The 72,089-nt window shown below is 38.4% G+C and overlaps 1 protein-coding gene across 3 annotated transcripts; it reads right to left on the bottom strand.

Moving 5' to 3' along the window:
* Positions 1 to 33,602: 33,602 nt before the first annotated feature.
* Positions 33,603 to 52,464, bottom strand: FAM204A (family with sequence similarity 204 member A). Of its 3 annotated transcripts, none has more exons than XM_056351792.1 (8): positions 52,402 to 52,464; positions 51,434 to 51,721; positions 50,365 to 50,455; positions 49,812 to 49,845; positions 49,126 to 49,228; positions 47,365 to 47,454; positions 36,454 to 36,560; positions 33,603 to 36,090 (listed from the first exon to the last, which is right to left on the bottom strand). In XM_056351792.1, the coding sequence occupies exons 2-8, from the start codon at positions 51,710 to 51,712 to the stop codon at positions 36,039 to 36,041; spliced, it is 756 nt and encodes a 251-aa protein (XP_056207767.1). In that variant the 5' UTR covers positions 51,713 to 51,721; positions 52,402 to 52,464; the 3' UTR covers positions 33,603 to 36,038. The 3 variants fall into 3 exon arrangements, with proteins under 3 accessions (XP_056207767.1, XP_056207769.1, XP_056207768.1); XM_056351794.1 differs by having other exon boundaries at positions 49,126 to 49,225; XM_056351793.1 differs by having other exon boundaries at positions 51,434 to 51,779; positions 52,402 to 52,416.
* Between the last annotated feature and the right edge of the window lie 19,625 nt (positions 52,465 to 72,089).

Genomic DNA, 72,089 nt, shown 5'->3' with positions numbered 1-72,089 from the left:
GAATGGAGATAAAACTTCTTTTTTTTCAAATAGATTAGCATTTTCAGGGCATAGATTGTATACTCATCTGCTAAGAGGGCCATAATCTCTGGAGTCTCTGAATTCTCCCACATACCCCTCTGATAATACTACCTTTTAAAAAAATTGGCATGTGTTGCACAGAACAGGGAGACAAGTAGAATATGTTTCTCACTTTTGAAGCTCAAAGTGCTATCAGCAGATGTAATGTCATGTGGTAACATGACAAAACCTTGATTTTATTCCTTGGGATACAACTTCTAGCTCTGGCTTTTCATTATGGTTGGACAGCAGCTGGACAGACCTGATGCAGCTTGATGTCCTGGCAAGGAGTGCTGACAAGGCAAACCTGAAAAGGCCTTTGGATACCTACAGTTACCAACAGGTTCTTTAGAAAAATATACTGCGTACTGATGAGGGAATCTGAAACCTTCTGAGTCCTTTCCAAAACCTCACGTAACTCCAACAAGTCAACAAGCACAGACTCAGGGGGAGCTGCTATGCAACACCGAAACTAAGCCTGAAGCTTTTTGAAGGCATCCATGAGTCACTAGATTCGCACCGACTGTTTCATGCTCAATACAAAACAGGAAAGTAATTAACAAGTAAATCAAAGTCTTCACCCAAACATTTTAAATCACTTTAAAATTGGAGTCCCTTGTAACTGTTTCTGTCAGTTGTATGGGGCTTTTCAAAGAAACACACAAAAATTAACTGATTCCCAGATCCCTTGCTCATCTGCCATTCAAATCATTATGGCATTGGTCCAGAAGACATTAGGAATTTGTACTGCTTTATTCTGAAAATTCAGGAGCCAAAAGAAATTATAATCAGTTGTCCTGAGAGTTTATCAACCCTTCTCACCTGAAGAGAATTTTCTGTCTTGCATAGGAAGTTCCTTTGACAGAAGGAGAGATACTTCTTCTGCCATTTTGGAGCGGAGTCCAAATGATAAAACATTCTATTACTGCAATTAGCATATCAACATGCAAATCCCTGTTGAAAAATGCACTGCTGACAAAACAGCTAGAAGGCAGCTCATCATAGTACAGAAAATGGCAGAAAAAACCAAAACCCAGCAACTTGTTTCCAGCCAGTCATTGTGTTAGAAAGAAACCACAGAGGCCAAGTTGCACAGGGTTTTGGACATTCCTCAGTCAGAGCTGCAAAACAAAAATCCAAGGTGGTAAGAAACAGATTATTTTGGATATAAAACATGATAATAGTTCCCAATTTCTGTCCATTTCTCAACATTATCCTATGTAATGCCACATTTAAATAGCACCTGTAACTTAAGCCGATCCACAGCTTCCAAAACCTAAACAAAGCCCCTCCCAAGAAATTATGGCAGTGAGCAATAATTTCAAATTAAAGGAAACAATAATCATGATTTCCTTGTTTGCTGCCTGTCTTCTAAACCAGAAATGTTCACACCCACTTCCAGCTTTTTCTTTTACCATGAAGGTCAATATAAGAACTGATGTTACATAGTCAAATATCTCTAAGATTAGCAGCTGTAAAAGAAACCCAGAGAACCCAGGGCTTGTCAGCACAAAAGAAAAAATTATTTGAGATCCACACTCCATTATTTACAAAGGGAGAACTGGTTGTTCTTTTGTTTGTCAGACAACAGAAGAAAGTGTTCTGTATTTAGTTGCTTGCATTAGGAGGTTCCTGTACAATCAGTGCAGCGGATGAAACAGTTTTCTGGAGTGAAGCCCCACAAGGAGCAGGTGGCTCAGGAATGCCAAATATTTGAGATTTACTTTAACTGCCACCGAGGAAGAAGTGCTTTTCTATCTCCAATTGTCCTTGACACTCTGCCTGTTCTGCACCTCCACAGTTCTAAGAAACTTTGGGTTTATCAGTTGGTATTAAAGTTCCCAGTGGAAAAAGGATTTCCTTTTTTCCCTCACTTTCAGTACTGTAGGAAACTTCAGGTGAAATATATAAAAAATCAGCACAAGTTAAGATCAAAGTTTCCTAAAGTGCCCAGTGATTTTGATGTCTCTGCTCCCCAGTTCTGAAGCATCGGCTGTTGAGTCAGAATGGAATATTCAATAAGATTGCTAGCAGGCCTCCCAGCATTCAAAATATTTGAATATGCCTTCAGGGAAAGAAAGAGTTAATGGAGTTACCTTACATTCAGTATTCATCTTTTTTTCAGCTTTGTCAGGTAGCAGACAACAAGCCCAGACTTGACTTGGAGCATCAGCTCTGTACTAGCATAGTCTTGTGGGTAGCCTCATGTAATATTAATTGAACTGACATCTCTGTTGAGATCAGTTACACATGTAGGATTCAAGTTATTTAACAGTTTGTGTAATTGTATTTGAATTTTGATAATAAAGACACATGCTGGGTTAACAGGGCCAGAGGCAGAGCCAGAATCATGTAGAGCAGAAGTGACCTGGCACTCATACTTTTAAGGTATAATTTGTACAGGGGAGAAAACAGACTATTCCCATACATTGTTCCAGAATGGATATTGCTTTATAGTGGTGTGTTACGTAGTCGTAATTTAATCTTAAACTGACCCTTATTTGACTCATTAGAAGACCAGGGAGTGTGAAGAGCAAAGAAACATGTCTGAGTAACTTTTACCAGCTGAACTGTCTTCCCAGCAGAAAGAGATCTGGACTCTGGGCAGATCTGGGAAGGCTGGAGGTCTTCGGAAGGGGAAAGAGATGAGGATGACAGTTTGTTATCTTACAGTACAAAACTTCAGAGCCTGAATCACTGAGAATTCACTGGAAAAGGGATTTTGTTTCTGTCCAAAATGAGTTGCTTTAAATATTTCCAGATTTTGCCACATACACAAAACCAGAATTGAACATTCTTGTCTGAAAAATGAGCAATCTTTCCATACTCTTAGTGAAACATAAAAAACAACCCTGCACAGTTCTCATGAAAATTTCTGTTTCTATAGGAAAAAACCTCCACCCTATATTTTCCCTTAAATTATATTTTTAACCAAATATGTTGAGAACTTCTATCTGCCCTGGGTTTCACTAGGCCCTCTGCTCTTTGTCCCCACACCTTGGTCTCTGGAAGAGACTTCCACAATCAGCTGAGGTTCAGCTTTCCTGGACTGCTCAGGCCACCTGTCCTTATTAATTGAGACAAAACTTCTTCACCTGAGAATTTGTTTGCTTATTTAACTGTGTAAGTAAATGTGTATCACGTGAAAAAAAAAAGTAAGAAAATTCAGCTGCAGACTTAGAAAGACAAGTCATTTTTACCAAAATTGGTTCACCCTGATAGGAAACTTTGCTGTATATGTCATGGACTTTTTTTAAAAGGAAATCCTTAAATAAATCTGAACAAAACTGAATTAAATCCACTTGCCCTGAAGTGGGTACAGTCAAAGAACATGGCAGAGTGAAACAGAACAGGAGCACTACAAAATTAATTCCTTGTGCTCCTTGCTTCCCTGCTTTCTGTGCCTTATGCCAAAACCCCATGCATTTCAAATCCAATCCACTGCAATTACACCAGTCCCCAGCCACACACCAGGCATCTGTAGGAGCATAGTGAGCAAGAAATGGATTTCCCTCAGTTTAGGTGTCAAGGGAACAGCCAGAAGGTTGGAACTGTAGCCAGTCATTTTCTCAAATATACAATAGTGAAATGAAAAATACTTTCTGCCCTTCGCCAAGATCCAGCTCAAAATGCCTATGTGATATTTTATCCTGATGACACTAAAACACTAAAACTTTCAAAGAGATAATATGCTGCTACACGGACTCACAAAAATTAGCTGTGGGAGCACCTTTTTACTGGAGTAAAAAACTCCACACAACCGTGTTGCTGTACCTTGGCGAAACAAGTGTCTCAAGCTGAGATGAACCCTTACAGTGTAAGTCTACGGAGGCATGAAAGCTTTTGAAGTTGCATCTTCAGACCACAGGCAAGTAAACTTCTTGCAGACCACATCAGCTAAGTCACTGCAATAGATTTAGACACGATGTTTGCTGAAGGAAGCCTACAGCTGGCTGGTTCTCGCTGAAATCACAGAGCAGGGCCTCCAAATGATCTGGTATCAAATCAAGATACTCTAGTGTTGGCCCCTAGGAGTCTGAGAAGCTCAGCCCCTACAAGCAGAGAGCAGCTGGCAACAGCAGGTAAATCACTGTCAAATTGCTCCAGCGGATGTTGCAGCCATCGTGTCTGCCAATAAGTAAATAATTGTGGGGGAACACCTGGTTTTCATACCACCTAACATACCTGCCACCGGCACTCAGGACACAGGCACATGTGGAAAGCAGAGCAAACGTTTATTTAAAATCACTACAGAAAATATTAAAACATCTAGGAGGAGGGGGGCCTATGGTGCAGAGAGACCTGAGGTAGCTATTTATTTTATGAACTAAAATGTTCTTGCACAGGAGAGAATGGAATAGAAGCAGGTGGTCTGGCAAGGCAAGAATCCAAAAGCCTTATTTCAAATCATTAGTTTCAGATTGAAATGTAATGATCCATTTCAGTCAGCTGGCTGTAGCTATCCTAGGTGTGTGCATAAGGAATAAACCACTACCCCGTGTCCAAAATCCCCCATTTCAAAGTCTTCACTCATTTAAGTCCCAATACCTAAATACTGTGGTTTGTAGTTGTGATAGGTGTATATCGGGAAGGCAGAGTCATGTTGCTGAGGCTGGATTATAGATTTCTGTAATTTGTTTCACAGCAGCTTCTAGATGATCCAGTGAGATCAGGTCTGTGTTGTCCAAACACATGAGAAAATTCAGACACACACACACAGAGGTTCATCAGTTTCCATCTTGTCATACCAGCGCATACCCACACTTTTTGCACAGCATCCTTCCTTGCAAAAAAAGCTACATTGTGCTTCTTGCAGATACACCACTCCTGGTCAGACAGCTTGGATGCTTGGGCCACTTCTGGCTGAAAGGGTTTGTGAGCCTCACCAAGGAACTGGCATTATCATGACGATTTTCAAGCTGGGAATTGTAATCACCCAAAATGTTGTCTACAGAAGAAATCTGTAACCTTTCATAAGAGAAGTGTGGCAGGAATATCTAAGGGTTTGTAACTAAGAGAAAAGGAAAGTATTTCTGGTATTATAAACACAAACTGACTTGCAACTGCTGCCAGCACATGTCTCTGCAAGAAATGAGGATATTCCTGCCCTGTCGGGATTCAGTGGAAATATACATAACATATTTGCATATCCATAGCTTTTGTTATTGTAGCCCCTCATAGTAAAAGGCCCAAGGTCATTCCGTGAACATCTTCAATATTATCTTCAGGTCCTTTTTCTATATAGACAAAGGCATGAGAAATTTTGGGCAAACGTCTGACTTCTTTGGTTCACACTACAGGTGTATGTATTATCTTCACTGGACTGTGCAGTCATGCCACGTACTCAAACCCTCCCATAAGCTCTTGGTCCCCAAAGGGAGAATGAAGCCTGTTTTACAGCTCACTTGCCACCCTGATCTCCAAGCCCACATAACCTGGTGCAGTTCCACTGCCTTCTGTGGGCTGACAACCATTCCCATGTGGCAGAAACACAAAGCAGGACTTTTTTTTAAAGGGTTTAGACATTGATTGCATTGGGCAGTTAAGCACTTCACTGCCTTTAAAAATCTGACCACTAGAACCACTCTTAGTATCTTCTGATAAGCAAACCTACCTTGACAAAGCAAACTTAATCACAGTTACTCACAGATACCCACACTATACCAGCAAAATTGTATATCATCCTTTATCCAACTGACAACTATTTGGAAATTATTAACAGCTTAGCTGCAGGGAGGAATCAGTCAGGAGGAATAGTCAGGAATCATCTTGGGTTACAGACAAATGAGGGAGTGGAGATGCCTAAGTAGTCTGTGGCTTAACTTTTCAAAGGCTATCTCAAGACCAAAGTTGAAGGAAAACTCAACAAGTGAAGGTACGCACATTTCTGTACTTTAATGTGGACGACACTTACTCTTTTATATGACCCAGATAAAAATCACAGTCAATTCTCACTGTATCTCCTTTTCTAATGCTCATAAACAGAGCTTTTACAGTGCTTTGAATTAGATCTGTGATTTGTGAGTGACATGTATAATAATTAGACTGTGAAGATGTACAGTTAATCCATTTAAAGGTGTAAAGAAGTCCATTTAATGAACATTATAGTCACATTAGACTTGGAAACATCTAACTCTTTTGTTGAATAAAAAGAAGTTCAATGAGATTAACTTCTCTTAGTTGGTTTTAAAGAATACTCAAACATGTCCTACTCTGATAGTGTACTATTCCTTGGTGCATGGTTTCTGCATACCAATGTCTGCAGTGTAGAAGAGTAAGAATAAGACTGGGAGACATTCTATTTCAGTTAAATAATTACAAATTAAAGAGGATCACTTCTACTTTCTATACTTACTGCAGTATGATAAGAAGCTGAACTCCTTGAACTTGTAATTATATAACAGAAATGTTAATCTCCTGGTTCGGTATTCAGTTCTACTGCATTAAATGTATTCTTACAATTATCAAGTTTACTACATGGCACATAGACATTTCTATTGGGAAAGCTATTATTTGATCATATCAGATTTTGACCATAAATACTGTAATGGAATTCTGTTTTCAAATCTCTCACTGCCACAAAATGACTAATGAGGGTTAATACACCTATGTAGCTTGAGAACCTGAAAAAACATTCAAATAATTTCTGATTTTCAATTTGTAATGCTAACTGAGCTTCTGATTATTTTCCACAGCTTTGTGCAATTAAAAAAATAGAAAAAGATTTAAGCTAGAGAACATATAAGTCCAAAATACGCTAAGTAACTTGTAATAAAGAAATTTAATTTTAAATATATGTACTTTAAGCAGCTGTTCTCCTCTTAGGAGAAACTCATTTAGGCTTAAGAGTTACTGGCCGAAGCTATCTTCTTTTCACAGCATATTATAATGTGTGCTATTGGCTTTAATAGTTTGGAAGTACAATTTACATCCTCGTCCATTTAAATATATAAAACTATTTCAAGGGGTAGGGTAGCCAGTTAGAAAAGAAAACAAGATCATTCTCTGACTTCCACTTCCATTTTTTAATGAAGAAAAACTTATCTTTCCAGCAACATTCTGGCTCTCTAATGAAGCCGCCGTACCTCTGTTAAAAACGGAAGATAAATTCTGTAGATAGGCACTTCAGAGAGATTTTAGCCAGTGAAACGCTTGCTTCCAGCAGAGATACCTGGCTTGTTGCATACATCAGGCTACATTCTTTTGTAGTTTGTAGAGCAAAACCTGATAAGATCAAGAGACAACATAATCCTGGCTAATGCACAGTGACTTTTTATGTACTGTATGGGATGCAGCTGAACATTAGAAAGACAATCCTTCCACCTGGGGAGGCTTGGTCAGTGGAAGTACCCTCCTGAGGGCTAACCCTGCACCTAAACAGCATACACAGGTTTCTCCTGCTGAGTGTGTTGAGCCTTCCAGTCACTGCCTAAACAGAGGCATTTTACCCTGTCCTAGGGAGCTGTGTTTTGGCATCTTACAGCTCCAATCATTATCTGCTACTCAAATCTCTCACAGCACCATTGACAAAGCACTGTCATGAACACATCAAAAAAAACCCCAAACACTTTACTTCACAAATGTGTCAGTTTATTAGTCAGACACTTAGACAGAGGCTTCTACAGGCAAAAAGGGCAGGAGGAAAGGGAAACATGAAAGAAGAGCAGCCCATTCAAGACAAGATTTGTTGCTAAGGATCTCTGAAACTAATGCTGCCTTTGTTTCTTAAACTTAAAACTGCTCCTGGATGTTACGCAGTCTGGGCAGTCTGCAGGTACCTGGGACTGAGATAACTGGGTTCTCACCCTAAAGATCAACTTTAAGGTGCCTGTGCAGTGCCCAGATTCTTTGGCTTACCAAGGAACAAGCCACAGGGATGGAGCCGTGCCTTGCGGTCACCAGGGAGAGTTTCTGCTAACCCTGGCACCACCCCCATGTCCCCTTTAGACCTCAGATTTCTCAGCAACCATGCTCTCCTCAGGCATTTGATGCTCACTGGAGCAAACAAGTGAGATAAGGTTAAAATCAACTTTGATTGTGCTGCATAGAAAATATGCTTCCCTTTAAATTTCCTGCCTGCCTAAGTTATTGGATACACAGACAATACCCAGTCTAATGACTCAATCATGCAAGCCGAGCTACAGAGCTACCCAGGCTGACCCGCAGAGCCTCTGGCTGCAGCCTGACCTGCCTTCTGACGGAGTGTCATTTGCAGCGATGGGGCTCACTCCGCGCTTTCAGAGAATAACCATGGTCTAAAACATCATGCAAGATTCTAAACCACTGCAAGTTTGAAACTTTTATGTCTTCCCATCCTAGCCAGGTGTATTAGTCCAGGGCTTCATTATTAGCAAGTTTCAGCTACTCTCTGAACTAAATCTTCCCTGTTTCAGCTGAAACATCATTGTCATATGCACTATGGTCCTGGAGAATAACTTACTACCTATCTCCTTACACACACGTATGCCTCTGCATTTCACATGCATGCTCACATAAGTCGCCACGTCTGCCTTCTAACGCAAGCTAACCAGAACCTTTTCCTTTTCTTCAGTATTATGTCTTTAGTCATTTATTCTGGACTCCTGATCATCCATGCTCCTTTTATCCCTCCCCACCTTTTTTGAAGTGTGGTACTTCTGAACATGCTATGTCAGCTGATTCCCCCTGGACAGACCTGAAGGATTACTTCTTGTGTCCTACAGCCTCTTTTGTTGATTAGTAAACCAAGAACAGTGACTGGCATTTCCAGAAGGCATTCTTACTTTCCTTCAACATGTAAGCTGAGGAACACCAGATCTTTTTCTGAAAGATACTAAATCAGTTGTAGAGGTCAGTCTCTTTTCTCAGCAAATGCACATTTATGATCTACTTCTATTTGTGGCACCTTCTAGAACCCCCCCTTGTTCTAAATACACCTGAAAAACTCATTGACTTTTATTCCAGGGAAGATCTTCTCACATCCCATCTTGTCCCGAGTCACAGCACTGAGCCAGCTTGGGAAACTCCTCCCTTTGCTGCTGGGTCTGCCTGTTTCGCAAGTAGCACACTTCATTCTTTGGGGCCAAGTGAATTCACAGGTCTGAGCAGGCCGCTGCAAATCAGAGACTGCAGGGACAGAAATGTGTCATGAGGTAGCTGAGACACTGCTGGGGCCATAAGTAAGAATAAAAAAATAAGCGCTCTGGCAGTGACTTGGGATGATTCAGCTTCACTGTGAAAGAGCAGAGGTTCCCACCGAGTTCCCAAAGTAAAGTCAGTCCCATTCCAGGGGCTACTGAGGGAGAGATGGCAGGGAGCAGATCCTGCCCTCCGCCACGACAAATCCTTCCCTACCTGGTCAACAGGGACACATCAGCAAAGAGACAGAAAATGTCACCACTCCAGTTTAGTAGAGTCATCTCTGGCTACAGCGCTGTGAAACTGTGTTTTCTCTGTGACAGCAGAGCCCCACACACTGAACAAAGAGCAGTAAGCAGGCAGCAACAGCAAAGCAGCAGACATTCATTTGTTTTTAAAGTTTTTAAAGCAAATACTTGGACAAATTCTTGCAGTCTCATTATCTTGTAATAAAAATCATATTTCCCTCATATATACAGTCTTACTACAACATCAGTATATCTCGACTAGGTTACAAGACTTCAGATAATTAAATAGTATACATAAATGTGAACTGGCACATTGGGAAATATACTGCACTGCTGCTTAAATATAGCAGATAAAGCCACAGGAACAAGACAACAGAATATACTGCTGTAAGATTACAGAGATATAAATTCAAGTACTCTGCCGTGGTGCCACTAGAATATGGGGAGAAAGTTATTAGAAACAAAATGAATTCAGTAGCGCCTTGAACTCACTATCATAGTCTGGGGCAAGTTAATCACTTCATCCTCATCCACTAACACATTTATCCACCTACTAATTCTCCACCTAATTAGAGAGAAATTCAGAGCTCTACTGGTCAGGGAGGCAGGGATTAGGGTTAAGAAAACACTTGTATTTGAAACCCCCTACCTCTGCTGGTTAGTGTGAAAGATCCTATAAGAAACTCCCACCCTAGCTAATCCATGACCCTCAGCAGGGAGGAGTGTTAACAATTTGGTTTAAAACTCACACTCTCAGACAAATGCATCAAAAACGGCTTTTCTTCTTTGATTTATAGGTATTACTTGTTTTTCCAAGCTCCATTAAGGACTCTTCATCATGTACTGCAAGGGGCATTAAGCACGGAAAGTTGTTCCCAGCTCTGTTTTATTCAAAGGCAATTTACACTAATTATTGGAGTCCATGGTGTTACCCATACTCATAGAATGATCCATCTCAGCAGGCTAAAGTACTTTTGAAATGTTAATTTATTACTGAGGTATAAAAACGTCCTTACATTAAAGCACAATTCTTTCTTAAATGCCAAGGGTTTTCTATTACTGATATATTACATACTTACTGTTTATCTTAGACACAAGAATAAAGATATCATTTAATTTACTATATAATAGTGCTTATAAAAGCCACTATTAACACAAATTGCACTGCATTTAAACTCAGTTACGACACTGATATTATTGTTTTTGTTGATTAGTGATTTTCTCAAAGAGCATGCAAAGAGAGCATGCAGAGCTGCTTCATGGAGGCAAGCTTTCCAAACAGCTGAACGGCAAAGTGAAGTGTTTCACTGGGGAAGGGTTTCATCAATTCTAAAATAATCTCATTCACATTAAAGTACAAATATTAGTGTGATATCACTGCTCTGAGGACAAACAGGGAAAGTACATTCATAAACTGGCATAAGAGTGCACCTGTGTATCGAATGCCAACAAACAAAAATCCACTAAGAGTACCCAGTATTCAGTTACATTCTGGCACAAAAGCCACTGATTTTAGCAAGAATAGTTTGGCCAGTGCTGAGCACTCCACCTCTTACAGGTTTTGTTTTTCTTGGTTGCAATGTGTAAAAATACAGCCATGCCAACAAAAATTCATTTGACCTTGTGTTGACAAAAGCTCTTGAACAATCAAGGGGTTTATTTCTTAACTAGCTCAACAAACAACTTTTACTTCACTTGAGAGGCCACCAGATTGCACTCAGCAGTAAAAGGAAACCCTGCCTTAGAAGTTTTAGAGTCTTGGGATGCACAGGGAGTTTGTGGCAAATGAAAAAAAAGGTCTCTTTCCTTTAGTAAGTCCTCTCCAAGGTCCCAAAGATAGTCCCCATCCATGAAATGTACACTGTCATGAACTGAGACCATCTGCTTTAGATCTGAAAAATCTAAATAACATCACATAAACAAAGCTTGCCGTGATAGGCTCAAATAATTTTTATCCAAAAATTTTTGGCAACCTAGAGTTTGTGTAGCTGAAATACAAAACACAGCTTTGGAATAGCAATACTTTTTATTCCCATGTGAAGATTTCACATGACCCTGCCCCAGATTTCATTCACCTCTCCAGGTGTCTGTCAGACCACTGGAGATACCCTTCCTCATTCATAGTAGTTTCTGAAATGAAAGGACTTATGAAATAAAGTGTTATACTAACATAAATCTTGAGTGCTACTAACACAACCTGTTTACCCAAAGAAATCCAAGTTCCAGAGTGATGGCTTGGCTTCATAAACTGGCCAATCCACTGCAGATGGTCAGGAGTCAGACAATTTGCAGAGGAGTCAGGCAATTACCTGTGGAAGTACTGTGCTCACTCACATGCCTAAATTCCACACACAGGACTATAATTTGCATGCATAACAGTTTGCGTACATTAAGGATATTTTTTGCATAAAAGGCCTGGTAGATGCCAAAGCATTGACTTGTGTATAAAACCACAGTAATCCTACCTGCAAGTCAGACCTCTAGATAAACAAGCTTGACTTATTAAAAGCAACTCTTAAACTATGAAAATCTGCTTTAGAGGAACAAATGTTCTCATGAAACGCGTAACCGATCATGAAAATGATTCTCATCACAAAACACAACACCCCACAAATTTCTCCTATAAAATTTATGTCATGAATTACAAGTGAGGCATATTATTATTTTGCAGCAGAATCAGGATAAAAAAGACACCGATCAGTCATCTTTAATCTCCATTTAGTCAAAATATATGTAATATCTATGGTATCTTTTTTATTTTAGGAGTAGGTGGGCACAGCTAATCCTGGACTACTGGGGGCTGGATTACAACAAATTCATTGGAAAGAAGCCATCCTGAAAAAAACAGCCATCTTACAGAACAAACCGATCTATCCGTAAAACACTGACTTTTCGGTATGCAGATAAATCCGTAGGTTTTTCAAGTTTCTATTTTATTCCTCACTGAAATTTACCCAGACTTTGACAATTTGGACCATCAGTTGTCTCCATATAGAAGTTACTTCCAAATGTGAAAAAGTCAGCCTGATTTGTCTTTTGCTAAGCTAGCCAAGTCCCCGACGGCTGGGCAGAAGAATGGGTGATGCTGATGAGCAGCAGGTCAGAAGCAGGGACTTGGATGGGCAGCAGCAGCACATGGCAGTTTCACTTTTAGCTGAAGTCCAACTGGGAAGAACCTCCCTGAAGCAGAGAATGTAAATACTGTTCTTGTCTGAAAATCTTACTGTATCACAAACTGGTTTGCTTCTGCAATTTAGTCCAAGCAATTAATAGGAACCCTGTGTCTCACAGTAACCTACTCGATTCTCTTCAACAAAGGAATGTTTTGAGAGATAAATACAGCTTAGGTGTCATTTTAGGCAATGAAGTAAATTCCATGCTGCTCCAGACTCATCTTTATCCTGGTAGAAGTCTAGAAAAAGAATAATTTGAAGATTTGTAAACTTTCAGTAGTCACTGACATTGGCTCAGCAGTTCAACTCAAGCACAGAAGGGCAAACTGAAGCAATTTGTGATGAGTTAGACAAATTCAGTATCTGTGGAAAGCATGCTGCACATCTTTCTGCAGAAAATATTTTCTACCCTTGAATTAGTGGAAATTCCCTCAGAAAATGGCAAAAAAATCACAGGAATCATGTCCAACCAAATTCTCAGCTTCTCTTCTAAAATCTCAATTTTAAAGATACTGGACTGTGTTTACTGGGAACAATCTAGGACATTGTACACATCTCAAGCTAGCTGACTAAACATTCCACATTCCGCAAATGGTGGCATCTGGACTTAGGGAATGTTATCTAATAAACTAGAAATCAGTATTCTGTTTCCTTCTACAATTTTTATCCATAGTTCAACATCGCCACCTTTTTTTCTTTCTTTTTTTTTTTTTTTTTTTTGGAATGTCAACAATGGCTTAGACTCTTCTGAGGAACACCTTCAAGAAAACAGGGTTCAAGCTAAACAAAAGGGAAAATTCTCCTAATTTCTCAAGAAAAACAAGCAGCTTCTCCCATACTTAGGTTTACACACTCACTAAAAGCAGTGGCCCATGAGTTTTCAATGGTCGTGGCTCAGTACAGAGTGAAGATTTCATCGTAGGGTCATATGAAACGTTTCAGCTTGCTGGACAGAACAGACACAGATACCAAGATCTAGCATAAATTCCAGACAATCAAATGGCTACCAGATCAGGTACCTAATGAATATGTTTTGTCTTATTAGACAGAATTATCTTTCATAAATAAAGTCATAAGGAAAAAGATCTGTTAGCAATCTTACTTGTATTCATTTAATTTTCAGCCATAGTAACATGTTTTATTAAAAGAGTATGTTTGCCTCAGAAATCAACAGGTTTGCCTAACAGCATCAAGTCACATATTCTGTATTTTGTAAATTCATCAGGATATTGCTGTGCTGCCATTCAGATCGCATAGCAACTATGCATTATATATGCAAGGCTAGTGGCAGCAGGCAGCTCTTTTTCTAATTAATACAAGTCAGAGCAAATTGTTAGGAGGAGGGAAATAGACCAAAAATAAGAGAAAAGGAGATTTCCGCACAATTGCCCATTGCAACATGAAAACTCAGCTCATCTGCATAATATTAATGATATCAAATATGCAAACAGATGTTTCTCTCATTAAATGCTGTATGCAAATAACACTAGGAGGAGTGGTAATGTTGTTTCAGGGCTGAGAGATCATGGGGGGTAATTAAAGGTTAATCCAGTTTTCAGTTCACAGACTGTAAGACATGAGTGGTTGTAAAGAAAAATTGTCACTTAACCTTCAATTCATTATCCACAGCACATGGATTTTTCTTCTAAAATAACAAAAACATATATGTGTTTATCTGCACTCTAGTGCCAAGGTATGGTGCATATCGTTAGAGAAGAACAGAATTTATTTGTTGCTATGAATGCCATCAAGTACGTGCTGGAATGCATCAATTAGGGAAAGCAGAATTTGATCAGAAGTTCTCAGACCACAATCTAAACGCTGTAATCTCACTAAACATATTTCAATTGCTGAGATGTTGTCAAATGTTAATAGAAAACCATCTGAAGTACTTGTGGAACAAGTCCCCTAAAATAATTAAAAGCCTGATGTTTCAGATTCTGTGCGAGTTGTGCTGTAAGCCCTGTGAGTTGGATGGTACCATCAGCAGCAGGCTGCCAACCGTCACTGTTGCTTGGAGTATCCTGCTGGGCGGATTGAAAGCAGTAAACATTTTAGCACTTAGATCTGAGTTCAACACACCAGATGAGACATTCCTACTCCTTGCTCATAGGAGAAAATAAAGTGATAAGTGTCTGCGCTGCAGTCTAGCCATGCTCTTCAACAGCAAGATTTTGTCCTGAGGGAAAGGCTTGGCCAGCGTGAACTGTGGCAGCCACAGGTGGGAAGAAGTAGAAAGAAGCAAAGAAATATCTTGATTTGTGCAACCCTCTCTATATAATGTCTGGGTGAAAATTGATGTTGGCCTGGGATAGCCAGAGTGAGAAATCGGAGCAGATGACAGTTGGCTCCATTCTCTGCTTCCAAGACTAAATGGTACATTTGGATATTTTGGTGTTTTACTTAAAAATCTGCTTCTAGGGGTCATGCAAATTATCTCCTATAGGTAACAAGAACAAGGGCTTATGCGTGTCCCTCCAGTGTGTCTTTCACCATCTGGCTGTGCCCATTGTCTCTCTTACTCCTCCCCCTGTAACCCACACCACTAGACCTTCCATCTGTGCATCACCAGTTCTTTGGATTTGAAAACTAGTTTCCCTCCCTTCTGGCCTCTCGAGTTCCCATTTCTGCAGTACATCACTTTTAAGCCTCACACTCAAAGAACCATGACCCCACCATCCTAGCCTCAAAATTTACATTGGTTTCCTGGGCTGAATAGGTCAGTTTTGGCCCAATAGATTTCAAACAGCGCTGAGTAAGATATACCCTCATCTTAAGCGATCATCATAACTGTTCTAGCTCTAGAATTTCATTATGGCATTCAGTTTAAAAAATTCTTGTCAACTGAGGGTACCAAAAATACATTTAAAGTGTATTGTATGAGATAAAAATCCTCAAACTTATATATCTTTGTCTGCATTCATGTGGCATTCCGTGGCATAAACTCTGCTTCATAAAAATTCCCCTTCTCAATAATTTTCACAGCTATTTACAGCCTGGTTCCATTTGAAAAAAGTCTGATATCAAAGAAAAAAAAGGCTGTGAAAATATCACTTTTCCTGAAGTTGAACACTGCAGAAGGATTTGACTGTACTTATTTTGCCTTGAATGGCTGCAGTGAAATGGAAGCATTATCTTCCTTGCCCTGAGTGTGCAAGAGCCATACTTTCCCTTGGATAGTGCACTTTGGAAGGTTACTGTATTTAGCTAGCCACAAATTTTAGGGCAATACAGGGGTCATCTACAGCACCACAGAAAAGGCTTTTAAACATTCAAAGCTCCACTTGCTCCACCTTGCCAGAAGCATAAGCTTTGTGTGAGACCCCACAGCAGAAACAGTGCACAGAGAGAAAAACCCACCTTCCAGCCTCGCTTGGCTGGAGCCTGGCTGCCTACAGCTGCGCATCCTTTCCGGTGGCCACCACCCCACCTCCACAGCAGACCAGCAGCTGCTGCCCCTTCTGAGCCGCCTGAATAAACAGCTGAGGATTACCCTCTTGTGAGAGAACACCCTCTGGCACAGTCGGTTCTGTGTCACCCGGGGGTAAGGCGAGCGCAGGGCAGGATGCGGCACAAGCATAAAGGAGTGGTGGCCACAGCAGGTGCAGGAGTCCCGTGGGGGCCTGTTATGGGCTGATAGCATTGAAGCAGCCTTCAGTCCCCTGCTTTGATCACTTCAGCACAAAGGTGGCTTCCACGCCTTCCCCATCGCCCTCCTTCCTTGCTCAGCATCAGGACCTGGAACAATTCGGACTGGAAATCTCCCAGTCACTTATCGCCAGATCCCATCAGAAAAGGGGCCTGTCAAAATCTCATCTCTGGCTTATCACCCCCAAGTGCTGTCAAAGCCCTCTGACTCCACAAGCAGAGGAAGTTTAAAGTTGTACCCGTGAGGTCTGAACGAGTTCTTGCAAACGCCACCGGATCCCTATGAAAGCAGATTGCAAGTGTCCCCTTGAAATGTCACAATACAATTAGAGGGAGAACCGTACAAAAAATTCAACCATAAATTTTTTCCTTATGGCGCTTGAAATGTAATTTCAGGGCAAGTGAATGCAGGTAACAATGCAAACAAATTGGGTCATTGAGGATCTGGTCCCAAAAGCTCACAAGATCGTAAGAAAAAGTCTAATGAATTTAGTGTGTAAACGGATGCATGCAACCCTGAATGCCAGCTCTGCACGGATGCACTCACACACACGCGTGTGCACACAGGTCCTGACGACTGGAAACACATTCCTACATCTCTGGTTACCTGCAAGAACATTCGGTTGAATGACATAAGCTCTGGGATTCTGGCATACAGAAAGAAAACAAATAGATATTAAAATCTATTTATCACAAACAGAGTTTTGGACATCTAATTGCTGCAGTTTGTTAGAGGAACAAAAAGATCTTCCCTGGCTTCAGCCATATCCAAGGGGATTAATTTGTCACTCTTCAAAAACAACTCATTGGAGGAATACCCTCTTTGATTCTTTATTCTCACATTAATTAGGAGTAATAAGTACACTAGATACACTTCGTATTTAAAAATTAGTAGAGATAAATCTGCCACACATCTCAATAGGGCAACGAAGATCTGGCTGTGCAGGGTGGGAGCCTCCAAAGCGAATGGCGCTAGCGGGACAGCCCTGCCACAACGGGCCGGGGCAGGACACCGGCTTGGGAGAGTCCCGGAGCCTCCGGCCGGCGGCTGCTTTGGGGACCCGGGGACGGGGTCGCCGCTAACGCCCCCCCCCCGCCACCGCCACCGCCGCCGCCGCCGCCCCCTCAGAGCCGCCACCTCAGCGCCGCGGCCGCGCGCCCTCTCCGGCCCGCGGCGGGAATCGCAATGGCGGGAATCGCAACGGCCGCCCCCAACGGCCAGGCCCCTGAGGGCCGCCCCGCCCCGTCCCCTGCAACCCGGCGGTCCCGCCCCACCTCACCGCCAGCGGCCTCAGCACGGCGCCCCTGCGAAGTCCTCATGAGGCTCCAGGAGGCGCCTGGCCAGAAGGGCTGGCGGAGCGGGGACTGTAGGAGGCACACAAGGCCACAAGCGGGACCCGGCTGGTCTCTTCACCTTTTTGGAAGGCACATACTCTGCCCATCAATAAGCCCGCGAGCACCATGTACTCCATGTTGTACTTCCCAGCCTGTCCTTCATGCCCAGGTCCTTTGTGGTGGCTCAGTGAAGTTTCCATGATTTACTATAGCGGAGGAGCTGGCTCTAGGAGCACAGGGAAAAAAAGAAAAAGAAATTTTGCTGAAATATAATGTAAAAGTCAATTTGAGCCTTATTAAAAAAAAACAAAACCAAAAAAAACCCCAACAAACCACCAAAAGATGAGGTGACTGAAAACTTCTCCAGAGAAGAATTCTGACAAGGTTGAACCAAACTCCCGTCTGCTCTGTTGCTGGTTTGCAAATGGGAATCAGCCTCAATGCCGTGGATATTTCCAAGTCCATCTAATGTGCGGTGTCTCTCTGGAGGATGCCCTTTCCATCAGTGGGACGGTGCACCTGAGCACAGCCATCCCCGGCTCCAGGGGCTCAGCACCCCAGCCCGGCCCAGCCGGCCGAGCGGAGAGGGCCGGAGGAGTGTGGGGATGCTGGTTTTCCAGCTGGAGGAGCATGGGGATGCCGGGTTTCCAGCCGGTTGTTCTGGGGCTGTGAAGGCTGGCACCTCCACCTTTCGAACTGCATGGTTTGAGAGGCAGCAGCCTTTATTGCCTGCATGTTTAAGGTAATTACTACATGTATTTCCTCCCCGCTGGTTTTGCTGAAGCGGAAAAGGCTTTGGCCTTCACTTCACTATACATAATAAAGAAAAAAAAATCTGGTTTATAAACACCACTTTTTCTATACTTTCAAAGGCAGGTTGTAGGGTGAGAGTCAGAATAATGGTCCCTATTTGCCAAGCAAGCTAATAATGAAGAAGTTGCTAGAGGGAAATCGTATCGAGTCTCCATGAGCTGGAAGGACACAGAGCACTTTTTTTTTTTTTTTTTCCCCTGCCTGGTAGTAAATAATAATCCTTTAAAGATACTCTGCTGTCTCCCCCATTCACTGTCCTATAGGATATTAAAAACACCCCAAAAGCAGCCCAACTGAGTGTAAAGAGTGGATTTAATTTCAGAGAGGGTGGGAATTTGTGACTTTTCAAAGACACTTAGTGTTAATTTAAATCTCTGCAACCCAAACAGATACGTGGCACTGTTTTTCAAAGAGGGATGAAGTCAGTCTGATCAGCAAGTGTTTTATTACCATGTTAAAATATGCTTTTTGATTCTTAAAATTCAGTGCTTAGCACTGAAAACAATTGTTTGTGCTCCATATAGCGATGAAGGTTCAAGTGACTTTAAAATAGAAAAAAAACCCACGATATATTAAAAAATACATAGTTTTGTTTTACAGGGAAATCTTAAAAATAAGACTTTTTTAAAAAAAATACATTGTGGAGGAAAACATATAAGCAATATGGAAATTCTCCATTTAAAATCTACCTCACAGTCAGCAGTGTGTTGATTTGAAATGCCTTGCCTTTCTAACTGTTCCCCTCCTCCTAATAAGCACTGCATCCAATTTGTATGTTATTCTGATGAAATGGTTTAAGCAAGAGAAAATGAGTAGTTTGAAAAATAAAGGAAAGTTCTACAGAAGAAATGAAGTGCTATCATTGAAATCTTTATTTATGTGAAAAGAAAGGGCTAAAACATTACCTCAGAATTCAAGATTACAACATCAGTAGGATATAAAGTAAATCCATTCTAGTAGTGAAACATCAGAAACCATAATCCTTTTTCAAAGACCTTTTGTTATTTTAATGTCTGACAAATTATGCTTTTTTAAAAGAAGAAAAACACTTAGATTTAAGAGGTTTCTTTTACTTCAGTAAAAGTAGTTTCACTATTTAAAAGTTTTAATTTTCTGTAACCAATAGTATTTACTATGCTGGCTAAGTATTAACACAAGAGTAAGGTTATTTTAGTCTCAATAGGACCAAGTACAAAGTTGCCACCAAAGACTTTTGCATCAAGTTGTTATGGCAACTTAGTGTTCTAAAAAGTATTGAGTTTTAGCAAAGGGTTTTGTTTTGTTAATTTGGTTGCTTTTCCCTCAAGTTTTGAAGTTGTTAAGTGTTATAAAAATGTTACATCATTGTCATTCAAATGACAGGAGGTCTCAGCACATATTTAAAACTTGTTTATATTGCAAGACATTCCAGGATGATGTCCAAGGACCCCGGTCCCTGTCTTTAGGGGGAACCCTCTCACCTCTGTATGAGCACAGGAATCATTCCACAGTGTTCCTAGCACAAGGAGACAAGGACAAAAAGAAACAAACTATATGTTTACCTCCGATGTACTTAAGGAGAGACAGGATGGATCGTGGGATGGAAGAAGGGACCTTTGTGTTGTGCATCCAGCATCTCTCTTTCATGTGTTCATGTTGGAAAGCAAAACAGTAAGTTCCTTATTGGTATCCTGGACTCTTGACACCACAGAAAGAACTGGAAGAGTGAAATAAGCTCCTGAGAGCTCTGCAACCAAAGGGCAGGTTTTGACTGGTGCAGACATGGCAGGAAATTGTTGCAAGAAGCCCATTTTAGGTCTTGTGTTACAAGTAGAGAAGAGACAGAATTATGAGCTTAAAAACCCGTAACAGGCAAGAGCTCAGGATCACAGATTCTCACAAGCGGTTCACAACAGTCCTTCTGAAATGTTCCCAAGTGCTGCAAGATCCAACTCTGAAAACCCTTGGTTCCCTAACCCTATTCAATGGCACAGCCTCTCCCATCTCCAAATGCACTGTGAGCAATGGTTTCATCCTGACTCCAGTGCTTGCCCCACTTTCCCAGTTTGGGCAGGGGAGCACTGCAGCTCAGCCCAAATGAATGGAAAAGTGTTCTGGGCAGCCTCATGGCTGTATAGCCAGATATCTGTTCTAGCTCCATCTCAGCCTGGGTTTGGAGGCTTGAATATGTGTGGTAAAAGAGAAGAAAATGAAACAGTAAATTAATTACGTCCTTCACAAAGAGTCCTTCTTTCCATACTGACAGATTTTCAGATTTTTTTATGAGTCTGGAAACTATGGGGAGATTGTATTATTTTTATCAGAATTTCGGCTTACTGTTTTTCCTCACCAGGTTTCTCAACTCTCTCTTCTAGTTTTTCCTACTAGTGTCTTTTTAAATACAAAGATGGATGGAAATAAACTGGGGAAATTGAAAAGAAAACCAAAATTTTCACTAACAAAAAATTGACATCCATGTGCCTATAATAGATTTAGAAAGTAACAAAATTAATTTATTTTTAAAATCTGAAAATTTTTTTACATTTAAAACAGTATTTTCTTTCTTTGGCAGAAGAGGATCAATCCACTAAATATCAACATTGTAGTCATTTTCCTAGAAGGCAAACAAAACAAGAAGCTTTGTCTATAAAATTCTGCCAAAGACTTCTTCTATGAACTTGGGCAAATCATTTAATTTGCCAGTTTCTCAGTGTGCTGTTTGTACAATGAGAACAATACCACTTCCTTTTTCTCATCCTTTGTCTTGTTTATTGAGATAGTCACTACTCCGGGGAGTACACAATCTCTAATTACGAACAACTAGCATAATAGCACCCTGATCTCTAGGACCTACCGCAACACAAAGAACTAATAATCATCACAAGTCTTCTGTTCTGATGCATGGTCTGCAAGAGCTATGAATACTAACATATGCTGGAAAGTTCTGTTTAATTTTATGTCTTTGAAAGAAAATAAAAGCCTATTTTTCCCATTGCTGCCGTTTATACAGGCTTACACTTTCCAGGAAGCTTCTACCTTTACATGTCTTCCTTCTCCTTTTCAAAACAGAAATAAAAATCTCACTAAAAATAAAGATTATGAATGGCCACTCTTTTCCCTCCTACCAGTTATTGTCACCCAGGAACATGCAGCAAAGGATGTCTATGTTATCATTTAGTTTCACAGAGATCTGCAGTGATCTGCCAGCTGCTGGCCATATGCTTAATCCTAAAAGGAATTATCTATGTTCTGTGTTGCCTGTACATGTCTGATTCCCTGTTTATGTATTTTTACTTTATTATGGCATATTATAAATCCAGCCAGCTTAACTTTTATGGTTAGAATACAAATCCTCTGGTTTTTGAGGGTGGTTTTTTATTCAAATGAAATTCCACTGCCATTGTGGAAAATTCATGTAGCAACAAATGGGATTAAACCAGTAAGATTTCATACAAATGTATCCAACAGAACGCCCAAAGTCTATGGAATTTAATATACAATGACATACCTTCTTTAGAGTTTGTTTTCTAATGATCTGATAGCATTTCATAGCAGACAGAATTTCCCATCAGCTTCCACGGCCCCGTCCAGAACCTCTGTCCACCAAGTGACACTTATGGTTTCCACCACAGAGATCCCTGGCCACCCCAGCCATTGCAAGGGTGGGAATGTATTCCTCCACTCCCCTCGCCACCCCTTATGAGAGGGGACTGTGGAGCAGGGAATGATGAAGTGAATTGCTCACAGTCAGAGGAAACAGCCGACCTGGGAATTGAGTTCCTGTTGCTCAACTCTCTAGCAGGAGCCAAACCACAGGCTATTGTTTGCTATTGAAGCCTGTGGACATCTCCAGATATTTGAAGTCAGATTTTATGAGTGGTCTCACTTTGCACTTACCCATGTTAAAATGATACAACACTGTACAACACCAAGGCAGGCTTTTATACTTCCAGGCCATGGTAAATCTTCACCACAAAAGCATTCTAAAATGCCTTTTACATAGCAGGCTTATTTTTCAGAATGCAGGAACATATCCCTTGGGGATGCAGATTGTTTCCTTAGGACTCAACTTAAACGTTCCCATGTGGCAAAATGAAGTAGGAGGATCCACTGAAAGGAGCTCTCACTTCTCATTTAATTTACTACCTAATACTCAGCAGCCCAAGATTTATAAGACACTACAGAACTGTCTACATGTTTCCCCTTGTGGCAGATAGCAGATAACTGTTAATAGACCTGCTTAGAAAGTTTATTTGAAGGAAGAACTTAACTGTATTATTTTTCATGGAGGTGTGAACATTGCTTAAGGAGCTTAAGTCTCCATGTGTAAGTATTATCAGATAGGTTCACGAGAATGCTAATATGCATTAATATGAAACTCCAAAACCAGCTTTCACTGGTATACATAGATAGGGATATTTTGTAAATAATGCCCTTTCTGATTTTGCAGAGTTCTGGGATAGCTGCATATATTATTATTTCCAAGTATAACAAAATTAACCCATAATACATGCCCTCTCTATCCTCTTCCTGCAGCTCCTGTAAAGTCAACAACAAAACCACTCACAGAATCCAGTCTTCTCCACAGCTGCACCTGGCACCTGCCTCAGTAAGATTTTGTCTGCCCTTCTAGACAGGACCATGCAGCCATTGTGGGAGAGTGAAGATGCCGGAGGGGCTACAAGCCAATTCTCATTTTCACTTGTCAGAGGTACCCACATACTTTCAACCCCTGCCCTGGTCCTAACTTAAATCCTTACTGCTCCCTTTAAAGATAACAGCAAGGAGCTCGCTGGGTGGGACCGGGCTCTGGTTTCCACACACTGCAGCATAGCTGTTTGACCCCTTTCCATGCAATTGTGCAACCTTAGCACCTTTGGCCTTCTATAAAGAGAGAAAGCTGCACACACAACACTGCTCAACGCTTTCCAGGATTTAACCCCCACTGCACATGCTGTGTGGCGATGAAAATGTGATTAAAGGAGCATATATTACATTTTGTCCAGCTCTAGAGAAATATTTTAATGGAATAAAGAAAGAACCATACATTTTCTTTTTTTGGTTTAGATGTAAGCTTCACCTCCTGGTATTTACAACCTAAAGCCCTCCAATATTGGGTTAGTTAATAGGATCCAGACAATGGAAAAAGCAAGAGACTGTTTTAGTTTCACCAGCCAAGGAGAAGAAAAGACCCAGCTTGATAAATGGTGAGAAGTATATTAGATGTTAAAAAATATTTCATTTTTAATAATCCTAGGTGTTACTGACAACCCAGGTAAAAAGCAAAGTTCATTTCTTCAAAATATATTTAATTTGACAGTATCCCTTTAATTAAGTAGCAATTTAGATTTTCCTCTCCTCCACATACAAAGCTTTAATGAAACATGAAAGCCACAAAAGAAATTTGTGTGTGTTTCATGGCAAGGCGTGAGGAATGATTTTCTGTTTAAATTCACAGACAGTAGCTATACAAATAACATTTAATATTTGTCGGAAGTATTATCTGCCTTTTTCCCTCACAGCATTACATTACTAAGGTAATAAGTACATGAGAATACATGATTTCCTGGCTACTGTATTGAATATGCACCTTTAAACAAAGTTAGACTTGGGAATTTACCCATATCTTAAAATGCTAATCTAACACTAATTAAAAGGCCAGTGAATACGCTTTGATGGATTCTAGTTCATAGAATATGACAAATGAATTCAGATGGCATGCACGACTGCAGCAGAATTACAATATTGGAGCTGCAGTGAGTCTGGGGAAGCCAGGCAAGCAGTTCTCCGCACTGGTACGGGGGCAGGGAGGAGGGAGAGCTGGAGCTTGCCATGGCTTCTGTGGGTGCTGCCATCCTCTCCAGTCTTTGTTTCTCATTTCATAGCTGCTTTCCAGGCTGTGCTGAAGCAAAAATTTGCTGCTTCTGCATCCCACCGACCCTCCCTGCGATATATACACCTCTGCTATTCACTGTGCAATACTGAATTCTTCAGAAAGGACAACAGCCTCCCTGAGGAAGAAAAGCCAAATTGTAGCATTTCTTTTCGCACACAAAACCAGACAGGCTTGTTCAACACCTTAAACTCCATATGTATCTACTCTTAAAGAAGAATAATAAAGAGATTGGATAAATATTTCTAAATGAGATTCTGTGTTCAATATCTCCTGCAAATGACACTGTCTTGTTGGTCTTCCTGTCTTAGAATCAGGACAAATTTAAACCCCAGCTTGTAATACAGTTTGGAAGTATGCCCTATGAGCTCTCGAGTGCATGCCTCTTGAACTGACTGCAGCCCTCTTCAGAGGTACTTGTTGCATGATGATATGCAAGAAGTTAACTGAATTGCTTTTGTACCTTTTACCTTCATCCTTCCCACATGAGGAAAGCCAAAATTTAATTCATGCCAATTAAAAAGTTAGGGTAAAAAAAGTCAAATTTTTTTGAAGTGGTCTTCTTAGATCTCAATTAAAAAGGATTTAGAAGTTGGGAATTCCATATATCATTACTCACCTGCCTATGTAAAACAGATTTAGTCCTTCCTTCTTACATAGGTTTTTATATAAAGAATGGCAGAATTAACCACGTTTCCTTATCCCTTTTGGCCTTATAACCCCTTATAGTTGCTTTCAGAATGCTTAACACAGGTGAGACCGACCCACCATTTGAGAAACCTGGAAGAAAACAAAGAACAGTTAATGTCCTGAGAAAAGAAAGCAGTAGCAAGCATCAATACAACAAAAGCAGTTCACCCAAGGAACCAGGCTGTATGGTTTGGATTAAAGTACCAGGTTTAGAGAGCCATTTGTGGGGGGAGGGGTTGGGGAGTGGGAGGGGAGGGAAATTAAAATCGTCTAGGAAGAGAATTATACAGTAAGATGAAGTAGAAGCAACTATGGTTGGATAGTGAAAACCTTTATTCTTCTAATAACCCAGAGTTCTGTCCAGGAGTATTTTCAGTCAAGAGATTGTTGAAAGCTTAGGCGCTGGTTAGAGCCACAGTATTCTCAGAGATACCCTGCAGCCTATGGAGTCTTCTCCATAGAGTCCTTCACGCGATCAACCACCACCAGCATGCCCACATGGAGTCTTGTTCCCTTTCTCTCCCTTTCGTAACGACAAAGGAAAGCTATTCCATGCTGCAGCACAGGGCACTGTCAAAATCAGGTTTCTATTTATTATCTGGTTTGAACATAGCAGCAAATGCAACGAAGAACTTGGCTATAAGCAGATAACACAAGGGTTAGAAAACAATTTTTTTTTCTCTGATTAAAAAACAAGAGAATATCATGGCTGTATCCCTTAAAGAATTCAGGAATTTGAATGCTGAGAGTTTGAGCATGGAAGCATGAGGTCACTCTGTACAGGGACACCCTCTCCCTGCCGTAGTGCCTCTGGTCCCCACCCATCATGGCCTAAGGAGGACCTGAACAGCTGATCTGTGGAGGTAGTAGCTTGAGATTATACAAACAGGCGCTTTGCTCAGACCGGACAGGAGGTCCTTCCTCATCAGGGCTCTCCCTATAGGTAGCAGTTGAATTTTGTGCATCCCATCTGTGATAAGATGGACAGAAAGCCACCAGCAACTCACCAGGGAGTAGCCTTCCACCAAAGAAGCCACCAGCCACTGACCAGGGAGTAGCCTTCCACCAAAGCAGTCATCAGGGTAGTTAAAAGATTTTTAATTTGATTATTTCTGTCAAATTTGGACTACAGTCTGGAGGACACCCTTCCCACAGCTGAGGAAATTTCCCAGCCATTGGGACATGGAGCATCCCAGGGTTGACTGATCCTCCCTAAAAGCATCATGTCAGGTTTTATAAATAATTAAATTTCCACTGGATCAACAGGAGACTGCCTGTACTTAGAGGTTAATGCACAAGTTCATTCACAGCCTCCCTGTGAGGCAGTGTCAAAGTTTGAGTAGCTTTATATATACCCTCTGGCAAAAACAGAGACTGCAACCGAGCAGTGTCTTTTAAAAGATCAGTAGCATTTTAACAGTGGGCTCTGGGATAGCTTTGCATGTTTAAAAATCTGGCTCAGAGCACTTTTTCCGGGGTCTCACAGTGAAATGGTGCCAGTGCTGGATATTGAACTATGCTCTTCTGAGAAATACCTATCCAGATTTTTGCAAACAAGGCTTAAAGACTCTCAGAAGGTTTAATAGAGCGGACACAGACAGCACCGCACTAACAGAGCTGCATAGATTTGGGTCTGGAGCTGGCTGGTTGCTAGCCAGCTTGGATTGAGGACAGGATGATCTTACTCTGGCCTGCAAAAGACCGTGGAAAAATATCGAGAGTCCCAATCCATACCTTAAAAACAAGATCAAAGTGCCCTTTCGAAGGGGTGGGGGTGGGAGAGAGAGTTTTTTCAGGATTGTTCTCTTTCCTTTGTGAAGGTGGATCTTATTATGAGCACGGCTGAATTTCTAGATGAAGAAAATTCTCCCTCTCACAAGTTCTGCTTGATCTTACTATCACAAACTGTGTATACACCCCTAATAAGTTCCTTGACTGCCACTTCTATGTTACCCTGCTCTTCGATCAGAGATAAATAAACCAAAGACAGCATGATGCCTGTTATCTAAAAAGATTCAGGTAGAGCAAGTATCATAGCACAATCAGGGTACTTGAAAATTGTATTTTCCTGCAAAAGACTTTTACTTGCCTTCTTGGATCATACACAGAGGAAGTTCAAGGTCTAGAGGGAGAAAATAACTCTTAGTAACAGAATGTTTGAACATTCATACAGGATTAATTACTTGCTTTATTTTTTCTTTAATTTTAAATGATTGTACTGCTAGCAAAAGTGAAAAGTAAAGACTCTGATCTATGCCAGGCACTTAGTACATGCAAATACTCTGCAAGTTTTTCCTATCTTGAAGAATTTCAGCATAGACTACAAAGGCAAAGGGGACTGAACCGATCCCTGGAGAAAACATGTGCAACTCTACTCACATAAAAAGACTGCTTGCTTCAATAGATCTGTACTCATTTATCCTCAGGATGAATTCACACATTTTTCTATTATTAGATGGGCATCCTATTTCTAATGGAGTCTATGTGATCTAAGCACTTTCACTTATTTTTTTCTAGAAGTAAAATTCTATGCTTATATGATGAATTGCACTGCTGAGCAGTGCTGTAAATATCGGTTGTGGTACATTACCATTTGCAATACCATTATGCTAAATCTGAAATACTAGGCTATACAAGAAATTTCAAACAAAGCTTCTGTTCAGTCTTGGTACAGCAAATCTTTTGTCTGTGGCATATCACACTAGCAAATTAGTGCAACAAGGGTTATATAGCTCTTGAAATGTCATCAAAATGGATGAATTTCACAACAAAACATGGGAAGAATTGTGGATTTTTAACAATTATTCCCAAAACCTAGTTCAACAAAACTTTGCATCCTAAACATGATTATGGCTCATAAATTTCTAGGTAACATTTACTTGTGACAACCATTAAGTCAACTGAAGAATATTCAACCTGGGACAAAGGCAAAATATGTAAGACCTGAGCGTTATAAACAGTAGAAAACAGGTGCTTATAACAGATTATTTGTGAATCAGAAGGGTTGCTGCCAGGTTCTCACTGTGTAAAAGTCAAATGTCAGGTTGTCTGTGCTTGGTTGTGATTAATGTGAGATCAGGTCTTTAAACTGTGACTCATATTCTCCATGGCCTTGGCCAACCTTCCTCACATGCCTGTGCTCTTATTTGGGGGGAGGAGGGAAACTTACCCTAATACTTGGGCCCTTGTGAATCAGCAGTCCTAACTCTGAGCTACGTGCACGGTCATGGCGAAAAATGAGTAACATTTGGCTAAGGGGCAATACAACTCAAGCAGTATTTTGTTCACATCTGTGCAAGCAGTACATGTTCTGTCTACACCAGAGGGAGCTCAGACACGAGGTTACGCTATAGCTTTTTCCACGTTGCATGACCACAGGGAGACATCAGAAGACATTCAAGACCATAGAAACATTCTCACTAGATTATACTGAAGACCTAATCAGTTTGTATAATCCATGAACTTTCTTCCTTCTAAACTAATGAACTCTGTTCACCAAGGTGTACACCCCCCCAACTGGCACTGGAAACGTGTTTATTCATGGTCGGTAGATGTGGTAGTTTTTCCAGTTCTTACCAGTCTGCCTACAGTATAGCAGTGGTAGCAGGCATCTGGTTATCTTACCCCGAGGGTACTGAAAGGGACATGCCAGCTGCAATCAGTTCTCATTGAACAACACAAAGACTGGAAAGGATTTCTGGGAACATCTTTTTTGTTGTTACAGGAGTAGTTGTGATAAATTTTACAGAGCTCACATGCTGAAATATAAACAACTGGCAGGCACTGTTTAGCACCTCTCCATACCTAAATATCAGCAAGTAATGAACACTCAACTTACGTAAACCAAGCACCTGTTTTTTTAACAGACAGAAACTATCTCATCATGGACATCAGTGGAGCTGGAAGAGTTTGCACCAACAATTTGCTTTCCTTTATCTCCAGTCCTCCAGCCTTTTCTGCTCTCAATTCCTTTTCTAAGGCTTCTTTCCCCCCCAGCTGCAGCTTCTATATACCTTTTTCCTTGCATCAAAGAAATACTCTCAATACTCCCTTGTCTATTAGTTAAAAACTCCTCCACATCCTGTTCCACTTCACCTTACTCAAGACTGTGAGAAAGCTGATATTCCAGAAACCTCAGAGCTAAGACCTGTATCTTTGGATGAAGCCCTTTAAATCCACTGGGAATCACATTTTGAGGATCTGTACATATCTGACAGAACTCTGGTGACATGCATGTGCCAAGATCAATGAATATTAATGCAAAAGAACAGGGTTCAGGCACCTGTATGGCAGTTATCATGTAGGACACCTCTTCTGACAAAGGTTGGGCCAGCATTTAAGTACTACATTATGTTTAGCAGCACCAAACGTAGCAGTGCCTGCTTCCTTTTCTCTACCTAACAGTTACCTTCAGAGTTTAAAGATTTATACATCCTTCTCCACTCAGCATTGAAACGGGAGCTAATATCCATTCCCCTTCGCAAATGCGGGTCCATGTCTCCAGTCATTTGTTTCCATACAAGTTTTGTCACCCTTATTTGTTCCAGTGCAACCAGTTGTGGAGTAAAGGCTCTTCTTGACTGGGGGCAGCAGAATATGATCTCCAGAGATTAGTCTAAATTGCGCTACTTGCATGATGAAAGCGTCTGGCAATATATTCCTAGAGCATGGGCTTTTTGAATGAATCAGGAAAAAAAAGAAAATTAATTACATCAAGTAATTCTCTGCTTCAAACCCATAATTATATTTAACAACAACATCCAGCATTTTCACCAGCTATCAAAATCAATGAAGGCTGATTCCAATGGGACTAAAACTAAGCATGGGGCCCTTCAATACAGTGTGACCTGAAATGATGTCAGTATAAGAGGTTTATTTCCTCCCTCCTTCTTCTACAGGAACTTCAGCATTCATTTTGCTCCCAGCCCCATTCTCCTACTCCCTCAATTAGCCCTATACAACTATTTGTGGAGTCATACTCTAAACTGGATATTGAAAGGAACTGCTTTAAAAACAAAATGCTTCTGCCTTTAGGAAGAAGGGATCAGAAAGGAAAGAACAACTAGGAAAGAACAACTACTCCAACACACCAGAGGTGGGTAACCTGAAGCCCAAACCCCAATGGCAGGTGGTCCACTCCAGGGTGTGAGATGTGATGCAGAGCTTTAACAAGCCTGCTGAAGGTATGACATGAAATGGTGGCCCCATGGAGCTTGCAAAAACATGCTGTTGCTTGACAAAGGGCACCCAAATCCCTTCTCTGAGCTGTTCCTTAAAAATCAAAGTGACCTAAAGCAAAGCTTATTTTAAAATAATGCTGGTTTTTAGACTACAAAAAACCCAAGCCACATAGCAAGAGAAGCAAAATAAGTAATTCTTAACAAAGAGTATTCTGTGATGTCTGTATTTCTACAGGAAGAGCCCTTGGCATTGCTGTGGTGAGTCTCGAGGACATTTTATAAACATATTTCTATAAAGACAGAAGTATTCAAATTGGAAATGCCCATTTGGCTGACTCTCCCCCTTTGCAGCTCGTGCGCTCCTTCAGCAGATAAGAAGAGAGGACAGCTCTTGCTAGCAGGCTGCTCTCAACATTCTCTTCATTAACTCTGGGAAAAAATAAAAGCTCATTCTACATTGTTTGAAGGTAATTAGAAGCCGAAACAATGCGTCAACCCTCAAATGTTCTTTGGGTGTTTACAGTTTATCCTAGCATATTACACCCAGTTTTATTTAGGTCTTTCTTAGAAATCTATGCTATTATAGAGTGTAGTTTGGGAGGCTGGTGACAGACTGTAATTGTGGAAAAGGTATTTTTATAAATTTTACAGAAGAGGAATCAATGTTAAAAAAAAGTATTATCTCAATGCCCCCTGGTTACGTTGCAAATCTTTTTCAGTTCACAAAAGAATATCATGATTTTTCATCACAGATGGAGATGAGTTTTCACCAAATCACCAGTCAGAGAAGATGCAGATTATTTTTCTTGTCTCACTGAGATGTTCTGGTAAATTCAGGGGGCTACTAGGTTTGGAATTAACGGTCTTTACCGGTAGAGACCAACTAACATTTCAGTATTAAGGAAGATCCCCACAAGGTCAGCAAACAGTTCTCTACATAGCCTTAAAATACCATAAGTACTATCTAGCCAAGAGATTCCATTCCACAGGGAGCATTGCACTTCACTTGATATTTAGATTTGCTGTTTGGATATATTAATATATTGATCACTTCAGCTAAGCTGTCAAAAAAAGGATGAACAAAACTCCTCTGGCTATCAGAAAGCAGTCCTCGTTTGGGTAAGAATCCCTATGTCTATAGGGATCTTTTGTCTTACATCACATGAATTCCACTCAGTTACAGCAATGTTGTGAAAGGCTACTTCACTGAGATATGTAAATGATAAATGCAAATGCTCATTTCAATTTCATTCAATCCATGGTCACTTTATGTTGACCTGAAGTCACTTCACTTGTATAAGCCAAGCAGTTGGCATACCTGAGGAACACAAGAGAAATAAATGTACTATTTAAGTTAGCATGATGATCCAATAGACATTCCTCTCTCATTTGCAACTCAACCAACAGCTCGGCATGACACTGTTTTTTTCACTGTTTTATCCTTCCTCAGATGGTGCCCATCACATTTACGAACATAATCAAAGAACGAGTACAATAAGAACCATCATATGCAAATTCTTAGAGCTCATTTTTGTATATAAATTTGGCTGTTTGCATTTCTCAGTATTGGCTTAACTTGCATGCTTTTTGAGGAGAAAATGATGTATTCCAGGTCTGATTCTAAGCCAAGAAATAGAAAAACTCTCAACTCTGTCACACACAGTCCCAAGGAAACAGGGAAGACAAGATTTGATGGTATAATAAACATAGCTGGAGGCAGATCAAAGCAGTGCAGGCATTTTTCAACAAGAAAGATGACAACTTTTCTCAAATGAAATTGGGCTTCTACTTACTCTTGTGATGCTCTGAACATCTGCATTCAATATCCCAGTTTTTTACCCTCTCAGTAGGACAGATAGTTATGAGGTACCCTATTCCCAATGGCTTGCAAAGAGATTTAGGCACCTACCTCACACTTGTCCAAGACTGCTTTCACCATGTTATTTTCAGCGATGACAAACTGTATACAAACCAAGCGATTCTATTTGCCACTTTGCTGCCAGCTTGCATTTGCCCTCGCGTAAGTTGCTCAGCCTTTGTATTCCTCTTTTTAGCCATCCCATTCGTGAAGTAAAAAACATACCCTATTATTAATATATTCAATACTTTTTAAAATGCTCTGAGCTCGCACTAGAGGTACATTATAAATACATGTATATCTAAATTACCAACATTAAAAAAATAATAGGAAAAATTCTTGTTTGTGGATTAACTACATATGATCCAATGCCAAATAAAAATCTACTCTGGTTTTGCTGAGGTCATTTAGTGCTGTACAATTCTCATGAAGTAAATATTTTTGAAAGTGGGGAATGCTCTGAGATTAAGCAATACATTACATTTTTTGATCAAATGCCAGAAGCCATAGGTGAATAGGAAACAGACATCAGTAATTACAGTTCGTACTTCAGCGATTTCAAACCCCCTTGCTTCAATGAGCAAGTATTAACTGGACAGACACTCCTTCACAAATTAGAGGTTGCAAAGGCTTATTACACACCGTATTTATCTTTGAAACTTGTCCAACAGAATTAAACTAAAAAATAATGATACAGATTATGGTTGCAGGCAAAAAACTATTAAAACTAACAACTATATATATGTTTTTATCTGTCAAACTGTCCCTGCAGCCACTCTTTGGTTTAAGAGCTCAGGAATGCATTATTAAGAAATACTAGTAATTGTATTAGTATACCGTTGTCAGATTTCAAACTGGTTGTATTTTACGATAAAAGCTATCCTAAAAGATAAACAATTTACTTCTTGATTGTGTACGCCTTAGAACGCAATAAAATTGCAAGAACATGAGTCTGGAGTATCCCCAGATGGGAGAAGAAATAAAAAGTATGACAACCACGTGAGCGAGAAGCATACAGTGAGTGTCTACAGTGCTTAGTGAAACAGGGAGCAGAGCCATCAACTTGACATTAACCAAGTCTATTGTAAAACCAAAACCAATCTAGCCACCTCACTGTGTTATAGCCCCTGAGCAACAAACTTAGTTATGAGGCCTTACTGGCAAAGCCTGGCACATAACAGAGCTAGCTTTGATCAGGCCAGGTGGCTCAAAATATAACCCTAATTCAAAGAACAAATGATAATTGTGAGATTACATTCCCCTTTTCAAAGTTAGTTTTTTCTCTGGAGAGCTGCATTTGGGAAGCTATGAGATTTTTCCTCAGATGGCTTAAGACTATTCCAGATATCCAAGATTATCATGATTATATTTGGAAGAACTATGGAACTGTAGTGGAGAAAAAACTGGGGCAAAACTAGTACGTGCACTTAAGCTTTTCAAGGCTTCTGAGGGGTAGAAAGGAGCTTAGGCAAAGCTGCCTTTTAACTGTTGCCCAATTCCAGATATCATCAAATGAGTTCCTAATAAAATATCTGGCTTCACAACAGATTTGTAATGAAATTAATAATTTAAGTACATTCCTCTAGATACACAATTTCAGTCAGAAGAGAAGATAGTACAAACTTTTTATTTGCTAAAAGAATTATTATTACATCTCAAATTTAGTTCATTGTAAAAGTTTTTATATTTAAGCTGATTAAAAAGGTTTCAGTTAACTGAAAACAGCATTTGGATTGTTCTGTTAAAAACAAAGAAAAGTGAAATCTCAGAACAGTTTTACTTAGTTGGCCAAAATTCACAGCACAGAGCAAAATTACAAAAAAAAAAGCGTCAGGAATGCAAGACATCTTAGAATCAGAGAAGCAATTTAGGTGATGTTTATTAAAGGTACAGTTATGCATTCATTTATTTATTATGTATTTAGATGAACTCTATAAAGCTGTGTTAGGCTTTGGTATTTTCACTGTTAATCAGGATTTTTTTTTAACACTGTATAGCTTTATCAATTAACCAATATTCTAAGCAAATACTTTAGATCAAAATACTTGAAATTTGGTAATTTTTAAATTCATCACACAAGTAACCCAATGCAAATATTCTGCATACTTCCTAAATAGTTACATTATTAATGGCCTAACATAAAACTAATTATAGTCATTCGAAATGAAAAATACTACAGGTGGCCAGTATGCACTGCTGTGACAGTGTGGCAAGTTCTCAGATAGCTGGGTTTTGACAATTTGGATTTCTTTTAGAGCACATTTTCCTATCAAACAGCACTGATCCTTATAATTAGATCAAGATCTTTGACTAATACACACTGTTACTATTTAAAGCAGCTATTACAAGAAAACAGAGCATTTCTTTAATATGTTACTTCTAAATGTTTAAGGGAATACTGCTGATGTTTTCAGCACAGTTAACAGCATCATTCTGCTTTTCAGTACATAACAAGCAGAAAAATCAACTGTATCCAACACTTATCTGCCAGGTACATGAAAAAATAACAGACATTCTGGATACTGTCTAAGTTTTGGACAGAAACATTTAGAAATGAGAAAAATCTTGATGAAGGTACATGGTGTAATTTGTTTGTTTACATAAGTAAACATGCAATTTACCTTTATAATCACTTTACTCAGAGGTATCACTTGCTTTCTTCAACACCAAAGTTTCTAAAGCTAATGTAGTTTGTAAGCCATAGCGTGAGATTTATGATGTTATATTGCAGAAACCTGTTTAGCCCCTGATTTACAATCCTGGCAATTGTATTCAACTCTGTCATCATAACTAATTACAGCTAACTGCAGATTACCATATTGCAAACTCTCATCTTTATGAAAGAAATATGATGTTCTGCTAAAAAAAAGAAAAAGAATCAAACAACCTGAGGGCTAATGAACAAAAATGCACTATTCCATGTTGGACTGCAAACCTAAACTCTTCGAATTAGTGCTGTAAAACTTCAAATTGCTATTTGTTGGCAAGTTGTTTTAGCCTCAAGTACTTACATAGTAAATCACCATTACGCTAATACCATACCTTTGGCCTGAAACGTATTAATCTTGGTTAACAATAACTGACATTTACATTACCAATTCAATTCAGGCATTGTGGTGACTAAACACATATGCAAGAGCTTCAGGGAGAAAAGTTATTAGTTCTGAATGTGTCCTTACTTTTCACTGAGAACAATTCTGAAGAAACATTATCATCAATTCCTGTGATAAGATTATACCATAAACATTAAAATCCTAATTGATCCGTAAAACATCTGACTTGGAGTGAAATCTGCATTTGTTTCCTGGGTGCTGCTAACTGCACAACACAATGTATTTCAGCTATTTTTCAAGATACATTATTTCAATACTTTATCTGTTCTAAGAAACTGGGACTTTTAAAACTTGAGTTCTTGAGAAGGAAAGGAATGGGAATTTTAGGTTTTCTGAAGAACATGGCACCAGGACATGAGCAACAGTACCAGACTCTTCCAGGAGAGGGAGGATGGACTTTTTCCAGCCAGTGTTTTCCTGTTTATATTTATTAAGCTCATAAATAATAAAGGCTTAAAACAAATAAGGTGGTTTTGCTTTTCTTTATTGAGTGCCCCCCCCCAAACTTTCAAGCTATCAGAAAAATAGTACTTACTGCATTAAGTCTGTACAACCTCAGCAGGAAAACTTATCCCTCCCCTTATACTCACATATTGTAACTGCAGTGCAGCACAGAACACATTTGGACCAAGTATTGTATTCCAACTTTATAGACAGTTCTCCACCAGATTCCAAATGCATTCTGCAATGCATTATCTTAGGTTTTCATATTTGGAGGGAAAATACTGTATTTAACATAATATTGATACTTAGATAGCATTTTTGCTACATTAAAAGAGAGTGCCAAAACAAGGTAGTGTGGTTTAACAGCATTAAGAGAAACACAAGGAATTTGATGCATTGGGTTTTGGTTTGGGGGTTGTGTTTATACTTCAGAAGTCACCCACAAAGATTCTTCGAGTAAAAACAGGTATATGACTGGAAAAATGGATTACATGTATCCCATGTTGCTTTTTGTTTCCCATCTTTTCTTAGCTTCAAATCTGAAATAGAGCACAATATCCATTAGGAATCACAAGCATGTGTGTATAGTATGTGTGTATGGTATTCAACCATACTATTCTTAGTAACAACAAAAATAAAATATTATTAATACTGTAATGAGGACATTAAGGCAAGTGTAGCCATATAACCAATACATTAATTCTGGTAAAGCCTCTGTACTTAAGCCTGATACACTGTTAAAAAAAAAACAAACAACAAAAAACCCAAAACCCAACAAGGTTAAACTAAACAAGATTAGTGCACGCCTATTTCAACTAAGAAAACATTTAACTGAGATTGTATTGTACATACTTAGTGCCAATGAAACCACAAATGTTTAATTCCATACTCAAATGACTTACCCCCAAGCAAGCTTCTTTTTCTTTTGAGCTTCTTGGGCAGCCTCTGCTTCTTGCTTGGCTTTTACAAAGTTGCGGCAAGCAGCAGCTTTGGCAATTTTCACACCAAGCTAAGACATAAAAAGGAAAAAAGGAAAACTGAATAGATGCAAAAGGCTCATATGAAATTTAAGCCTCACAAATTACTTGGTCTGATATTGTTTCTCAGAAGTCAATATAAAAGTATCTTTCAAACATTAGGCTGATTCTGTACTACTACATTGGATGAGCAAGGATGTCTCCTGAGAGAAGACAAAGGAGTAGGATCCTGGGGCAAGCAATCCTTTTCATCAAATCCTTCATTGTCAAGAACAAAAGAAAATGGCAGTAGCCCACTAGATACTTTTGTTTATTTGTTTTTTGTTTGTTTTTTTTAATAAGTATATAGACAGATATACACACATACAGAGTCTCCATTATTAAGACCAGCTTGTGATCTCAGCTGTGCTAGCACAATAGTATCAGGTCTCACCAATATGAAAACCACCAAAAAGACAGTTTTATGCAGGAAGAACTGCTACCACCACACACTTCCCAGTAGTACCAGCAGTCATGTTTTGATTAGTCTGTCCAGAAAGTAAATGAAGCAGTGTCCTTAGAGTCCAAGTGGCATTTAGTCTTCGCATTACTAGTGTTTAGATTACTGTGTGATTATATGCACACTTTTCAAATAAGGTCATAATGGGCTGTAGGTGAATACTTTCATAAACTTACACTGTGAGAAATAAGCTTCCTTTAGTGAATGTCAAGGGGCATAAAAAAAAAAGATAGAAGAAGGTACTGTGAACTACGACCAGATTATTTTCCTTAATCAGCACTTATAACTTGTCCACTGCAGTTACATTTTGTGACTGCTGTTATGACTTGACATTCTCTCCAACTAAAATATGAATTTCGGAAGAGTTAGTTTAGCCTCAAAAGTTACTGCTTTTCTCCACAAACAAGCAATTAATTTAGCCAAAACTGCTATAAACTGTGATGTGGATAAACAAGTTTTCTTCCAAAACCTGCTGTAGTTAGCTAACATGTTTCTGACTAGCTATTCTAAGTTTCCTCAAAATGTCAGGAGAGCATCAAACAAGAGAGACATGGGAGACTCAAGTGAAAGAACACTCCTTAAGAATTTGGTTAAAGATCCATTATGAATGATAATGTATTTCAATAATCTCTGGCATCTAAGAAGGCAACTCTTATTTATTCACAGACATTTTATTCAGGTAAGATAAGAGAGAACTCAAGAACGCATCTTCAGGTGCAGGTACACTGCCCCATCTACAATTCTATTATCAAACACCTACTCCGTAGGTAGGTTGATACCCTAATTATTTTGTTAACAAAACAGCATCACTACAAGCCATTTACCTTATGGCCCTTTCAAGGTTCAAACATTAATAGCCTTTCTGCAGAAGGCTTTGAGAGTCTACATACATCTAGGCAGTAAGCATGTCAGTTTGTGCTTTGTCTGACAGTCTGAAAACTAGCAACACAAAGGTTTAAGAGGTAAGGATAATATTTTAAAATGAAAATAACACAAAATAAAGCTAAACAGGGTTTTAATCTACTATCTGCACATGTTATAAAGTCACACATATGCACCTATGGAATTATCTTAATGCACAAAATAATTCATGTGACCAGACATTTCAAAACTTTAATATTATCAGTGACATAATTTTCCCATGAAAATGTTTATATAAATAGCTCTTCAATGCCAACACCCCAACCGCCAAATCTCAAGTCAAAGAGTGGAACATAGCATTCTCTTATTTGCATTGTCACTTAATATTTAAGGACAGCTATTAACTTCAATATACTTGCAGCATAAAAAAGCTTAAGAAAACACGCCTAAAATATGCAAAAAATGTTTACTTGTTAATCGAAACAGGACTAATTATTAGCTTAACTAGAGCAATCTGATGACTGAAGTCTATCAGCAGAACTATGCCTTTATTTTTAACTGTATTTTACCTCCTAACATACTTGAAAATTAACTCCTATGCGATGAATAACAGCATCTCCTTAAGAGATATTCTAATGCCAATTGAACAGTTAAGTATACACAAGTGCTGTGGAAAAATCTTCTGATCTGTATTTCTTGGAAGACAGAATGAGTTCTTCTATCATTGAAAATTATGGAAAATATGGGATAATAAGATCCTCTGTAGTGTATGTGGAAGTAAAAGGAGAAACATTTTTGCAGCGTTAATGTTATCATTTCTAGGCTAGAGTCAAATTTTCAAGACATCGAAACAAGTGTCGCATATAAACACATACAAACATTTTAAACGTCTTCTGCTCCTGCCCACACCCAGATGTGCATCTTCACTCTTCCCACGTCCCCGAAAAAGCTTGGTCAATGGGTTTTACATTAAAAAAACCCACAAACAACAAATCAAACATTTCAGGTCATCAGATAACCCAATAAAATACAATCTTAGAAGTAGTAAGAAAGCATGAATAAAAATATATACAACAATTTCTTGTGTAGTCGAAGTATCAGCATTTTCCATATAGAACATCCAATATTTTGCTGCATTTTAATTAAGGTGTCTAAACATTATCACAAAGAACTGCAAATTGGTCAGAGCACGCAGTAAGGAAAATTAAGCTCTAAAGGCTTTTTATCACCATATTTCAGGAACCAAGGGTGTAAAATGTTCTAATTTGGGATATATTAAAAGCCATAAAAGGTCTTTCAAAAAGATTAATGGTACTTTGCTTGGATTTAAGATAAGGGCTTTAGCTGGTTGGAAAAGCAGGGCCCTGGCTAGACCCTTGAGGCATTCATCTTTACAGCCACTTGGAAGATTTGTAAAAGCGTCTGCATAACCTCAAGCAAACGCACTGCGACATTTTTTTTTTTTAAATTCCTTTCAATTTTACAGGTTTAAAGTGTGTAAATCATATTGGGTAGCAAAGATGATATTATGGTTCATCCTTGTAACAATATATATAGATTCAAGACAAACTTAAAAAACAAGTTAGTTTCTACAGAGCAAAGACCCTTCCATCTTGAAGTTGACCAATAATCACATCAAATATCTTACTCTAGATATTTAATGTAGCATAAATGAAAATTTTCTACTCATTTGAAATTGTTACCTTGTAACAAATTTCTGAAGCATTCCTCCTTTTTGAACAGTTTCAAGGCATTTATTTAAAAATACCAATTATCATACTTCAACTTTTTATGGAATAACAGGTCTCTGAAAAATATTTATGCCATTCTCTTTTGTTCTTTAATTAAATGAAAACAGATGTTTTCTGAAGTAAAGCAGAACCATTACTGGAGTACTTAAAGTGTTAAGGTCTTTAATTTTTATATCAGTTTGGTCTACAATTCCTGATTGTCTTTACTCAAGCTCAACATTAATGTCAAGCAAGTTACCTAGGAGACGAAAGAGATCAAAGAGACAAAAAACCCTCAAATGTCTGATTAATCAAGCCTGCAAACAGCTTATTTCTTTTAGCCTGCATGCAAGTATGAAAATGAGATTCTGGGAGCCGTACATTGTGCAGATTTGTTCATTCTTATCAGAACAAAGCCAGCGGCAGCTTATTTCATGGATCATTGGCACTGTCATCAGTGCTACACAGAACGGGTGACAGCTCCTCATTTTGAGGCTTGAACAAAATTAGCAAAAAGTCGGCACAAATTAGCCTCTCATCTTTTTAGTAATATGACATTATTCATTTACTTTTTATCCAATTTTTAATTTTTTCCTTGTCAGCTATCCCTTTCTAGTGTTTCTTGCACAGCATCATAAAACACTTTTAAAACAAGCAAAGAAATAGTTGAAGTTGAAATAGCATGTAAAGTTCAGGCAGAAGAGTAAACATTTTTATTAAGTTGCAACAGAATCTACTGTAACTTCCAGAAAACTTCCTTGAAAATCAAGACATTTAACATTAAATACCACAAAGCAAAGACTTGTCATTAAGATAGAGCTGTGCAATGTAAATGCTGAACAATACAAGTAATGAGATAGATTCAAGAACAGCTCCAGAAATATTTAGGTATGGTATAGAAAATGCAAAACCTACAGAAGCTCTAACAAAGTATCTATATTCAAACAGGTCCTGATATACCCCATGATCATACCAGGGAAGCCAAACAGCCTTTTAATACAGTGTTACAGTTTCTCATCAAATATGAATCTACTTATTTCAGGCTTGCCTTTAGCAATGATTTTCTCCTTTTATGTTATGGAATGTTATCCATTGCTGACGTATATAAAATATATAAAGCAAACAAGAATACAGAGTGGATTTTGCAGTGAAAATTGTCCCCTTTCAATGATGTGCTCAACTTTCACTGTAAAATACTCTGTAATACCTTTGTTGTATTTCTATGCTGTGTATTACAACATCAAATTATATTTGGATGACATGTAATGGAGCAAGGACAGAAAACTGTTCTAATATTAAGCTCTTTGCTAGATTTAAACATTTAAATGCAAGTAACTTCTTCCATTCATGAGAAAACACAGCATTAAAAAATTAACTATAAGCTGTTAGATGCTTTACACAGCCTCCTTATAAGAAAGGCAGTTTTAAAAAAAGAACTGTAGTACTGTTTTCAGCAATTTCTTTATCTCTGTTCTTCTAAGTAAGAAAGCTTATTAACAAGCTTTGAACTTAAAATCACATTTACAATAATGTGCCATCAACAGTTTTATAAGCTAATTAGAAAAAAAAGATTAATTAATGACTGGCTGCTAATAAAATGGCAATCATGAAGAAAGAAACCAAGGGTGCTAAGCTTCAACTACCACCAATTAAGAGCTAATTACAAACAAATTATATATGTGTTTTGCTGTGGGCTTTAATTTACTAAAATGGTTTTAATTAAAAGAGAAAACATGCTGATTAATTGAACTGCAGAAAAAATCTACAGTATAAACTGTGCTTTGTCTGTCTCTTTAATTAGACTTGTAACATCTGAAATCTTTTTTTAAGGTTTGTTAAGAAAAAGATATACATAATTAAGGGAGCATAAGAATGTAATTCTAGGTGATAACCCTGCCATGTTCCAAAGGTTAAAAGAAAACAACCTCCATGAAAAGAGATATTTGGAAGCACCTCTCCCAAGCGTTAGAAAGAAAATCCTTCAGAGATAAAAAAGGAAGGGTTTCCCGCCCCCACCCACCCCCCCCCAGGTTCTTCAACAGGCAAGACTTCCAAGTTAATTGGTGCTTGGTTACATTCCATATAAAATTGCATCAATCTCTTCAGGTACCTAAAAGCAGTATGATGAATTGTGAATGTTGCACAGAATTCTGAAATTTTATTTTGCTTTACCAACACAGGCACATCAAGCAGTATAACCTGTCCATCTGAAACAGTAATGTGTTGTTGACCTCACCATCAATCATATCCTACCCAGATTTTCAAATAGAAAACAACTTCCAGAACAGCTCTCAACAGCTATGACATACTACCTTGTTCACGTTCTTCCCATTCTAAATTATATGACTAGAAGTTACTTACAGACAACAGACACTAATTTGATCATGAGTGGTCAAAACTGATAGAACAAGTTTTCAAGACAATAGAAGGACTGATCTTGCTGTAACATAAGAATGATACTCCAGTGGAGAGCCAATTAATTTTGTCAATTACAATGTAGATCTTTCATTTAAGCTTGATTCCAATACTATAGCTTCCCTATAAATTGCAGCTTTTTGGTGAAAGATTTTTTTTTAAAATGCCAGAAGCCACTAAGCTAAGCACTTAGGAACAGTGCTGTCAGAAAGTCTGCTTTATTTAGAGACTGACAACTACTCCAGTAATTTAGCACATTAAATTACAAAATATTTTAAAAGTTCCTTTTGACAGGTAAGTCTAATATGGTCAAGATTATTTTATCATGTTCAAGTTACAGCCCTCAGGCTAATACGCTCTTAGACAACGTGGCACCTACCTACCAGGCAGTTAACACAAAAAACCACAGGCAAATGCAAAGTTTGAGGTTTAGCCAGATTAGTTCTCAGAATATTAGAGCTATAATAAATCTCCATTCTGCTTCTTGAGACACCACACAATGAATTGAATACAAAAGCACTATGAAAAATTCTTTCTCTAGGGTAAAAAAAACCTTGGAAAATATTTCCAGGTTTATATATTAGCAGTAGGGTGGTAAATGTAAAATTCCTAATTTAAACCAAATAATTTTAAAACAAGTATCACTGCAAATTGAAACTCATTTACAGCAAAGTGGAATTACCAGTTATCTCCATATAGCATCCTTACTCAAAAGGATAAACACCTCCAACTGCTGTGGCTGTGCATAGTCTAATTTACCAACATTTACTCTTCAAAAAAATCTAGGCAGATTCTCACACATAGTAAGAACAATTAAAAAACATTCCAAGATCTTATTCCAAAAAGTTTTTCAAAAGCATTACAAAGCTGACATAATTCCAAGTGTCTGTTCCCAGCTACATATCCAAGTACCTGCTACCACTAAATCTCAACTACCCCACTTAGAGCACCACCAAGAAAACCATGTTATTGCAGCCCAGCTAAGCATCCACATAAACTTCATTCTTTTGACAACCTTCATTCCAAACAGTTCAAAGTTTGTGAGGTAACTCCTACAGCACTTCTATTGGCGTCTCTCAAGTTAAACATGTAACCATTAAATGCAGTGTTCAAACAATAGCTTTAGGTATGCCATTCTACATTTGAAAAGCAGAACTTTAAAACATGAAGGTCTCTGCTGAAATCCCTGCAAGGTTCTAACAAAGACAGCAACTGCATTACAGTAATAAACCTTAACTGTGCATATTATACCACGCATACTGCAATGCATTTAATACTAATAGCAGTATGCTGTAGGTATTAAAGAAATAATTCAGTCTAACAGTTTGTTTAAAAATGCACAGTGAATTACAGCAATGTGACCCACCTGCCTTATGTTGATGCTCAACACCGACTTATTAAAAAGGAGTGCTGATCTCATATACTGTAACTGTGTCACAGCACGCAATGCTCAAGCTAGACTAGACTGGGGCCTAGAAGCAGCCTACCTAAAGCAGCAGTTACTGATGGCCTTAAATTATGCAGTACAATATAACGAGACATGCCCATATTCTTTCAGGAAGAACTCCACACAAACATAACATAATGCAATCAAGAATTTCAGGATCAATAAAACTTGGTGAAGCACAACACCCCACAAGAGAACATGCTGTGGGGATGGCCAAGGATGCTACAAGTTAGAGATCTGTTACCTTGATAACTCCCAAACTAACTGCAACCACTATTCTAGTCCAAACACTAGGATGAGAACAGCAGACAACGGATAGTATTTTGTACTGAGGTTTGCAACGAAATTAGACTGAATGTCATCACCCTAAGTACAATTTATATTTTTTTAACAAAAATGCAACTGCCAATAAAAAAAAAGGGGTAACACATTTTTAGCTAGTCTCAAAAGCTATATATGAATCCACACATGCAGCATTAGTAAATACCTTATTTGTGAGGCCGTGTATCAGAGTTTAACTTCTCTCAGTCTAAAACCTTGAACGCTACTAGATTAAGTAGTTTTGTTTTAAAATCAACATTTCCGCACATTTGTCAAAGCAGAAGGCAGTGACAAATAATATATTGCCCAAAGCCTCATTTACAGCCCTACAATAACATCTTCCTTAAAGGACCTGCAACAAGTACCACATGGAAACCAAAAGACCCAAAACCTTGAAGTAGTAGCATTTCACTTTTTAGGATGTGTATTTAGTGATCCCCTCACAGCTGCTAAATTATGCATATTGCCCAAGTCATAACTGATTTTAAAGAAATCTGATTTTTAAAAATACCTTTTTCTCACTGTGTCATAATGATAACATAGCGACAGCATCATTTTAGCATTCCTTTGCTTTTTAGGACATGTTTGTACTGCCTATTCTCATCATCTGTTTATTTTTGGCTTCATTTCTCTAAATACTGAAGCTGCCCTATCAGTTTCACAGGCTTATAAATGTTATACATCAAAAATTAGTTTCACTTATTAAGGCAGGAAACGGCTTTAAGAACTCTGGGATCTGTGCCTCAAAGCAAAAGCTTTATCAGCAGGTTCCAGTCACTGCTTCTTGCAAAAGAAAATGGTGCCGATTAAAACCCCATACACCTGATTTCAAAAAGAACACCTACCCACTGAACATTTTTCATACAGCTGCAAGGGGGGCTGTACCCTAAACAGAAGGTAGCCATTTCTCATATACTCCCTGTCCCCCAACCCTTCAACATTGCTGAAGAAAAATGAAAACTATACATAAAAAGATGAAGTTGAGATAAAAGAACAATAATTCATCCACTTCTCTAGACTTCAGCAGTGGTGTACTTCAATACAGTCATAGTAAATAGTTCCATGCCTGACTTGCTCTCAGTGTTGTGTTGCATTTGGAAGGCAGAGGGATACAAACGGCCATACTTCAAAAGAATCAATTCACTTGTTAGAAATATTACATAAAATGAGTTTTAAAAGGGACATTTCTTTAAACTGCAAAAAGGAAAGGAGTGATTGAGTCAGTACTACACAATATAAAAGCAGTATTTTATTAATAGTACTTATATACAAAACAATTGGTTTTTGAATCAAGCCCTCCCATAATCAAATCCTTTTCTATAGCTCTTCACTGAATCAGAATATGTCACTGTTAGAATGACTTCCTTAGACAAAAAGATTCAGAAAAAAACCCCACAGCTTCTTAAGTCACAAAGAAAAATTAATCTTGCAGTGGGTAATGCAGCACATCGTTACACCAGTAAAGAACCCCAGTGAATTCACATGGATTCTGCTTCAACAGAACTCCTCATGAGATCAAGTCAGAGTCATTTGAGTTTTCCTTCTTTCAACATACTATTTATTCAGATAAAGCCCACTTAACCAAAACCAAGTCAAGGCTGTGAATACTAATAATGTTTCAAGCATTTTGTTTTCAGAATTACAACATGCTAATATTTGAAAGTCAACAATTTGGAGCTAATGTTCCACAAATAATACTACATTGCTGTAGCACCTGGGATATGCTAGATGTTGTACAATCCCATGGCTACCAAAATCAGATAACAGTTTATCATAAATATTACAAAACCTTAAAACTTTACATTAATTTGTTTTTATAGTCAAACAAATTCCACTAGAACCTCAGTATGTTTTATTGATTATGATACTCTAACCACTTTAGAGTAGATGGGACAATGACATTTGTGAAGGAGAACAGCAAGCATTTTTCATGTTGTACACACGAAAGCTAATATAACAGTATCACAGCGATAAGCCGGCCAGACTTAAAGGGAACATTATGACACATTCCTATCACTGTCAATAGCCGTCTTTGCAGGTGGAAATTTTGTCATCATAGGTGAAAAGGCAGGCAAGAGTCATTAGAAACCATCCTGACTGACTAAACATAGGAGTTTAATGAAGACACACTGAGGAAGAGTTAGTTTTACCTAACCTCAGAGAACCTTAAGAACTGTACTTTCCCATTCAAGAGCCATTTGTTTTTAAAGCCATCACAATACCGTATTGTATTGCAGGAAACTGATTTAAATTTGAAACTGTACATTAAAGCTTAGCTTAAAACTCTGTACTTAAACATATTAAATACTTGTATGAAAATGAGAAGTATTTGGAATTTGTTTTCCCTTTCTTAATCCTTTTCTAATACCTTTGAATTTTGCTAGTATAACAGTGGACATAAAATTTCCATTACCTCCATGAAGATGGAAGAATATGCAACATAGAGGAATGGAAGCAAAAATTATAAAATTAACTCCTAATATAAATGCAGAATATATATTTTAAATTACATAAATCAGCTTACTTAAATTATAGCTTCTCCACTTGCCTCAAATAGTACTTATTTAGCTATTTTTTCTATTACCTGGCTTCAAAACTAACCCAACTATCTTGCCTTAATTTTCTTCTTTTGCATTTTCTCCCCTGCCCACAGAAATTGGTGGGCACAACAGCCTGCATGGATTTCAATTAAGTACTTCAGCTGCTACCACCTACCATACATGCACCAATTTACTTCTTATATAAAACTGCAATCACCACAGGTATCCAACAGATTCCTCATCAGTGTAAGTACTCTCTCAGTAATACAGACAAATTTAAAGGGTCCAATTTTTGTAGCAAAAAACAGCATAGCCTTCATAAAATTATTCAGATACACCAACTAACAAGACATCTTGAACAAAAAAAGGTGTTTCCATCACCTGGATTTTTTTTTTTAATATGCATTTATCTACTAAAAAATTATGACAAGGAGAAAAAATTATCCTTCTAGTAACATCATTCTAAGGCTACAGCAATATGTTTGACATCCATCTATTCTTCAGAATTCTTCCAGCATCTGCTCCTGATCACATGAGTACACAAGAAAAAACCCCACCGCTGCACAAGTTTGGTTGTTATCTGTCCTTAGTTCGGCATGTCTTGCTCTAGGCTTGCTATACCTCTTAGTCTCTTCAGGCTTCCCAAGCTTATTGGGAAGGGAACGCAAAGAAAAACTGGAGGCAAAGGAAACTAACAGGAAGGAAACATCCTACTCCAGTTTTCTTGGCTTGCAACATGCAGAAAAATCAAAAGCTCAATACAGGTGACTAGTTAGTGACTCCTGTGACTTGTGGATGGCACCAAGGCTTTACAGCAAGCTTACTTGGGATTGTTCAGGGCTGTATTTTCAATTCTTATACATAGATAGCTACAGCTGCCCAAGCATTACCAGATCAGCAGCAAAATCCTTCAATCACTGACAGAAATCTGCTTAGGAAACAAGAAAGATGCCCCAAACAACCTCCAATGCTGTTTTTCGTTACCACATTTTTCCTCAGAGCTTCTGTTAATAGCCCACTTACCTCACGAGTGGCTAATCTATCGCTCAGCTCCTCGGCCTTATCAATGTCACCTTCAGCCACAGACTTCTCTATGCTAAGTTCAAGGCCAGACTAGAAAAAGAAAAGCAAATATGTTTAGGACAAAAAGAACTAACACTTAAATGGAGCATCTCCTTCCTGAAAATATTTCATAAACTCTTTAAGACACTGCATAAAACTGTAATTTCTATGTAACACAAATCACTTTGTCTATGTATTGTAATGGACAGTACAATTAAGAATTCACTGAAAAACTGTCTGAGCACAAATCATTGCATTAGTTCCACCTTATGTGCAGGATAATACTGTAGGTTAAAAAAAATTACATGGACTAGTTTATGCCTGTCACAATAAAATTTCATCTGAGAATCTGGCTTATCACTTCCATCCCTGGAGCTTTCTAAACAAAATGTGAAATATGTGTGTCAGGTAACAAAGAATGGCAATTACCACTGTATCGTTACAGTTCTAAGATCTTATCTTTATCCAAAAACTGATTTCTGGCATGGTGCCACTCCACTGTGCTAATAAATTAAAAATTCTAGCAGTCCTATGGAAACAATGAAAAAGCTTCAGAGTTTAACCTCTGAAAAAAAATAGCCTTTATGATCAATGTAACAGCTTGCTTAAAGACAACATTCACAAATAATGTAAAAATAAAAGGTAAATATTTGCTGGAAATTATAGTTGGAAACTTTTGATGGAATACAGAAAGGTAGCATAGCAGTGGGCACAACTTCAGAATTTCACAAAAAAGTTGCACTCTCATAACAAAAGACAATTTACAGCCTCACTGGTTTTAAATACTAGTGATGCTAAAGAAAACACATTTGACAGTTTCATAACATATATACTTTTTAAAAAGATAAAAGCAAAAAAGCAAACAATTCCTGAGAAATTGTGATCTACAGGTACTTGAGTTATTCCAGTGGAAGTTGAAAAAAGCGCACAGCTGGAAGTTGCAGCAATATCAAATTCTGTTTGATGTCTTTTCTGAAATTAATGAGACATACGTTCCACTAGTGCACTCTAACACTTTGGGCCTCATTCCAGATCTATCCTGAGCAGTTTAATGACAACTAATTAGTATCAAAAGAACTCAGAAGCAGAGAGTATCCCCTGACTTGCATGCAGAAACTTACTTTAGGCAAATGAAAAATACAAAATTTATGACAAAGCTAACTGAACATTTGATGTCATACAACTTATGCACGTCTTTACTAGAACTACAGAACACACAGTGCTACAAGGAACTCGCAATAAGCTTAACTTGTCCATCATATTGCATCAGTTATTTCAAATATGACTAGCTACACAGTAATATTTACAAATAGAACGTGTTATAAATCCAGCACACTGTAGTACAGTAGGTTTGGCCCTCTAATTCCTGTAGCCTCTGGTGTCAGCTAAAGGGTTTACATGACACATTTTGGAGTTAAAACAATTTAAAAAAAAACAAAAGAAAAAAATTCAAACACCACATACTACGTGTTCTGTCTCATGACAGTAAAAAACAAAACCAGACACAAAACAAGCACATACAATGTCTGAAAAGCAAGCAAAGCAACCTTTCAATCCAAGTAAGATTCATGTGATACCTAAATGGAAATTCATTAAAAATGTGCACAAAATTATCCTTCCTCAGAGTGACTTATCATTTACTCACTTTCCAACAGTCTCAGTCTTATTCCTATCTCAGTTAAGGCTGAGTTCTTTTACGGCCAAGTACAAGCTGACAGTCACCTTTTGTGGAGCCCTGCTATCCACAGGCGATTCAAATCTATCATTGATTCCAAAGTATTGTGTAAGTTCTTTCCACTTGTCTTCATTTACCAACTGTTGACTACTAAAAACAAATAACAAGTCATTAATATAACCAGATCCCTTTCCACAACTTGTAATATTTTTTTTAATGTTGAAAAGAATTCTTCCATTTGGTAGACATGCTCTTTTCACCCATTCAGTTTTTAATGGAAGTGAAATTAATCATACCTTTCCCTCCAAGTGTAATTCCACAATCTTGAAAGCAAGCTTATAGAATCACAGAATCATTTAGGTTGGAAAAAGACCTTTAAGATCAAGTCCAAATGTAAACCTAACACTGCCAAGGAGGAAAAAGAGGAGGAGGAGCAGCAGGCTGAACAGGGGATTGTATGCAGTTACATGCAAAACATCATTAGGAATAACATTAAGTCATTTTTAAGTTATGTTAAATAATACCTTTGTGTTTATTTTTAAAATCAACCAATAAACTCCATCAAGTAATCACTGGTATCAAATTCAGCCTGCCCAACAGAGACACTGAACAACTTCAGCACATATTTTACATGTTCAAAGCTAGGCTTTGGCCATGCACATGGTCAAGCTTTTTACAAGTTTTGCCTGATACTAAAAACAGACCTCAGATAATCACATTGACCTGGCTATACCTCTTAGTCACTTCCTCATTCTTTTTCTGTTTTTCTAGAGGGAGAAAAAAAAAAAAAAAAAAAATCAAACATTACACAGTAATACACTACAACATCCAATGAAACTAACAGAACTGTATCTGGTCACGTTTCCTTTGGAAGACTGACACACTAGGGTTTTTACCCAATAGTCATGTGGATTTAAACCATTCAACCATAAGCCTTTTCATACAAAGAAACTCTTACAGTATCTGTGAAGAAGTTTTAACCAGAATACACAAAATGTTTTACCGAATTGCTGAAATACACTTAGCCATTATAAACCAATATTAACTAAGTTCTACCTCCTTTTAAAAAATAGACAATTTACTACTTGAACTTTAAGTAGCAATTTACAACCTAGTCCTACAACATATACAAGTGGAAAAATAAAACACAAGATAATAGCTAAAATACATCTACTTAGCATTCAATTCTTGGTAAATAGCCCCCACCAACGAGCAAATCCCACTTCCAGTGTATTTGATACTAATTTCATTTTCAAAAAATAAATTTTGTAATTATATAACAACACCTTTTCTCCGGCGCTTTCTTTTTCGGCCTTTGTTTTCCTGTTTTGCTTGGGTTTTCATTTCACGGTTCTTCTCCTGAAGCTCCAGAAATTTCTACAAGATTAAGAAAAGGCAAATCAGTATTTTTTAATTATTTTTTCTTTACATTTTTTAAAAAATTACACAATGTGCTGACAAACACTGTCCCAATATCTTATTTATCCACATTGTACACATTGAGAACCACCAACTTTGGCGGTGTTAAACAAGAATTGGCTCTAATCTTTCATCACTTCTGACATTCTGCCCTCCCCAAATCCCAGGACTATTCAAACCTGACAGTTTTCTTACAGGAATTCAGTTACGCTGAATACACACACCTATGCTGATTGTGCACTCCTGGGCCACTCAGTGGATTGCTATTGCCTACCTGGCAGTTTACAATCCAAGTATTACTGACAGCATAGTCCTTGCACAGCAGGCGCCTACAGGGATAGACGGATGGAGGAGAGTAACTACATTTTGCCAATTCATATTTTGACTCAAAGCCATACAGACAGATTGCTGTTTATTTATATCTGTTTTTTTCAGTCTTTACATGCAACAGGAAAATCAAGAGGTTATAAGCAACTGAGTCTGAATGCCTGCAATCAACCCCTACAGAAAGCATAAGGGTATGCCTGTACTGCACAGATATGCATCACCAGTACAACAGCTGATATATTGAGCTGTAAATCCTTACTCATGCAGAAAGCAGTTATGAAGAAGCTCAGAGCCCATACACTACCAAACCCACAAGTCTTTATGCAAAAGCATAGTTACCGAAAAAACTCCCTGCTGTGCTTTCAATCTGCACTAGGAGGAAAAAAAATAATGTATCTTACATTCACTTCCTACCTAAATTTCTGTTCAACTTGCTTGAAACAATCTAAGGTATATTATGATGACTGCACTTTATCATATTTTATGTCATTTCAGATTTGTATATTGACTATTCATCAAGGAGTTATTTTAAATTTTAAGATTAGCCATTCGACTTTGAATATGTTGCAATTATGCTCCAGACATTTTGAGACCTGTAACAATACCCACATTCCACATATTTAAAGGAACTCCAGAAGGGCATGGTTGAGATTTGTTTTCTCCATCTGTCACTGATATCACAACAGGTTCACTGATGGCATTAGTTTCAAGTCCGTTCTCCTGCAATTCAGGAAGCCGAACCCTTTCAACATCTTCATTTGCATCTTCCTTCGAAAGGGAACCATGGGCTTCGTTTCCATCATCAGAACTTAAGTCAACATCACTTTCATTCAGTCCTGGAGGTAACAGCCCACTCCACATCTTCCAGTTCAAATAAGTCCAAGCCATGTAAAGTCACTGCAAAGACACCAGAGTTACGTGAGCTTCCCCATTCTGACATCAAAACATAATTAGCCTGCAGGAGAGAGAAACAGAAATAACAATATGCATAATCAGAAATATTTCTGTTTCTCTCCAGAAAATTAGTTATCAGATGCTTTAGACAAGCATGCTATAAAGCTTCTAATACTTACTATGTCAGAGAGAAATTGAGGATTTAAGTACACAGGCTGAAGCTATTAGCTTCTCTTTTTTCTTTCCCCTCCCTTCCCTGTTCTTAAAAGCCTCACCACTCCGCATGTGTTTACAATTGCTTTCAGCCCCAGGGCGGTATTGCAGCAAACGCGTCCCGTCCCTCCCCACGGGCAGCGGGGGAGCCCGGCCAACCCTCCCACGCCATCGCTTCCCAGGCCGGCCCAGCCGCCTCCCCTCGCCGCCCCCCGCCCGGCGGGCACGGCCGGCCGCGGCGAGCTCCAGGGCGGAGGGAGAGCCCGCCGGGTGAAGGCGCAGGCCGGGGAAAAGCAGGCAGCCCGCTCCCGAAGAAGCGACGCGAGGAGAAACGCCGCTCCAAGCCAGGGCGCGGGCCGCAGACGGCAGCTCCCGTCCCCGCAAGCCGCCAGCGCTACCGGGCAGCCCGCGCACCCCCACGTCCCCGCACCGCAGCCCCAGCACCAGGACTCCCCCTCCGCCGTGTTTACCTGGCCGCCATCTTGGCACCGCGGGAACACCCCGCTCGCCGATTGGGCTCTGCCCGGCAGCCAATCAACGGGGGCCTTGCTGCCTTGGGCCCGGCCTCTCTGGTCTCCATGGCAGCTCAGCAGGGTGACGGGCTGGCCGCGCCGCGGGCCGGGGCGGCCTGTGCCGGGGCGGCCTGTGCCGGGGCGGGGGGGCCAGCCCTGGCCCCGGGGGAAGAGCCGCAGCAGCCTCGGGCAGAGGGGTCCCCCTGGGGGCAGCGGGGGCACGGGGCCCCTCCTGGCAGTGAGGCAGCCGGGCAGGCTCCGGAGGGGTCTGCCGCCCCGAGGCGTGCGAGTGAGACGGGTTTGTCGGTAACGGCAGTGCTCTGGGGGAAACACGGGTGACGAGGTTTACAACAGTCCTAGTTGCCATAGCGAAGTATGGCGTCTATTTCAAAAGTAAACCTTCTAATTTATACAGTGCCTAAGTGTTTATGCTGGGACAGAATGACAAGAGTCAGCAACCTTACACTTTAAGGGTGGAAAAGTCCATTCAAAGTTCCCACTAGTGTCTTGGATTAACGTGGTAAAGAGAAAAACTCAAAAATGCTACTCCCAGGTCTTGCAAGGCTATGCGTTGTGGATTGCCTTCCTGCATCAGAGCTCACATTTTCCTTAAACTGCTCCAAGAGTGTGGAAAAGTTCTTGGAAGCTCACAGAGTATTCTAAGCCAAATAGCACTGTGCTAGGTGCTTCAAAGGTGAACAGCAAGGATACGCAGGGCATTCAGTAAAGGACTTGCTTATTTGGAAGAATCGCTTACGCCTTGTCCCTTCAGCTTTCATAGGTGAGACAGTTAAAACAAGGATTTAGAAGTAGCGTCGAATATGATTCAGCAAGTACATCTTGTATGTAAGGAGCAACAGGAAGGAAGGCACAGACAAACTGCAAGAAAAAGATAAAGGGATAAGGCTGACACCACCTGCACTGAAACGTGTCTGAAAGATGAGAGGAGATGCATTTTTCTGTGACAATTTGGCAGGTTGAAAACTAAATCACAGTATCGAGACTTCTGAGAAAGGAATCAATGACACCAAATCAGGACACAATGCAGTTGTGGACAGACGGTTCAGCTATGAGGGGAATGAGAAAAGGGCAAAAGTTTAAGCGTTATGAAGACGGGTAATAGGGAATATGGCTCTGAGTAGGGATTTCTTGGTGGATCACAGCTTCTGGAATTGGCTGTGCATGCATGGAAGGAAAAAATAAACACCTTTCTCCTAGACATGAAACAGATCTTCAGATTCATTTCCTTTTTGTGCCATAATTTTACATCCTCAGATTCATTTCTAAAATCAATTAATTCCGTAAGTAATCACTTTTTCATGAACTACATGTAAATTTCACACTCAGCTTGCTAACTAGATTTTCCTCTCATCTGGGAAATCAATTTTTGAGAGATTTATTTTATTTACATTTAATAATTGATTGTATTTGGTATCCAGATAAGTGGTAATTGATAAATGTATTGATTTTGGACATTCATTGACATTTGTTTTATCAAGATGTTAGACTATTAGGCTGCATGATTTTTTCTTGATGTAAGTAAATTTGAGAACACTTCAAAAATTCAAAGATGTGTGACATCTTTATGACCTGTAAATTTATACGTTTGATAAGGATACTTTTTCAGAAGGCAAGTTCAATTTCATGACAAAATTTTTATCCAGACGTGCTCCTTATTTAGTATCCACAAGCCAATTTGTAGCACAAATTGGCACTGGTAGTGCACACAAATGAAGTACTCAAGTGTTCACCAGCATTTCATTTTATAATTACAGATTCATTGTATTTGTAATTCTAAAAGCCAAATTTCAGGATAATCCCCAGTTCTGCAACAAATTCTGACTTCTCACAAGTTCTTCCATGACAAAAAAGGTGGAAAGAGCTCCTCCCTAGCTTTCAGCAATCCAGAAGCATTTGTATTCAAAAGGTCAGTGATTGCTGAAGTTATGAAAGAAATTTTTGGCTGCTTCACAGGATTTGCAATTTACTGTTTTTTCATTGAAACTGTGTGTAGAGTTGTTGCGACGGAGGGAAGACACAGTCACTCAATATGAGTGATCAGCAGACTTCGTTTATTGTCTCTTACAGTCACCTTTTATGCCTTCTTATAATTAGCTCATACATATTACAAAAGTTAAGCTCATTATTGGTTAGTTGCCTAAATACCAAGCCCACCCCTAGTTTCTCTTCTGTAGTTATCTGTTCCCACCTGTAACATTCTTTTCCCACCGCAATCTTCCTGTTATTAATAACAAGGACCGCCAAAGACAGTGTATTTTGCTTTACTTCAGATAAGCTGAGAGCGATGTGCATTTTTGTCCAGCCAGCTAGACTATGTCTATGTGACCCTTTTCAGCTAGCCAGTTATCCACATAGAGTCTTTTTATCTGGGAAAAAATGGAAAAGGCAGAACACCCTTGTGACCAACACTGAAGTCCCTACGTCAGATTTGTGAGGGCTGCTATTGTATCCAAAACTTGATTCAGTGTTGAATCTTCTCATGCCAATTTTTGGTTTCCCATCAAGCAAATATTTAAATCATCTGATTTATTTCCTTTTGGTCAACTGATCTAACTTCCTTTCTCACTTGAATACCTGTCCTGAAGACCTGCCAAACAATGACACTTACAAATGAAACCAGTCATGCCTCCGAGATTCCTGTGGAACATCAAACTAGTGTAACATGATAATTACAGGTTAGAGATTTTTTATGCTATTATTAAAAACTACTTGAACTTTAGAAGGAAGGCCTACTGCAATTAGATGTAAAATCAAGTTTGATTTGAATCTTTCAGGATCTCTATGAATTTTGGGGTTCTACGTAATTTTCTCTATATCTCTGTTCTCTGCCTTTACCTTCTGCTGTTGGATATTTACAGATACTACTTTGAGTCCCAGTTGTATAGTTTTGTGGCAACAGGAGTATGAGGTTCCTGCTACAGGAATCTCTGTAAAGCAAATTACACAGTCCGCTCAGTAATTAAAAACAGCAGCTCTGGGGGTTGGTTTTTCTGTATTGTTACTGTAAAGTAATACTCTAATGTATAGCACTGCAGTATGTCTAGTTCATGCTCTCCTGAAGTAGTCTTAAGCAAGTTTGCATGAGAAGAGGATATCCTGTATTCATGTGGGTAACCAATCCATGTTATGATGCTATTTTTAGTCCTGGTACTGTTACGATGTACTTTTCATACCACCACCACATTTGGCATTGTGCACTGTATCAAGCCTGAACAGAGCATTTTTCCACACCTTTTCTTGTTTTCATGTAGCAGCACTGAAAGGGAGCAGGCTACTAGTGTCTAGCTAAAAAGTACTGCTTATGATCTAAAAACTCAGCGCTGCTTGTGTTCTGTTTGAAACACTCTTAATGAGTAACTGTAACAGAAACTGTCACATTTGTCAGATACTAGAAAAGCTAACAGCTGTGTACATGCCAGGTCCCCACAGCAGGTTGTCACACTGGCATTCTCTTCTTCAGACCAGCTAGAGGTTAGATGTTGGGCTTCAGTACACGGTAGAGGCCTGAACTATTTCCACGGGCGTATGCTTGAAGACGTGTTTAGCTAATCAGAAATAATTACGTGCATGCTTATTTCTACAAAATATACACAGTTTCCTAGTACAGAAATGGAAGCTACTACAACATAAATTATGCATTATTAGCAGTTTCTGGGGTTTTAGCAGTAAATGAGGACATCAGAAACTTTTTCATAAGCATGGAAATATGCTACATTTTATCCTTTTGAGACAGTGTTTTGGAAATAAGTCAAAATGATCAAGAACTGAATTCTTGTTTAAACATAATAGGAAGGCCTTATTGTATTAGCAGATTACAGTCATTGTGTTAGTATACTGTCTACCTTGTATTCATTTTTGCTAACATAATGAGAAAATTTTCTGGCATGATTATATTTTAATACAATAAAATAGTATTGGAAAGGAAAATTAATATGATTTTAAAGAGAGATGTAAAGACAATAAAATAACCTGTTTTTTCCTAAACTTTTAATTTGTTGCTAACTTAAAAAATAGTTTGTATTAATCCTTTAAAATAATTAAATTCAAATGAGCATTTAAAGTCAGTTAAAAGGATTACAGAGGGTTTTCTTTTCCACATACTGTGCCATATAAGAACCAAATTAATTCTTGCTAAACAAACATTACAAGAACCATCACAGAGACAATTAATGGAAATCTCCAAAGAACATTATCTAAGACCATACATTAAAGTATATTAGTAAATATTCTATAGTATATGTTGTAAGTAATAATGATGTTTTGTAATTTGAGCTCTCTTTACCTCATTCAAAGTAAGACTTTAATCCAGGCGGGCCCTTGCCTGAGCTCCGATTGAAAGCCCATTTAAGTCAGTGGAAAGATTTCCGTTGGCTTCATTTAGGTTTGAATTAGGCCAAGAGTATGGAACAGCTAGCACAGAGCTTTTACACTGCGACACAAGTTGGCCACGTGTGCGTACAGTTGGTTTATATACCAGAGATTGTCTTCTGCCAATTGATCTAAGTCTCAAGTTCCCTTGTGCTCTCATTCCCATGTTCTCAAGGACACCAAGCAAAAAATAAAAAATAAAAAATAAAAAAAGGAAAGTGATGTAACAACAGATAGTATTCTGAAGAAAAATGGGCTTGAGTGTAATCCCCTGGGTACGGTTGAAAAGCTTTGCTATGTGCTCCCTTCTTAGCCCTCATACTGCTGTGAGCCAAGAAGAGCTCCACAGTTACTCTGCAGGGCTCTGTCAGGCAGCATCAGAGCGGGCCTGCTCAGGTCCTTCTACATTTGCTTGCTTGAGAGCACTACAAAACAAGGTAGAATCAAGTCCTGAGCTTTTACTAAGCTTGTCATAATATCATTTACTACATTCTTGTTCCTCTGAGGTTTGCATTTTGATGAAAATTCTGTCCAGAGAAACAGAAAGAAATGTCAGTGGTTTTAGGCATTAGCAGCACGTGCGCAAGTTACTTTATCTACTTTTTAAAAAAAGACATCTTTGCATCTTTAAACTATTCGCACACAATTACTGTTCAGTGAGGAAGTGAGACATTTTGTTCAAAATTGCTGATTTGAAACTTGGAAGATCTGCACTCAGTTATTCTTACCACAGGCTTCCTGTGAGGAGTGAGCAAGATATTTAAAACTTTAGTACCTCACAGGTAGAAAGAGGTTTCATCATCCTTGTCTATTGCAAGCATAAAATCTGCAGGTTTTGATCCCATTTGGACTGTTCAAGGCATTGACAGACACTGGCAAGAGCTCCACTGGAAAGCTAAAACAGTCAGGCCAGCTTTCAGAGGGTCAGCCTTCCTAACAGATGTTACCTGTAGAGGAATGAAGCTGAGTTAATTAACATTGATAATATACAGCTGTGGGCTGGCTTCAGGGGCGGTGGGCTGGCTTCAGGGGCGGTGGGTTGGCTGATGTGGATAGGGTGCAGCTGTGGCTGGTTCTGTTAAGTGGTTAAATAGCTCTAAGAGAGAGCAGCTAGTGAGAAGGGAGTGTGTGTTTTGGGTGAGGAAGTGGCAATAGAGGGACTGGCATGAAGAAGTGGCATGAACAGTAGATGGACCTTTGAGGCCTTGTAGGGGGTTGGTGGCTGTGCTGGGGCAAAGTGTGGTAACTACTTAGTGAAGTTAACTTGGTATGTGATGGTAAAAGACCTTGTTGCAGCTGGCTAGTTTTGAGAGTGCTGTGACAGTTATCTTCCCCTCAGTTAGGAATATCTGGTCAAATTACTAAACCACCACAGCTTTCAGTCCTGTATATTATGTGGATTGATTCTAATTATGACTATTGAATGATATAGCAGTTCAGGAACCCATTCAAAAGCAGATCAAATCTTGCTTAGAGTACTGACACTGCATGTGTGGATAGGGAAGAGGGGAGTGAGTACAAACAAGTAGAAAAGTTTTAAATTACCACTGAAGGTGTGTGACACATTTTAGGTATTATGTTGAGCCAAGGAACAAATAATAATTAACTAGTCTGGTGGGGAAGGTCTTCAAAAGTGTAGGCATTTAAAGGTGCTGATGATCTGTATTCTTAGAATAAGGTTTTTTGCAGAAGGCAAAAGCATAATGGAGCTGTTGTAGTTGTGCCCATACCAACCTTAACCTACCTGGTTTGGATACCAGCAATGATAGGGCAACAAGGGTATGAAGTTCACGTCTTGTTAAAAGTGCCACAGCATTTATTAAGCTGCTTGGTATGTAGCGGCTGTTGTGCTTGCTGATCTGACCCTGTGTTGTTACAACTATGTTTGTTATTTTGGGTATAGAACATGTTTTGTGGCACCTGCAGCCATATAATTCACTGCAATGTAGACATCACCCCATCTTATGGTATTCATCTAGTATAGGACAGATTTCAGCAATCCAAATACTTCAGTCCCAGTTTTGTTGTAATGAACACAAAGTCCATATACTAGATTGGGATCTTGGATAAATTTCTTCTGCTCTGGCAGTAGAAGAGAAACACTCTTCTGTCATATCGCTAAATGAAATATCATCTGACAGGTTTTACACAAGGAGTGTCAGAAAGCAGTTTTATTAACCTCTCAGTGAGTTTTTCTTTGTGTATTAATTGACAGTATTTAGAAGTGCAATAGTGAGCCTAGGAGTTCCTTCATGTGGCACTCATGTATGGAGCTAAAGCAAAGCACTTAACCTTTCTTTGGCTGAGTTTGTGAAACAAACAGCACTATTTTAAATACTTTCCAAGGATATTAGATAAAATTAATTGGTTTAGTATTTGTACTGCAATAAAGGTCTATGTAATTGGAAAGTCTTGTAAGAATCTTGATCCTTTTAGTTGTATTTTGTGTTGATTTGACTTTGAAGGGCTAGTTTTGATACTCCATACCATATTTGAAATGTGCCATTGTTTCATTTATGTAAATAACAGCTGATTTTTCAAGCTGCTATAATGAACCTATTCAGTCTCTGTGTATACCAATGCCCTCTACTGGATCTAAACACAGTTGCTCAGCAGAGGGTATTGCTGTTCTTCATTGAGGAAACTGTAATGTTTGTTTTCCTTTGAGACTGGTAGAATTTTAGTTATGTATCCAGGCTCTCTGTAAAGTGCGAGTAGCTGCACCATGGGCAAGCTGACCTATGGGTGACTGTTGTTGTGCTACATATATTATGCCAGCATTTTTTGTGGCATTCTGTGTGGTTTTATTTTGCTGGACTTGCTATTGCCGTGGACGATGGCCTCATGGGTAGCTATCTGGAGGGGGAAGAAGACACTTACCTGAGACTCGTTCAGTACAAAGCTGCTCTGTAGATGTTCTGTCAACACCACAGCCACCTCTCTAAAGAGCCTGCCTGCTCTTCAGCCTCGTCCAGGGCCTGCCTTGGGAGGCAAGGGGCAGTTGTGTTGACAGGCTGTGGTAAAATAACCCTTGAGGCACAGGAGCCACAGAGGTAATGAAGTGCCTTGAGGAAAAAGTCTTAACTATCAAGGGATGGATCCGCTCCCCCCGCCACAAACCAGAGGTCACGTGGCTGAGGAATGTATATCCAAAGATAGTGCTACCTTCAGAGAACTCTACTTACAGGTAAGTAACTCTTCTTTAAAGGAGGTATCTTTGTGTGGCAGACTGTTTATGGGAGCAATTTGAATTGAACTTTAAATGAAAAAGGCATATCTCTGTAAGTGGTAATAATTTTAGTCATCTCGCTGTGGCTAGGGGTTGTGGAATTCATTAGCACAGATTAACATATAAAGTGGGTGAGATATCTAATAGCAAACGTAGAGGTTTAGGGACCTTAATTCATCACTGAATGAACAGCGTGTACAGTATTAGGGACTATGAAATTTTTAATTTACACAAAGTGTCCAAGAATATAGGGAATAAATTTAAACCCAAAACAGATAATGGAGCTGTGCCCTGCCTAGCTGGCAAGTTGAATTGTTTTTACACTGAGTGAAGAAAGCTAATTATCCCAAGCACAAGGAGACTGCTAAAAATAATAAGATTATAAAGAATAATTTGCTGATATAATTACAACAAAATTGGGTACACACAATCGTCAGATACATGTATTGCTTGACCTGGGCGAGAAAGTGAAATAAATCCTTCCTCTATAGCCTTCGTAAATTTGTTTTTATCATCTCCAAGTGGTGTTTGCACAGGCAGCACAATTTGCATGTGTAATGTGGCTGTACAAATTGACAACAAGTAAATTATTCAAGGAAATAGGCTGGTCGTGGGTTTGAACTATCTCGCAAAGCCTATTCATTTTGAAGAATCACTGAGACGTGAAGCTCATACATCAACCATTTTCTGACAATCCTCAGACTTATTGTCTCCTAAAATGTCATTATGGCTATTATTTATGAAGCTAATTCATTTATTAATATATATTTAACTCTGACTTGTCATGCACCTTAGCAGGCATTCTGTGCACTGCATATTTTTGAATAGATGAAAGAGTTTTGCATGCTTTAATGATTACTGTAAGCTGCTATAGATTTATAGAATGCAGCTTTATTATCTACTTGCATTAATACCTTTTTGTAACTTTTTTTCCTTAAGGCCATCAAATATAAATGGCAAATGACATATCCAAAGATTGTATAAGAAGAGATTTTCTCAGAGTTTGTTGAATTTTAGAACAAAATGAGGTGGCTAGCTGTTAAGGCCTAATTCGTTTTTAAGAGTATATAACATTTATGTTGATTTTTTTTGTCTATTTTGCTAAAAATATAAGATAAAACTTATAAATGTAAATGCTTATTATACTTCTCTCTTTGAGGACAAGTGGCTATCTTTTGATCATACCAACAGGGGGAGTACAGTTTAGAGAGGGGAAAATGTAGCACATGGAAAATAGATCTTTGCTGTTATAGTATATATAGACTATAGATAACTTCCCTCATATAGAACAGTCCTTAGGAAATGAACAGCACAGAAACTATGGATAATGAGGTTGCCTGTGGTTCATGGATTTTTTCATCTTGATTCACTTATCTTTAGGGTATATTAAAAGACATAAGGATTGCAGTAACCCTTCTCCGACATCTGCAGAGTATCAGGAAATTAAAAATTGCAATCTACTATGAGAAACATACTTAGGGTAGTTCTAAATTTTATTACACACACATAATTCAGATTAAACTTGTAATTATAAAAACAAATTGGCTAATTTAAATGCATAGTTATTATGTCTGTATGGTCAATTTGACTACTTGCAAGGGCCGATGATCACGATTTGAGGCTACTGGCCAGTAGGATTTGGAAGTTATGAGCTGCTGCTTGTGATACCAGTATCACCTACAGATTTGATCGGTATTTGGGTCTTGCTCCCTCAGTGTTGCCATTTGTAGGATGGGAATAAAAAGTTTGACGTGTCTCCTGGTGGCACAAAGTAATAACCCATTGGGGTAAAGGAATTCTCTGGTGAAAGTTGTGCTTTAGTATTAAAATTAGGAATTGTCTTATTTTGCACCTACTCCCAGGAGGTGCTAGGTAGTAAAAGTCATATGATTATGTTATACTGTGGAATGAACAGTCTATGAATAAGGAGGTATTTCATACTGTATCTTTACCTTAAAGTCTTGCAGAGCTAGTTCTTCATGGTCAAAGCTATTTCACCTTAAGCAGGAGGAGAACATGAGAAAATCCTCAAAGTTCAGAAGCTTTTGTAAAACAATGAATTACCAACTCTTTAGGTAGCATGAAAGTCTTTTGAAGCTGACATTATAATGGTAAATACTATAGATAGTCATACTGGAAAACTCACTACTTTGAATTCTTCAACTTTTTTAGAATGTTAATAAGAACACAAAAAGATACATAGGAACAAACTCAAGTGACAGAAATAAAGACACTGTGAGAAACCAACTCAGTCCAGAGAAGAGCAAATAAACTAGACATGTGGTTCTGTGTCTGTATGGTGAATAAATAAGGCTTGTCTGCATCTGAAAGTCAGTAAGAATAATAACTTTTTGTGCTTTGGAAATAGAAGCTTTTGTTTTCAAAAGTGTGCTGTCACTTGTGGTACTTGCAATTTCAGATGCTTGCCTTGAGACATCTAAGAAGGTAAATCCAGACTTCTAGAATTATTTTTTTTAACTGAACCTAGTAAGGTGATGTAGATTTGCCTTACGGTAACTCAGAATGTTTTAAAATTGACAAAATAGATGCTTGAACTTGTGCAACAAATTTAAATATTTTTTGCCACTTGAAAATCTTTACGGTATAAATATTGGTAGGTCTTCTATATTTTTTAATAAAAATTATATTTGCTGTCAGAATATCAGTCATTCCGTAATTAATGCTTTCATATTTTTTGAACTTGCCAGCCAGTTGCAACTAGGAAAAGTAGATACACAAATTCCCTGCAGGTTTGTTGACTATAGCTAGTTAGCGACTGAAATTAATGCTACCACTGAATCAATGTGGAAGACTGATTTCTTGTATATTTTGTATGTTTACAATTAATGAGAGTATTTGGGTAAACTCAAAACGACATGTTAAAGAAGAAAATTATATCAGAACATGTTAGAGACTTCCCAGCTACTGTTTTCACAAATAAAAAAGAATTTGAAAAAGAGATTGACTGAATTGTTTAAAAAGAGCTTTTATTTTCCTCATCCAACAAGAGATTTAAGACTTCTGGAAAGATACTGTATGGCACATCAAACTTTAGTTCATGGCATTACTGTTTACAGTAGTAGAGCTACATTTTTCTTTCCTGATGATCAAAATTACACCTGCTACATAAGATATTCATTCATCTTTATTCAGTAAAATGTAAAATTCAGAGTGTAGGAAGGTGCAAATCTGCTTGATAGTTCTGGACAAAATTTTTCAGCTCTGATTTTTTGAGTGGCTCAGCTGTACGACTGCGGAATGATGTGTGAGAAAGTGCCCCATCAGGCTGCCTGTGCAGCTCTTGCTGCTGCTCCTGATGACACTAATCCATATTCCACTTGTAAGTTGGCTGCTTCTCAGGGAAACGCTGCTGCTTCAACATCTTTTACTGCTGATCCTGCTTTACATTTTTGGAACAACCCAGGAATTCTCACATCCTCCTTTATAACCAGGGAAAGTAAACACAATTTATTGTTTCATAAAACAAAATTTGTGAACCATAAAATCATTATGTATTCTCACTGTAATGCTTTGTGCTATGTTTAAGAGCATTAGTATATCCTGTGGTGGTCTTTGTTGGGCTACTGTGGCATCAAGGCTTTATGGATAGCCTGAGTGACCAGCTTGAGGTTCTTCCAATGTGTTGGGTCTCTGTAGCTACAATAATCAACTCATTTTACTGTAGGCAGTATGTCAGGAATATGCCAGGTGATACCCAGAGGACTGCCTGTAGCTAGCTGCCTGATAATCCCTTGAAAGCTGAAAACAGAAAGGATGTAGTGTGAACAGCTTCTAGATGCCATAGTTGCTGCAACCAGCCTGCCTACCTCTACCCCAAAACTGCTTTCCTTTTAGCTAAACCAAATGCATGTTTTGAAGAATGTTTGAATTCTCTTATTTAAAAAAAAAAAAAAGGCAAAACAAAACCCAGGCTTATTCACTCTGTAGCACCCTTCTTTCTGATGCAAGTCATCCAATCAAGTATTATCATCCATTATGCAGCTAAAGGACGTTAACCATCAAGATGCCATGGGAATGCAATAGTAAGAGCTGGGTTGTAAACGCCAATGTTTAATCCTGATTAAATTCCAAGTCAATTGATTATATTTGCCCCCTAAACAGATAACAGATTCTTCAGTTTTGTTTTAAACATTTACACAGTATTGCCAAGTGCTGACTGTTCCTGAAATAGCAGTTGCATATCAGCAGTGGAAGTTGACATGCCATATTGTTAATTATATTTGCAAAGCACATTGGAATTCTTTGGGATAGTGTAGTCTGTGCAAAAGGTAAGGTAATTGGTGTGTATATTTTGGGAGATGAAATAGTCTACAGAACACACATTAAGTGGGTGCTATTAATTTTTTTTAAAGTATCTTAAATGGTCTTTGATTAGAAATAAACTCTTCAGGAGGAATTATTTCTTTAAATAAATGAGGAATTGATGGTTGTAAATCATCAAGCATTTTTGAAATCGTTTCTTCTTAATTCTACATAGAAGGTGTCAGACCGATCATAATAATTTAACACATTTGAACCATAGTTTTATTGTATCTCATTATTTTTCAGCAGTAATTTTCCAAAAGCTTTTGGTTTGGAATGCTGTTAAAAAAATTAGATGTGATACTTAAAATATACAGAAGCCTATTATTTTCTCATTAAATGGTGTCTTGCCTATTTGCAGTTTACATGAAGCTGGTTTCCAAGAGAAGGATATAGTTTGTGAGATGGAGACAACATCTGTATCACACTTAGCCCTTAACAGCCCATCATTTGTATTGTAAGTACCCAGTATATTTTCTTCACCCTTTTTTTTTTCCTTCAAAACTGAACAGCATTGGTCTGTTTCTTTTTCTTTGCTGAGGAAATCAATGTTTTGATAAGGGCCCAGTTAAATCAGTGCTCAGTACTCTACATTCTAAATTTATAGTTCCTGCTCTAAATTCCTAATATATCTAGTTACATATACTTCAGTGTCAGAAAGCCCCAATCCCATATTTTCTATGTATGTGTACACAGCAGAAGTCTACCTGACATGGATTTCTGAGTGGGTTTTTTGAAGGTTTGCACCTTCCTTGCTGCCCACCGTTTTATTATGCATAGATATCAGTGAGATTGATTCTTCCAGCCTATCTGTTTTGGTGTATGAATCAAAACTAGTCTGGTTTGCATCAAGCCCTTGATAAAACTCAGAAATACTAAAACCGACTGGCCTGTCCTTTTAGGGGTCCCCAAAGGAATCCAGTGCTGTTAATGAAGAGTACCAAAGAATGGATGCCTCTCTTGAGTTGCAGGCAGTACTTGGCATATTAAGTATTGTTTCCCAAGAGTGCTATGGATTTCTTCATTAACTAGCTGCTGCATTTTGCAGATGGTTGGATCAGCAGCAAGATCTATGCAGCTGTGTGAAGTTGGCAGACAGGTGTGTAATTTTTGCATTTGTGAGTTAATCATCAGCATGAAAGATTTTAACAGCAATGGGAAAGGGAGGTCTCGTGTACAAGGTTAATGTTGCTGTTCACACTTCTTTTTCCACACATACGGTGTCAAATTCTGTTTTGTATTGGAAAGTTTGATTGCCTCTCCTGTGGTCCTTTCATGCACTCAAATTACCAGTTTCTTAATAGTGAAGAATTCTTAAAATATTTAGTGTTCATAAGAATGTAGAGTAATACAGTGTGTCTTGGAAGTAACTGAAACATACAGTAAATCAGTGGAAAGACTGAGATAGAAGTGGTGCTGAAACAGTGAACTTCTATATAATTTGTTTACATTGTGTTGGGTAGTGACAGATTTGTTAAACGTGAAAAAATCTGACTCTCCAAAACTCAGATGAGGTTGTAAAAATAATTTTATGACTTTTTTTAATTGTCTTTATTCTTTATATTTTTCCAGTTTGAGACCCTGATGAAGAATGCAAGTCAAAAGCACAAATTGCCAGGGCCTGGAATATTCCACTTTCTTGTATAGCAACATGGTATGTGACAAAGAATTAAGATCTAGGTAATACAGCAGCCTTCTCAGTAAGTATGCATTTAAAACTATTTACATCTCTGAGATGCTCTGCAAGACATAAATTCTCCCTGTAAGGTAGTGTCATAGTGCACTTGACTTTGTGTCTTAAAAGACAAAATTCAAAAGCAAAAGTAATTTTGGAAAAGGATTTGAATGCCTGAGGATTAATTACAAAATTTTCCTGCAAGGTTCAGTTCCCAAGAATTGCATGTCTTATAAATGTGATACTACATAAAGCCTGCAGACTATTAGCAGATAGTCTTTAGTCCATGATGGGCAAAAAAAGTTGACCAGTTGTAGGAACTCCTGTTACAACAGAAAATGTGTTACCTTTACAGCAGTGGTATTCATGCTGATGCTTATTTATCTGCGTATTCTATAGATATTTGGTATTTAAAATGGGAAAAATATAAACAAAAAGGAATGGCAGAGGAGAAACCAATTAACTGTGCTAAAGCCTGTGCATTGGAGTAAAAAGAATTATCCACGGCAGTCCATTTTGGAAGCCATATATACTATATTTTATCTTCCTGAAAGTTACAAATATATTTGAGATTGAAATTTTAAAAAACGTGTTAGGACAGAGATGGATTAGGGAGAAATGATATATTTAACAGTCATCTTTACTGAATAATCCACTCCCTTTTACCATATACTTGGTTTCCACTAATTCACATAGGAAATGTTTGGAGATGGTTGCTAAACTCAATCCTGCCCCATGCATTATTATTGCAGGACTGTACTATTTGGTATACTAATCTCAATAAGATATATGTACATATTTTCTTAAACTTCCAGAGTCATGTTTCTAAGCATTTGAAGCATAGATCCCATAGGATTATCTAAATCTGACATTTATCTGGGTAAAAGCTAACACATAAAGTGTCATAGTTAATCACATGTTTTCTATACTTTTGCTTGGAAAAGAAAGAGTACTGGAAGTGACACACTAACAAATAATACATAATCTGTACACGTGAAGTAATCTTTACTGCTTTGTTACTTCTTAAATATGTGACATGCACCACTCACAAATACAGCTTGTTATCTTTGTAGTTGAGAATCATGATATTTATTGTAAGTAGCACAATAAGTAAATCATCACTGAAGATTTGACTTGGGAGAAGTTACCTGTTTAAGATTCCAAGGCATGCTTTTATTTTTTCAGTCATGTGATTTTAAAGTACAAATCTGTGGCAAAACTCTTTCCTTAGTCACACACAATATAGAAAGTTAGCAGTTTTTCTGGTATGCTAAATATACTAAAAAGATAATTTTCTCTCAATTTATTTCATTTTACTGCATTTTTGAAAAAATAAAATAATGAAATTACATGAGAGAGCAAAATGCCAAAAGTCTTATTTTACATGCATTTATAAAATCTGAGGTCTGGAAGACACTTCAGAAGTTCATTTAGTCCATGTTCCCCGACCCAAAGGGAGCTTTACCTATGTCATCTTCACCTTACTCTATCTCACTGTTCTTAATAGTCAAAAGCTTTCCCTAAATACTGAGCTAAAATAATTTGGACTGACAATTGAACCTATTCTCCCCTATACCCAAATTTGAACCAAAAAACATTCTCTAACTTTCCTGTTCCTGAGACAAAATCCAAATGCAAATGCATTAGGAAATATGTTTGCTTCTTTCACTTACTATAAAAGTCAGATTCTGACATGAAACACTCCATGCAAATTTTGACCAGAAAAAATTAAAACCCATAAACAGAGATTATAAATATCAAGGTCTATTTCTTCCCCTATTTCTGTGCAAGATACATGAGACTAAAGAATAATAAAATGTGACGTTGTGTCAGAGACAATTCAGTAGGTATTCTAGTCAGATATTCTTCAAGTGTTGCGAGATAATCTAGCTTCCTAAACGAGTGCTAAAATAACCCTTAGCTTGCTTGTGCCTAGAGAAGCCGAACTACATGTGCTATTAGTGTATAGCTATCATAAAAATAAATTAGCCACTCTGCATTTTCAGGTTAATCTTCAATTTTGTAATTGAATCAGTAATTGCTATAAGTTAATATAATTAGGTACTAACATTTAATTGAGAATTATTTATTCAGGTATCTTTACTATTGTAACTTTTTTTTTTATAGCTCCAAATTATTCTAAGTAATATACTGCATCAAATAAGCTTAACCAGAAATTGAATGGACATTACTTGTAATCTTGCAGTTTAGGATTTTTAAGCTACTTTTTATCACTAAGGTTCTTGCTGAAGCAAGAGAAGAAACAGATTCTTTGGCAGTCTTTCTAATTCTGCCCATAGCTGAAGTGCCACCTGAGCATTTTCAAAGGGCTGAGCCAAATTATGTTGGAAAGACTCCTGCTCTCTCCAGTGGTTGTTGGTGAATGTCCCAAGAAGAGACTTAACCTCTAAGTCTCTCTCCAAACAAGCGACTAAAATATGTGAACAGCAATCCCTGATCAGTATCTGGTGATTTCATGTGTGCTTGTACCTTTAGCTTCATACCCAACATGAATTCATACTGTGTTTCTTTCAGAAAAAATGAAACTTCATATCATAGTATATAGGTGCTATGGCTAATAGACCTGAAAACGTAGTGTTGCAGTTTGAAGATCTCAAAGATCAGTGAGGTTTTCATCTCTCTTAGTTGGATGGAATTAATCCCTGAAAGTAATCTACTGAAGACTCACCAGTTAGTCTCTGTGGCTTCATCTTTGTTTTCTGTGCCCAAGTATAGGCTCACTTTCTCTGTACAATGTGGTTTGAACCAGTTACATTTCTTTTACACACTTGAATTTGCTGGAGTTTGTCATGCTTCTCTTTGCCTGCTGCACTGGTTGGCTCACAACGGTGTTAACCATAGTGTAAATCAACATGTAGCCTGTGAGGTCAGTTAGGGGAGTTTGGATTTGAGTGTGAGCACAATTATAGAACTAACATGGCAATATATGAAGACAATATGTCTAAACTCTTTTAGCTAATACTCAATATGCAAAAGTAAAGGAAATATGGAATAATCACCTTTTGACCTCAGCCCTGCTATAAATCAGGTCAATTCAGTAGAAAGAAGTATGATAGAACTTAAAAGGCAACTTGTGTGTTACATCCTTATTTCGCGTTGCCGATTCAATGTATTCCAGACCAAGGTGTGTCTTGGTGAGTAGTTCACAGTGGTTTCACTTGCTGGTTCAGCAGAGGAAAAATGCATTTTTCAAAATGATGTGAGCGTGCTAAGCTGTCTGACTCCCAGGAAAGTCAATATTAGTTGTGCTGTTAGATGCCCGTTTCCCACTTTATAGAGTAACAATGAAGTGCAGTAGGTTCAACAGGACTTCAGAATTACTTTGATAAATCTGTCAGAGGAAAGAAATATTAAAATCTGTGTACTATGTTTGCCTTTTTTCTTGAAATATAAATTAATTATGACTATATAAAAACCTTTTACCATAGCTAATTAATCAGAATCTCCTCATAAACTATGTGTCGACAGCACTGTATGTCTAATTATCATTTTCACTTCAGAATTCTGCAGTTGAACAATGAAGAAAACATTACCTGATGAATTCTTTTATTTTATGATGATATCTCTAGAGACAGAAAAGACAGAGCAGCTTAAATGCCATCTTAAATTACATCTTGGCCTTGGCAAGCTTTCAGCTGGTTTTGATTTGCATGGAAACCATTTTTGTAAGACCCATATTCTCTGAAAAACAGAACTCAAAGCTATAAGTAGAATAAATTATCTATAGCTATTTAGGGCTCTATTAAATCTAGATGCTAGGCACCCTTTTCAAATGCAGAATGCAATGGAACAGCTTTTAATACCCTGTCAACCTGTTCTGTGAGAAGTCGATTGGGCAGAGAAGGTTTGATTCGGCTGGTTTTATTAAAATATCTTTCCCCTCCTTACACCATCATGAACCACTCAGCCTAATTTAAACCAGGCAAATTCACCAAGCTGTCTTGCATGTCTATAGAAACAGCTTTTATTTTTTAAAGTGATGACATCTACCCGTAACTGTTGGCATGCAAGCTCTAGACACAGTTAATCATACACTGCTGATAGGGAATGGTTCTTTATGTGATATACCAATATAGGGACAATGTTCATGGATTAGATGCATCCATGCCTCCCTGTTTTGGTTGCATTGTCCTCTCTATAGTTACGACTTTTCTCTAGGACAGAGAGGGAGAGCCAAATCAAATACCATTAGACTGTGCGTCTTATTAGTCAACCTTTTAAGTTTGTTATGCTTTTATAATTTAGAATATGTCTACCTGCAGTACCGTTGTGGGATGTAGGAATCATCACACCATGCAGGGGTTCATAGGAGTGCCTGTTAGTTAGTACAACAAAATCATGATCTAATCTAGTCTTATTAATTATTTAGATCAGAGCTTAATTTGATCTAATGTCTGAATTCAGTGCTCATTTATTGTGGTGCAGACAGACTAAAACCAAGGCAACTTCTTTGGGTGTGTACTGGTGAGAAAAAGGAAGACAGTTATAAATATCTTAAAAGCAATTACTGATAACATTTGAATGAAAGACTTCGAAAACTTAAAGAGTGTTGCTGTACTTCGCCTGCTGTGCTTCCTGGAAATATTGATCTAGTTCATGTTGTCAAACATGCTTTAAAAATAGGAATGTCTTGTCTAAGCATTGGATTTCCATCTGCCAAGCCTCTTCCCTGCAGATCCTTGCAAAGTTATTGGGAAAAATTTGCAATAATACAAAGTGAGGGTTTTTTTCCTGCAGAGCATAGAGGGGAAAATAACCCTGAGACAAGACTAATTCTAGCTCTGAAATACTGACGGTCATGGATATGTACATATCTAAAAGACTTTAGATACCCAGTAGAGAGGATCATATAACTTTTATATGTCCTCATAAGCAATCTAAAAATGTGTACCTTAAGTTCAGATTTAGAGTATGTTAGAGAGTCAGCTAGTCTGACCTCCATGGTTAATGAATTCCATGAGAAGCGAGCGAACACTAAAAATGCCCTGTAGCTCAATGTCTTCAGCCAAAAAGAACTAATCCAATTGACTGAGACCAAAGAAAACGACTGAGGATATATGGTTCCAGAATGTCTCTGAGGTATTCAAACCCAAGTCAATTTAAGGACTTGTAAGTTAATAACTAGGACTTTACACATAATCCTGTACTTTACAGGTAGCCAGAGAAGGTTTTTTACAACCAGGATAATGTGATTTTCATGCATGGTGTCAGTCAAAATTTCAGCAGCTGAGTTCCAGACTAACTGAAGTTTCTTCATCAGTGCAGTAGTAAGACCTACAAAATGCTGACATGGAATTGCATTAGCTAGTTCTAGAGTGGACACAGGCATACAGACTAGTATAAGGAAGAACAGATACCATGTTTTTTTCTCTGTGGTTTAAAACCGGCGACAATAAACCACTCAGTGACTGAGTATTAATACTAGAATATGTGACAGCCTCAATTATTACCTGCAATTTTATCATAAAACCTCACCAATAAAATATGGTAAACCAGTATATTTTGGAGCTTGAAACTATAAAAGTTGCAGGTCTGTATTAGAACAAACTACAACATTTTTTAGTACATGTGTGTTAGCTGTAGTAGACGTATTGGTGGAGAGGGTGGGAAATGGTTTTCTGACAGAGAAAATGTCTGTGATAGTTATTTTTTCCTTTTCATGTTCAAAAAAGTTAAACTGGTATTTTGAGACACTGGATTCCTGCTTTAGAATTGATGGAGTGAAGGATACCGGTTTCGCCTTCAGTGGTGGTGGTTGTAATGATGAGCTGTTTGTACCTTAGCAGATGATAAATAGATACATAGACATTTAAGCATAGAGCCACTTGAGTTCATCTTTATACTTGCCTTGGCAGATGAAACTTGCTTTTCAATAGCTATCCTCAGATATATTGCTGAAAGTTAAGATATGAGAATCAATCATTAGGGATGAAAGCTCTGGGTATTTGTAGGAGAAGGGGTTATTAAAAGAAGATCAGCAATGGTTTTACCAAGAATAAATCCTGTCAG

The sequence above is a fragment of the Falco biarmicus genome, chromosome 9 (assembly GCF_023638135.1).
Source record: "Falco biarmicus isolate bFalBia1 chromosome 9, bFalBia1.pri, whole genome shotgun sequence".
Classification (NCBI taxonomy): domain Eukaryota; kingdom Metazoa; phylum Chordata; class Aves; order Falconiformes; family Falconidae; genus Falco; species Falco biarmicus.
This window is presented reverse-complemented; position numbering and strand designations above follow the sequence as displayed.

Bases quoted from the DNA above. Each gene is read 5' to 3' on its own strand.
- FAM204A (XM_056351792.1), bottom strand. From the start codon at position 51,712: ATGGCTTGGACTTATTTGAACTGGAAGATGTGGAGTGGGCTGTTACCT. The intron at 49,846-50,364 runs GTGTTGTTATAT...TTCTCCCTCTAG, and splicing joins AAGAAAGCGCCGGAGAAAAG to AAAAACAGAAAAAGAATGAG. The intron at 36,091-36,453 runs GTAAGTCATTTG...GCTCTATTTCAG, and splicing joins AAAAAGAAGCTTGCTTGGGG to ATTTGAAGCTAAGAAAAGAT.